Source organism: Juglans microcarpa x Juglans regia, chromosome 1D (genome assembly GCF_004785595.1).
Source record: "Juglans microcarpa x Juglans regia isolate MS1-56 chromosome 1D, Jm3101_v1.0, whole genome shotgun sequence".
In the NCBI taxonomy this organism is placed as follows: Eukaryota; Viridiplantae; Streptophyta; class Magnoliopsida; order Fagales; family Juglandaceae; genus Juglans; species Juglans microcarpa x Juglans regia.
In genome coordinates this window covers 297,836-369,924 of record NC_054594.1, presented here as the reverse complement: position 1 = coordinate 369,924, position 72,089 = coordinate 297,836, and the positions used below count along the sequence as shown (strand labels likewise).

Below are 72,089 nucleotides of genomic sequence, written 5' to 3'. Positions count from 1 at the left end.
AGAGCCTGTTACAATCGAATTGCTTGCAGTTTTGAGGGGCTTACAATTATGCTTGCCTTTGGGAATACCTAATTTAGTGGTGAAGTCAGACTATTTGCCTTTAGTTTAGCAACTCCAAGCTAATGCGGGTGGAGAGGATTCCTATGCACTAGATGGAAACTTGATTACAAAGACTAGGCAATTACTATCTCGGTTCCAACAAGTTCAAGTTGTACATGTCTCTAGGTGGGGAAATGGGTTGGCCCACGCTTTGGCAAGACATGCTTGGAATGTTTGTGATATTAATGTGTGGTGGGAGCATGTTCCTGCTTTTGTTCATCAAGCCTTATGGTTTGATAAGATGTCACTGTAATGTGTTTCTAATGGAAGTTTGTTTATAAAAATAAATAAATAAATCTCCTTAATTAATAATTTGGTTCCGAAGTTCAGCTTGGTTGTGCTTGGAAAAAAGTTATCAGCTCTAAATATATATTGTATGCTAGGTTCGGATTGCGTTAAGTTCAAGTTCTATATATATATATGAGTAAAATATTGTAATCCAATCTATTTCATTAATTAAATTCGAGTCGAACCATTCATTAAATCCTAATAAATTGATTTTGTATTGATTTCATGTTGATGGTGTTATAAACTTTAAAAAGAAACTGAAAAAGCTAGAAGAAGATGCTCATGCAAACCTAAATATTGCCGACATTCTTTTGACTGATCTTCCGCATGCAGAGTCTAATTAACAGTTCATTATTGCCAATCCTCTAGCATGCAGCTTGCATCTAACCGACGTTTTCTCTTTAATTTTCTCTATCATCCTTTTAACATTATGATAGGATCGATCGGTCTCCTTTTGTGCATCGATTGATCATCCAATAGACTATAATATATACATATATATATGTGTGTGTGTGTGTGTGTGTGTAATGGATTGCTTTCAAACCACTACGACAATCTCCTTTAGTGCATGACCTTTGACACCTTAATTAATTAATATATACCTCACTTCAATATTCTCTTTTAAAAAGGCAGGCACCCAATTTAATTGTTTCGATCGATGACAATATAATTTTTATAAGTGCATAAGCCCAAGTCGTGTACTCGATCGATCTCTAGCTAATTGATCATCACGTATCAATGATCATTTGCTAAACAAGTAAAATCGGCTTAATCAATTCATGAATAATTGCATGCAGTAGATCATTAATTAATACTCGTTTGTACAGCTGCTATGCTTAATTAGTTAATTTGCTTTCATTAGTTCTTGAACCACTTTGTCGGCAAGGTATTGCTTCATGCCCCCATCTCTCCCTAGCCAAATTCATGGTATTATATAATAAGATTCTAGCAAGCAAAAAGTTTATTATAAGATAGCTCGCTCTGTACGTAAATAAGCTATCCTTTTCTTGATTCCTTATTTTCTTTTCTTTTTTATATTTATATTTAATTTACGATCGATATATAGCAACGATATATTGACATGATCAGTAGGAATCCGGTCCGGTTCTTTAAAAAATAAATGGATAAAATTCATAACAATTATTTCAGATAGTACTTTTAATTAAATAGGGACGTCATGACACGCACTCTTAAATACATGACGTACTAATTATTATTTTTACTTAAGTACTTTTGTATTAATTAATTGATTCCATTTATTACGGATTGTATCGTGTAAATTATTAATTATAATGTGAGTTATAAAATGAAGCCAATGATCAATCGGCCAATTGAACCGAAATTCAGCTTAATAGCTTTTCACATCGTGCCAAATTAAGCACGATAAAATTGTGTAATCCTATAAATAGAGAGATAGGTGATCCTTGCATATATAACAATCCCCACCAAAGAAATCTCAGGCCGGTTGGAGAATTATAAATTACTATAGCTTGATCCTTTTCCAGGCCCGAGTGCTATATATTTTCTATATAGCCAAAAAACATTGAAACATTATTACATTAAATAGTGGCCGCATGGGATTTGTTAATGGAGTATCCAAAAAGACTGCAAACTTTGCAAGATATTCTTTAACCCCATTAATTGCAACACTTAAACGCCGCCTATCCACCAGCATGACTACTCCAACTCTAGGCGTGGCTAGACACATCCGTCGACTCCAATCCAATCAAATGGATTTTGATATTAATTCCACTCGTGAGATCAGCTGCACCACCAATTTCTGCTTATACAGTACTACAATAGGAATCAATATCCCGGTTGGGCAGCCGAGGAGGGTCGTCCATACATGTAGAAGCCCTGGCTTTAATGGCCCTCCATGCCGCAGAAAGATTAATGATCATGCAGGTCATGTGATCGCATGGCTCTTTCAAAGTATTTCAAAGGCCTTTTTCACATCCCTAGAGCGGTGCTCCTGCTTTAATATTGACACAATTGAAGATTCTGATGATTCTGGTCAATATTACTCACGACTGGTAAATTGCTAGGATGTGCGCGCGCTCAATTCATTTAATTGCTCAAATACTTTCAGATCAGACTGGCCGGCCGCCTGCAGTACCATAATAATTACATGCATGATATGAATTTCATTATTTAAGTATTGATTTATTAGCAAATTTGTTGTAAAGACATTAATAATATATATATATATATATATATATGTATAGAATAATGATATTCATGATGATCATACATGAATTAATATTTAGTTCACAACTAACGTAACTCAATATTGATCATGTGATCACAGCTTACCGCCACTTCATAAAAACTATATATAAAATGAGTTTTATTTAAATTTTAGATTTTAGTACTCAACCATGCAAGTATCTTCTAATTAGAGCCAAATTGTAAGAAGAGTTTTGAAAAAAAAATTGAATGCACATTGACGATCGCGACTTTGTTGTATTATCAACTACTTTTGATCAGTGCGGAATTAGATAGATACCAATATCCACTAGCTAGCTAGCCTGCTTTGGTTTTTCCAAGTGTTTTTTCACCGGATAGCTAGCCAGGTTTCTTGACATATATCATGAATCTTCAAAAGAAAAATTGTATTGCTTGCTGAATCGGGGCTTTGAATTTCAAGATGGGGAGTAAAAGTAGCAGGCGGCATCGCTTTGAAATGATTGCAGATTTCTTAATTAATCACAGTACTACTATATATAGCTGGCTGATCATACCAAAACAAGTGCTTTGATAGTAATCTCTAGCTAGCTAGCTGGGAAAATACTATTTGGCAACGTCTTTTCTAACTATTTTTTTTCATCTTCAACAGTATATATTTTTCTATTGGCTCGACAAACACCAATAAAAGTCATGATGTGAAGTAAGGGATTTAAATATTGAATTGAGTTCAGTATTTTATTAATAATAATGAATTTGAATAATAGAGAGAGTTATGTGGGATCTATCTAAATTGAATTTAATGTATGTTTAAAAATTAAGATGAATTTAATACTTTTTATGTAAAGTTAAAAAAAATTATGAATCTCATATATAAAGATGTGTTAAGTTAAAAAATGTTATGAATATCACGTGCAAAGAAGTTTTGAGTTGAAATAAATTTAATAATTTGAGAGTACTTGTGTGTTTAGATGTTAGACTCAATTTAAAATTAAATTCAGTTCAACTGAGTCTTGTAACTAAACACAACCTTAAACTTGCATTTTCCAAATTATCCTGGTGAAAATTGAGGACGTGGAAGAAATTAGAAATTTATGCTAGCTACAGGCCCCGCTCGGTGCTCACCCTAGAATATTGATCCCATTAATCGGAAGAAATATCCAGTTAATATATATATATATATATTAGATAATCACGAAAAATATAACACATTAAGAGGACTGTACGTCAATGGTAAAATCTTGGATGATAAAAAAACATTTTGCAACATGAATTAATCTTTCTGATTGTGGAATTACCGGCCGGAATATCTACCGGACTTTGACCGGTGCGATCTGGCCCACCTTTAAAACTCTCATGCATGCGACTTCTATTTGTTTTTTTTTTTTTTTTTGTCATTCCGGCCACCTAGCTGCCTTCTTCGATCCTTAACCTTTTTTTTCTTCTTTTCCATTAATCTAGATGGGATGGGATTGTCCCACATCACCCAATCAGATCCATTTTATATATGTATGGATGTTGGCATGCTGATCAAAGAAAAGAATTGATCAAAAGAAAAGGGAATATATATACATGCATGATGATCCTGAATCCATAACAGTGAAGAACTGTTGTCCGTAAAACATTTTCCATCTTAGACGAAAGAAAGTTTTCTTGCTCTGGATAAAACATTATCCCTCGTCCTAATTTCACTTTTTAATTTGGGTCATTGTCTGCAAAAAACTAATGGACATCTGGAATGCACCATGACTTTAATTTTATCTAGCGTATGGCTGATAAACATGAACCATATATATTTTCCTTTTCGTCACAGTTCATAACATGAGCAGCCTAATTTATTGTCTGCATGACAAATGTCTATGCTCTCTCCGGCAATTTTAGCATAGTGGATTAGTGGGGCTGGAAAGACTGAACAAAATGAACCCTTGCTTCAACTTGAGGATAAGAATTAAACACGTAACCAGAAGACAAAGGAATATATATATATATATATATATATATATATATATATATAAGTCTAATTACTTAGCATGACTGTCAAACAAAGTATGTATTAATTAAACTTTTAGAAACGATGAGACACAAGTTGCGTACATGCAATAATATAATTAAAATTCAAGTACTTGAGGCAAAAGGTACTCTAAACGCATTCCCTTGTTATGAAACATTAATTAATCGATACTAGGAAAGTTATATACAAGGAAAATATGAGATGGGGAAATAAGAAACTGCAGTAAATAGACCAGTACTTGGATGCTTTTAAAGTGGTTTGAACAGAGTTTTGAGTTGCCGCAGAAAACTTTTTTTTTTTTTTTTTCTTTTTGCATGTGGCGTGTTTGGTCCTCCACCACCTAGCTGCATGCTTATTGCTTGAGCAGCAAAATTAATGGATATATACGTGAAGACTCTAGGCATCTAGCCGCACGATGGACCATTTAAATGCATATATACATATGCAGGCCGCTCGATCTATAAATCAACGAGGGTTGCGTGGGGGGCGGTTTACGGCCACTTTCGACATATACTTTTACCAATTTTGACAGGTTCGTGAACATCAGTACTCATCATGTAGTGCCCATACATGGCTGATTTCTTTCAACATTTTCCCCACGTGTTTGGATTGACAAGGTCGCCAAGTACTCTGCAAAAGGAAATTAAAGCAGGTTCTGCCTAGATAGCCTTGAAATCTCTCTTCTTTTTTTTTCTCAGATTTTTAAAATCTGTCTTCCTGCCTTTTCCTGTATGCTGTATACATATCGCCCTTCCTCCTCACGATTGGGATGGATGTTGATGAACTCTTGCCAAAAGTAAAGCAGTCACATATATATATATATAGACACTAGCATGGGACTACGTGCAAGGCACGTATGCCCCTTTACTAGCGTCTGGTTGATGAAAAAAAAAGTCTTAAATTTTTTTTATAAAAACATATAATAGTAACAATTCATTAAATAAAACCTCTTTAAAAATAGATTTTGAACAACACCTAATTAAAAACAGCTTCTAAAAATTCAAAGAGCTTTAACTGAAAAGGAAGACGAAGAAAACTCATACCCACGCAACGGCGAGATTCACAAGTAAGAAGAGAAATTTCAACTCTAAAGAAGCCAGAAATTTGTATGAGAAAGTGATGAGTAAAAGATATTGAAAACGTGAGAAAGTGAAAGAAAAGAGATTTCAACCAACTTTTAGATAAGAAGAAAGCTATAAAGAGACAAGTGAAACTCCGTAAAAATACACTTTACATAGTCGGTGAGGGAAAGAAAAATACAAAAGGATGAAAATTTGAGAAAACAAACGGCAAAATTGGACGAAAAAATACTATTCATCTTCTACAAAGCATTCAAGGGTATAAGTGGAATAAAAAGTGTCAAACAAAAATGCTATTCATTCCTATTCATATACCTATAGGTGCTTTTAATATATAAGGGATATATATCTTCGTATATCTTAAAAGCATGTATAACGTGAACAGTAATGAACAGTGATTACTGTTCACGTTAAATATATATATACGCTCTCACTTACAAGACACCAATCATAAAGGCTTGTACGTTCAGATTGAATTATTTGTTGTAAGGCGATCAAATGATCCCACCATCACGTGTTCAAGTCCTATATATTTCATGTACTTTCTTTTGTTTTTTATGCTTTAATCTGTGTTTATGTTGGGTAGATCTTTATAGTTAATTTCTCCTTTAACTTAAAAGTGGCTATAATGTGAACAGTAATAAACAGTGATTATTATTCATGTTGAAGTGTAATAACAGTGATTAGTGTTCACGATAAAAGCAACAGTATTAAACAGTGATTACTGTTTGCGTTAAAAGCCAATAATGAACAGTGATTGAAAAAAATTAAGATTTGAAACTTTAAATCTCAACCCTTCATCTTGAATCTTCAGAATTAATCTAACAGTAGAGGTTAAAACATTAAAAATAAACAAACTTAAAATAGATAATTAAAATATAAATTCAACCTTAATTTATTAACCTTTTATCATTAAATAAAAAATAGAGTTTTGTTAAATATTTTTAAGAGAATAAAATCATATAAATAATTAGAGTTTTTAATATAATTTAAATCTCATAATATTTTTAATTAACTAAAATCATTTAGATAAAATGATCTTTTTAGTGCTCCCTGAGTCATTGAGTAGTGTGGTTAAATTCTATAATTCATATATTTTATTAAGAAAACTATTGCTAGAATATCTAAAATCTTTTAATTTTCATGTTACTCGTATTACTGTAACATTTTATTATCATTATGATGCTTGTTAAAATTTATTTTTCTACTCATGTACATTAAATTATTGACTAATTAATTTTATTAAAAAATATATATTATTTTTACATTTTGTGAATATTACTCATTAAGAAAACGTGCATTGCACGTCACAGCTGAAGGAGGATGGAGTGTGGGAGAAGAATCGAGCCAGAGGAGAGAGAAAGAAAGTAAGGAAAAAAATCACTATAATATTTATCACTATTATATATAAATAAAAAATAAAATCACTATAATATTTATCACAATTATATATAAAAATAAAATAAAATCATTAAAATATTTATCACTATTATGTAAAAAGTAGATTCTTTAAAGTAGATCTCAAATATATCAAATTTTTTTAAAGATATTGTGTAAATTTTACACACTTTAAAATTATATAAATAATTTCTCTTGTTAAAATTTATATATAAATAATTTCTCTTATTAAAACACTGATTTAAACAAATTTAAAATTTAAATAATTAAAATATAAATAACATATCATACATAAACTATCAAATTTAATTTATAAAATACTAATCTTTCATCAGTAAATAAATAATGAAATTTTATTAAATATTTTTAAAAAATTAATCTCAACCCTTTATTTTAAGTCCTTAAATTTGATCTAATAATAGAAATTTAAACACTAATTTAAACTAATTTAAAATTTAAATAATTAATATTTAAAGTTACACTTTATTTTTTTCTTCAATTTGGCAGATGTGGCCACTGCTAGTTAGCTATAATGTGCGTGTGTTTTGAAGCAAACAGCCCGAAACTGTACGTCTCTTTATTAATCATGTATCTGTCTCTCCAACTCCAAGACGAGGCAAAATTAAACTTGTTTAATTATTAATCCTTCACATGAGGCCTACAGCTCCCAATTAGTCCCAAGTTGTCAAAATTGTAATCTTGTATGTCTGAAACTTACTTTTTACAATGAAATTAAAAATATGCAAAATAAATAGATAGTTATCTATAGGCGTAACTGATCAAGTATGGAAATAACTACAATTTGATGACTAATGTCCTAAAATCAAGAGGATGCTAATTTTGTGTAATTGGGATTTTGTCAATTCTCCCTCTCAAGTTGGTGCATGGATATCCATAATGCTCAACTTGCATAAAAAATAATGAAAAAGGTTCCGTCTCAATGTTTTGGTGAAGATTTCGACAACTTGCTCATAAGAGGAGGTGTGAATGGTTGCAAGGAGTCATGTCTGAATTTTATCATATACAATGTAGCAATCAATCTCAATATGTTTGGTGCGCTTATGGAATACAGTATTATGAGCGATGTGAAGAGTAAATTGATTGTCACAATAAAGACTGATAGACTCAAAATGAGAAACATCAAGATCAATGAGGAGCTGCTTTAACCAAGTGAGTTCGCAAGTGGTGACAGTCATGGCGCGATATCCAGCTTCAGCAGAGGAACGTGCCACTGTCGTCTGTTTTTTTGTTCGCTAAGAAATGGGGCTCATGCCAAGCTGAATGAAGTAGTCTATAGTGGACCGACAAGTGGTGGGGTAACTGGCCCAATCTGAATCCGTGTAAGCAGTAACATACAATTGCCAGATGAAGAAAAAAAAAATGCCTTGACCTTGACTGCCTTTGAGATAGCGAAAAACATGAGTGGCAGCTTGCCTGTGGGGAACACAGTGTGATAGTTAGGTAGATGAGGCGCCCAACCACTCATCGATAGGCACAAGGGTCGATGAGGAGAGTGCCATCACGATCTGTGAGCTTCAAGTCTTGTCCATGGGAAAGTGAGCGATCTGAGTACCAAGTTGGCCGCTATCAGACAAGATATCAAGTGCATACTTGTGTTGATTTAGGAAGATGCCTTTTTGGGAACAAAAAACTTCGAGATCAAGAAAATATTTGACGGAACCGAGATCTTTTGTTTTGATGTGTGTAGAGAGAATGCTCTTGAAAATCTCGATATGAGAGATGTCGTTGCCAACAATTAAGATGTCATCAACATAAACAAGAATAACATTGATACTGGTGTGGGTGACAAGAGTAAATAAAGAATTATCTGCCTAAGACTGATGAAAACCTGCATCAAGAAGCACGGTGTCTAGTTTAAAAAATCAGTTGCGGGCAGTTTGCTTGAGGCCATATATAGATTTCCAGAGCCGATAAACACGAGTCTCTCCCTTAGGGTAATATCCGGACGGTGTGGTCATATAAACTTCTTCATCAAGATCATCGTGCAGAAAAATATTGTTGACGTTGAGTTGATGAATAATCAAATTTTTTGTGGCAGTGATTGCTAGTAAGCAGTGGTCATTTTGGCAACTGGAGCAAATATCTCATGATAGTCAAGGCCTTCAATCTAAGTGTAACCCTTGGCAACTAGCTGAGTTTTGTACCTCTCGATAGAGCCGTCGGCCTTGAGCTTAGTTTTGAAAAGTCATTTACAGCCAATGAGTTTCTTACCAGGAGGAAGTGGCTCTTGAGTCCAGGTGGAATTATCATCTAATGCATGAATCTTAGCGGACATTGTTTCGCGCCAATGAGAGTGGTGATTGGCAGTATAATAACGTGAAAGTTCAACAGATGTGGTGAGAGCAGTTAAAAAGGCAAGGTGAGAAGGTGAGGATTGAGGCAGCCAGTGAGGATGCAGTGGACTCCGTATGTATGGTCGGGCAAACGTAATCCTGAAGATATGCTGGTCGAGTAGTGGTGAGATGAGGGCGAAGAGAGAGGGAAGATGGCAGAGGAAGAGGTGGGTCGGGATTATTAACGGAGACAGGAGGAGGAGAAGATGGTGGTAATATGGGCTTAGGGACAAGAAGAGGAAGACCAGGAAGAGATGTATCGGGAAGAGCATAAGTGTTCTGGAAGGGAAATTTTTGTTCATAAAAAGTGACATCACGAGAATAGAAGATGACTTGGGTATCGAGGTTGTAAAGCTTGTATGCTTTATGAGTACTTGGATATCCAAGAAAGACACATTTAGATGCACGAGGAGAAAATTTGTCGCTGGAAGCATGGAGGGTTTGAGCATAAAAAAGACATCCGAACACGTGTAAATGAGTGTAGTTTGGCAGGGTATCAAAGAGAAATTCAAAAGGGGATTTATTTTGAAAAATATGGCTTGAGGTGTGGTTAATGAAATAAGCTGAGGTGAGAACACAGTCACCCCAAAATTGTAAGGGAAAGTGTGCTTGCAAGCAGAGCCTACAGACGACATTCAATAGGTGCCAATGTCTGTGCTCCGCAACACCATTTTATTGTGAAGTTTCAACATAAGTACGTTCGTGAATAATGCCGTGGTCATAGAGATAATTTTGAAATTTATGGGAAAGAAATTATTGTCCATTATCAGTTCTTATTATTTTAATTATGGTGTTGAACTGATTTTGGATAAGTGCAAAAAGATGCATGAAATGAGTATAAGCTTCAGATTTATATCACATGAGATAGATTCAAGTGGTGCGTGAAAATTCATCAACTATTGTAAGAAAGTAATGAGCACCACAAACTGAAGAAGTATGATGACCACCCTATATATCACAAAAAATGCGATTAAATGTAAAAGTAATTTTATTAGCATTTGAATGAAAAGGAAGTCTAGTGTGCATAGAATGAACACAAATATCACAATCAGAAATAACACAGGGATTATTAGTGAAAATACTAAGAATATTTAAATAGGAAGGATGACCTAGGCGTTGGTGATATAAGATCTTATTAGCAATAGTCTGAGTAGAAAATGCCGTAATTGGTTGGGGCCAATACACATAAAGTCCATTGCAAAGCTCACCCACTTCAATCAACCTCGTCGATTGTGGTTCTTGAAAAAAATAATTAGTAGAAGAAAAAAAAACGAGGCATGAATTATTAGTGGTGAGCCGAGGGATAGAAAGGAGATTAAAATTAAACTAAGTGACGAAAAAGACATTGTCTAAAACAAGGGTTTTGGTCAAAGGGCATATGCCGACCCCTTCATTTGAAGGTTATGACTTGTGGGTAGACAAACATGCTAGAGAGGGAGAAATGAGCTGGGAGAAGAGATTTCGGTCATGGCACATGTGGTGGCTAACTCCACTGTCAACAACCCATGTTCGACATCTATCAAAAGGGAGGGTGGAAGAAACGTTACCCACAAAATTTGCAGAGGGGGCTTTTGGGTTGAGCAAGTTCAAGAGCTTTTGGTAGAGATCGATCGGGTGAGAGACCAAGCACTGGCAACGAGGTGTTGGCGGCAACCCAATGGGTGGTTTGCCGAGAAGAAAAGACTTTGGTTTCACGCGAGAGTCATGGCCTGGAGGGTAGCCCACAACCCGCCAGCAACAGTCGCTCGTGTGGCCTTGGCATCCACATTCTATGCATTTGAAGGGACGTTTCTGGGAATGAGTAGACGACAAAAATGGGGTCATTCGACGAAGGTGGTCGAAGTTGAAGAAGCCTTTGTTGTTCCTCTTGAAAAAGAATTCAAAAAATTTTTGTGATGGGGGAAGGGGCTCCATGGCCAAAATTTGGGTTCTGAGTTTGGAGAAGGAGTCGTTGAGATCAAGTAGGAACTGGAAAAGCAGTTCATTCTCTGCATCTTGTTGTAATTCTTTAAGATCACTTTTCTTTTGTAAGTGACTTAGTTCATCCCAGATTTGTTTAATATGGTTGTAGTACTCATGGAAGGAATGAGTGTTTTGGTGTAGGGATAAGAGTTCTTGTTTGAGGTGGTAGATTTGAGCATTGTTCCCATGACAGAGACGGAATTAGAGGTCGAGCCACACTTTGTGAGGGTCGGTATGAAATTCGAGAGAATTGGCGATAAAGGGACTGATGGAGTTGATAAGCCATGCAAGGACCATATCCTTGGTTTGATTCCATTGGGTATAATCTGGTGAATTGGTGTCGGGTGGGGGAAGAGTGCCATCAACAAAGTTGAGTTTGTTTTTGGCATTTAGAGCACGGGTCATGGCTTTTTGCCATTTGGGAAAGTTATCTCGTGTAAGGAGACCAGAGACGAGAATTATACTAGGGGAATCTGAAGGGTGAGGGAGGTAAGGGAAGAATGAGGGTTGGAAGGGTTAGCCATGGAGACCTTGGAAGAGGGGATCGTTAGGCTGATACCATGTCAAAATTGTAATCTTGAATTTTTGAAACTTGCTTTTTATAATTGAAGAATATGTAAAATAAATAGATATAAGGTCTATGCTATCTATGGTAAGTATAAAAATAATTACAGTTTGATGACTAATGTCCTAAAATCAAGACGATGCTAATTTTGTGGTGATTTTGTGTAATTGGGATTCTGTCCTCTAGCTAGCGTGGTGCAAACCTCTTTGCACAACCAAGACTTTAGCTAGCTCTCAGGGCAAAGGTTATATATATGTATAGAATTTTGTTACAAATTAGTCACTGTATACATCACGCACCCCATACTCATAACTTTTCATAGAGTGTATAAGTGTTTTTTATAAGATGTACGTGTATTTTTTATAGGATGTATATGTGTTTTTTATAGGGTGTGAGTGTGAGATATTTTCATATGTATATATAGGATGGTGAATAGTGACTGATGAAAAAAAAATTTTATATGTATATATAGAATTGTGAATAGTAATTGATGAAATAATTTTTCATATGTATGTATGGAAGTTGCAGGTCTGCTATGTATAAGGAACATTCGACCATTTTCATAATAATAAAGGTCCATCGTAAAACTAATTAATTGTAGCTAGCACGAGTGGATCTGTCATCAGTGCATAAGCTAGCAATTAGTGTAAAAGTTAAAAGCTAACGATCGAGGAACGTACATGCTTGTCTAAACAATTAACCAAATTAATTAGCTCGCCGACAACGTCTAAAGATTAATGGTCTATACTACTTCCTAGCTAGCTGATTTATATAGCTTGTCGATCGAGAAAATCTTTACTAAAGAAAGACGAAAATTGAAAATAAAAGAAGCAATGCATGCATCATGATAATCCTTTTGCCCATGTTTCGTGATTAGAGCACAAGTACTTTTAGATATCGGCCTCATGCATGCAGCAGCAACATTAACGTAAAGATGATTCTATATATATATATATATATATGAACCTATTTAACAAAAAAATAATAATAATTGCAAATTAATGGGTCGTCATCTATAGTAATTCACGAGTATTGAGCTTATTATATATTATATTATATGTAGCTAGCTGATGAGCTGATCTCATGTCATGCATATATACTTGTAATCAGCCGATCGAGCCCCTCAGATATTCATGGGCCTAGCTAATTGCTGCTCCTCGCTCACCCGTATATACCCACGACTTCCTCTCAACTCCACGTCAACAACCTTCCACGCATTGGCTCCTCGTACGTGCTTCCAATTGGATTCCAACACGCGGCCAGAGTGGATCCCAGCTAGATTATTTCTTCGTGACTAAGCATAAGAACCAGTCTTTTTCCTGTAGGGGACCCATTTGGCTTATGTCACCCACCCAAATGTACCCTTTAATAAAAGTATGAACCCCACCATAGTGCCACCTGACTCAAAAGTTATTCCATTTCCATCTACGCATACACGTTACACATACATCTACAGTCTTCCCTTGTTCTCTGACGAGATTACCCCCACTTGTACCCTTGTAATTACTCCTTCCTCTGGCCCATAAATATCCGTCCCCTACGCTGCATTTCTTCCCTTTCTCCCTCTCTCCTCCCTCCTCTCTCTATTTCGGAAAGTTTTGCCCTTAATTCCTGCCATGTTGTCCGCTTATAGGCCTGGCTTTCCGTCCGATACTATGTTTGGAAACCCTTTTCCGGCTTTTGATCCCGGCTTTATGCCCTTGGACTGCCCGGAATACTTTCCACCCGTCCAATCCCCTAAACCTTTTTTTTCAAATTCCGGCCCCGATGCTTTAATCCAAACATGCACAGGGGAGCCGGATGCGTTTCAGTTCCCCAAACCGGTTATTTCTTGTTCCGTTTCTTACGAACCGGACCGAGACCAAAACCCGAGTCATGTCAATTCAAATTCCGGTTCTGACGAGCCGAAACGGAAGAGAGAGGAATCCGAATCCCCGTTGGACGACCGGAGACAGAGGAGGATGATATCGAACCGGGAATCGGCCAGGAGGTCACGCATGCGTAAACAGAAGCACTTAGAAAACCTAAGGAATCAGGTGAACAAGTTTAGGATTGAAAACCGAGGCCTTTCGAACCGGTTGCGCTGCGTTTTGTACCACTGTCACCGCGTGCAAACAGAGAACAATCAGCTCCAATCTGAATATGACATGCTCCGACACAAACTCTCAGAGATAGGTCAAATTTTGGCGTACCGGCGACTGCAACAATTCACTGCTGCATGGCAATGCAATACCGTTACGCCCGAACAAACCCCGCCATTGGTTACATAATCTGAACTATAATGATAATAATCTTAAAAACGAGAATGAAGAGCTAGTCCTCTCCTGATCTCTCTCTCTCTCTCTCTCTCTCTCTCTCTCTGTATATCGATTTAAAAGCTGCTAAAGTAATTAATGGCGGAGGGGTAGTCGGGGATTTTTGGAAAATGTCAAGTTTCTTTGAAAACTAGGGTCATTATATAAATTTATATATCGTGTACGTACAAAAAAACTTTTAGTTAATCAGTGTTTGGTTTATTAAAGCATATATTCTATTTTCTTGCTGTCTTGTCGTAGTTTTTTCTCCTTCAAAACAAAAACGAAAGCCGTGTACATTAGGTTCCATGTCCATCGGAATTTTCAATCTGCCTTTTTGTTTTGTTTTTGGAAAATCTTAGCCTCATATATACTTATGGTGCGGATGCAGTCGCGGAAACATAATATTATACGAAAATTCTGCCAAATTTTAATTTAACTTCGAGTGATCACTTCACAAGTGCTTTTCAGAATTTATTTATTTATTTTAATACAAGCAATCACGAACGCAGCAAAAAAGAAAACTCATCGCTAAGTACATGATTGAAACCCGGAAATGTCCGATATATCCAATATTACCAAGTGATCTAGCAGAGAGGTTATAAGGTATATATATACATTAAATAATTGAATCATGATAATCTCCAAAGGGATAAATTAACTGTCCTTTAAATACGTACACATGACATATGTACCCAACAAACAATTAATATATAAATATATGTATATTAATTGGAGTGCATTTATATACATATATATATATATATATGCCAAAACCAAGAGTCAAGCAATGATTCTCGTGTATTATTATACATGACTATTGTTTAAGTACGTACTGTGATTCCACCGGCCTTTTGCATGTATAAAAGAACAGATATGAGCCAATGATTTGACTGACATTATACCTGCAGGAATAATTTATGAGGGTAAATTGATGATAATACATGCATCCATTGAAAATAGAGTAATGTAATATGACGCAAGTATTTTACAGTCTTTTAAAAAAATAAAATCTATTATTAAAAAATTATTATTTTATGTAAATTTTGTATTTATTCATTTTTTTTAAATAATAATACAATATTTATATACTTATAACTGTAACTATTATTTTTTATCAATATAATACTAATTAAAATGAGGGAGGTGGAACAATGATTTTACCCAGCTCCCAACTCCCAATTAGTAAAGATTGAAATCTCGTAAAAAGTAGTTGTACAAAACTAGTTCATTATATAATTATAACACTTAGAAGAATCCTGATGATCTCATATCATCATCAGGTTAAAAGTAGGTACAAATAATAATAACCAGTACTGCGTACAGCTATTTACTAGTCTTATATATAAATTACTTGAAAATACCCACTCCATATATATATATATAACTCTGATCCATCATCTTGATTTAATAATTAATCACCCAGAAAAGTTAAATAATGATCGAAAACATGCATTAATTTAATTCAAGTCATGGTCAGGGCAGAGAATATGTTGCTTTCCAAGCCAACCTCTCTTGTCAAGCAAGTTACTTTCACCCACACCTTTTCTTTACTATAGTTAAATAGTTTTTGAATTTCCTTTTTCCTAAACTTGACAGTTTTTTGGATTAAGTGACATTATTTAGGGAGATGGGAACTTTAATATATACTAATAAAGAGTGATTAATGACTTTATTCATACTTAAATTGAGCAAATGAGGGGCTACACATGCTCCTGCATAAATGTAATCCAATACGCTCGTAAGAGAGATGCGCTCGTCACCCTCATTTTAATTAATTGCCCTTAAATAAAAGTTACTTTTTAATATATTTTATATATATACACGACCAAGATTAATGTATATATTTTGAAATCTCAAGCTTTTGTTTAATTCATAAGATTATAATTTTGGTGAGCAACCGAAATGGCATTATGTTATGGTGCAATATTAATGGATATTTCCCACCAATTACGTACATTATTAAATATGTGCCACTAAGTAGTACTCTAGTAGCGTAACAACAAGAAATAAAATAAACAATAATTAAAAAAAAAAAAAAAAACTAGTGCAGTAGTACGTACGTACTTGATGATCATACACTTATAAATTTGCCCAGTAACAAAGAATTAAAAACGGAGCTTTCTAATTTATATGTTTATGACAAAAAATCGATGCCTATCAATAAGTACATATACTGAGGTTTAGAATATAGAATGGTGCTTCATATATATATATATATATATATATATATATATATATACACACATACATATTCTCGTGCTTGATCGATGTCGATGAGATCTTGTATGCATTTGTAGGTTTTTGGCTTATACAGGTAACAAAAGATGGAATATTGATTAATATGATGAGACAGACCAACCATCAAATCTCGTTTAACTTTTTTAAAAAAAATAAAAAATAAAGGAACAAAGAAAAATAAAGGGGAAAACTGAATGAAGCTGCTCTATCCCGGAATTAATTAAATTGATCCAGGCCATTATAAAGAAAAAATGGGTAAAATGCAAAACATTTCTTAAAGCAGCATTTTGAACCTTTCTAACTGGGAGATGAAAAGGTGATCAGGAGGGGTTGGTCCAGTTCCTTCAAGTGGGGGTAGGTATCTATGGATGGAAACCCATATCGACTCGCTTTGAAAAGGATCGTCTGTTGAAGGAGACTATATATTTATATAATATATATGAAGTTGTCAATCACTGTCTCTGTCCTTTATGTTTTTTTTCTTTTAGCTAGCTAGCATTGTCTCTTCCTTTCTTCATTCATAAGTTATAAAGACGACAACTTTAAATTGTTTCTCTGATAAAAAGGAAATAGACAAGTGGCACATGGGCACTCATTGGTGTCCATGTCTGGACTGCATGCCAAGCTCTCCTGTCTGTAGATATTCTATTTCTACCTGCAGCAGATTTATAAGTTCGTTGTTTGTAATTATATAGTAGTCCTAGCTAAATGAAGAAGATCCAAGATTGATTTCATGATGGCCGGCGAGTGCATGGCCCAGAAGCACAGTACTGCATAATCTATCCGGGGCCCTCTCGGGATCGATGTTGGGGTCCTCCATCTCTGATGTATGGATCTCCTCTCCCAGTTTGCCACTATATTTAATTAAGTCGCCTATTGCAAGTTGACGTAATTATCAATCACTAAAAGTAGGACTAGTCTCAAAGTTGTAAGTTCACTTTGCAACGTTGGTATTGCTCAAGACTAATGACAAGTTATGTTTATATAATTACCTATTTTAAAAAGTACTCCTTTCTTGAGCACTGATGTAGGCAAGGAAAGCTAGCAAGATATGTAAGTACAACACCAATGATTCAAGTAGGTGCGCAGTAGATAGGCGTGCTAATTCCATTCCAAGAAAAATTAACATTTAGGAGGAGTTCTTCGTAATAAAAATGATTATTTATAAAGATAATAGACTCATTTTTATACAAAATAATTATTTTAACTGAAAATAATTAAGTAAATAAACATTTTTATTGTATTGTTTAATTAAATAGATCACCCAAAAATAGTGATTAACTATATATTATATTATATTATATTATATACATGTACATGATCATTTCCCTCAACATTTTAATTTGTATATATATATATATATAAACACATGATCGTTTCCCTCAATAATAGGAATTTATATATGTACACACATACTAGCAGTGGTTTAATGTGCAAAGCACGTTTGCCACATTTGCCTAATTGGAAGAAAAATAAAATTTTTGAAAATAATGTGTCTAAACAACAAATAAAGTGACTCCTTACATGCAGCACAGAATCTTGAATAATTGAATTAATTGTTAGTTCACAATCATCAAGATTGTGTGAGTACATAAGATTGATTAGTAAATAGTCTAATGCATAGAAGCATAAAACCAAATATAAGCAAGCATCTATGAATTTTCATATTTCTCTACTTTAACAAGAAGAGTTTGTTCCAATCGCAGTATCTCTAAACATTTCCTTTTGATTGATTATCTGTATGTGAAAGATCAATCACAGATTCACGATCACGTGTTAAAGCTTTGCATGGAAGTTCCAGCTCTACAAATTAACCATATTTGACAGTAGAGATCAATGCATGCATGTCATGTTACCTCCAACTCTGTAGAAGATGTAGTGAACTCGTATGAAGCAAATCCACCCTCCCTGTTTCTGCATTTTCAAGAAAATAGAAAATATACTCAAATTATGACAAGAGAAGATACTTTCCAAAATTTGGTCGCATGAACAAAAAAATTATCTCATGTTTAATAAAAATTCAACAACACTACTCGATAACTCAGGGAGCACTGAAAAAATACAAAAAATTTTATTCCTATGTTGCTCTCACATTCTTTCAACATTAAAGTAAGCATCTTATATTTTGGAAGTCCCAAAAATATTATAATTGTAGAAAATCATTTTATCTAAATGATTTTAATTAATTAAGAATATTATGAGATTTGAATTATGTTAAAAATTTTAATTATTTAGATGGTTTTACTCTCTTAAAAATATTTAGCAAAACTTCATCATTTATTTAATGATGAAATATTAGTATTTTATAAATTAAAGTTGATTTTAAATGTATGATATGATATTTATATTTTAATTATCTATTTTAAGTTAGTTTATTTTCAATATTTTAACCTCTACCTTTGAATCAAATCTAGAAACTCAAGATGAAGGGTTGAGATTTAAAGACCCAAACCCTAACTTTTCCTCTCACTTTTCCCTCTTCTCTCTCTCTCCTCCCTCCCTCCAGTCGCACGCCCCCTCTCCCTCTCGATCTCTCTTCTCCTCGGCTACTCCTAGCGCCTGTTGGCCGTTGTTGTCATGCCACCACCATGGGCAGTCACCGATGACCTTCCTCACCCCGATCTCCTCCCCACAGACCTCTCTCTCTCTCTACTCGCAAAAGGCCGAAGGCCGAAGGCCGTAGCCCTCTCTCTTCCTCTCCCTTTGATTTTCCTCCACCGCGCTACCGTGAGTAGCTACTCTCACGAGCTTCGAAGGCCACCTCTTCCCCATAATGCAGCTCCCTGAATTGCCTCCCTCTCTCACGAAGCCTTTCTCTATCTCATAGGTTCTTACCGTCGCACGACCTAAATTCACCACCTACAGCTCAAGACGCCACCAACAGCCCTCCACGGCACCTTCCCTACTCCTTCATGCTCAGCCGAGCCTCTACCTCTCCCTTGCCTGTTGTAACCCACAGCCCAACCCTTGGTACCCTAGTGCTGTTATGCTCCTCCCCTTATTGCCACCACAGGGTCACCACGAGAATTTATGTGTGGTCTGAAATTCTTCAAAACCAGATAGACAAAAAAGTAATAAGACAAGCAGGACAGGGCCATAAATGGAAAAAGTGGGATAAAAAATGTCAAATACGAATTACTATTCATTCATGCTTATTTCATATAGACACTTTTAAGATATAAGGGAGATTTATATATATATATATATATATATATATATTCTTTTGATACTAATGCATGATGGGGCTTTAATCAATAGAGAGAGAGAAAGAGATGATTGGTGTTGGTGTTGGTGTTGGTGCTTTTATTTATAAAAGAATTTCACGCTATCTTTTGTGATTTTTTTTTTTTTTAAAAATTTTTTGTTAGTCTAGGAGGTGGGTCGAACCCAAGACTTCTATTTTAAAAGTTTGGGTGTTATGTCATCAGGCCATATGCAATCTTCTGCGACTTGTCTGATTATAACTCCTTTGGGCGCTGGATATTCTTTGCACTTCTGATCGATGCGAACAGACAAAAAAGAAAAAAAAAACACACACATACAGAGAGAGGGAGGGAATAATAATCTATAAATTATATCTTGAAAAATTACGGAAATTAAACAACCAACAATCAAGTAAACTAACGCACTTGTTGAGAGAAAAAAAATGGTAAACTAACGTACTTAATTACCCAGAATCTACTTTAACTAATGGCCGTGACAGTTGCATGGATTTTTTTATTATTGAGTAATATCAATTTGAGTGTTTTAAACTATAAATCAATTCAAGAGGTTAAACTACATTAAAAAAAAAAAAAATCAAGAGGTTAAACTCTGCATCCATCCGATATTGAGGATTACATTAATAATATATATGAGCCTTGATTGTGATTACGATAAAGCGATTTTGACCCCCTCTCTCTCTCTCTCTCTCTCTCTCTCTCTCTCTCTCTATATATATATATATATATACACACATACATACATGTATATATTATATGGGCGTCGGTGCGCAATGACCGAATGACATAAAGAATGTTAACTAAAGTGGGTTTGGATTGAAAGCATCTCAATTCATCTCACCACTATTTATTACTATTTATAAATTTTAACTCATAAATTTTATTACTATTCATAAACCATCTCACTGCTTTGAAAATTATAGTCTTAGGCCCCGTTTGGATATAAAAACAGTTTCATCTCATCTTATCTTTACAATTTTATCAAATTTTTAGAAAAAATATAATAAACAATTCAATTTTTTCAAATTTTATTTTAATAATAATATTAAAAAATAATATTCTAACAATATTTTACTTAACTTTTATTTTTTATCTAAAATCATCCCATCTTACTTTTTCTTGAAGCTGGTCTGTGAAGAAAATTCTTGGTTGGAATTGGTTTTCTTCTTCACACTGTAAATTTTTGCTTCTGACAGGAGGCTTATCACTGTTCCCTTTGTTTCTGACCTACTATAAACAAGAAGCAGTTTCTGACCTACTATTTTTTTTTTATAAAAAGGATCTCATTCCATTCATTTAAGAGGACATACAACTTTGACTTCAAACAACAAGTCAATTACAAACGTTAATAAAACCTCAGTACACTATTATGACTGACATGGTCTAGTCCAGACGACTTATCTCTAAAGACCGAAGTCTAAGAGATAGCACAACTCTGTTCCCAACAGAGTTCACAGTGACCAAATATAAAACTCCATACCCAACTAGGTTGAGTATGGAGAAACCAAACCCCAACATCACCGACTAAGCGAAGGGGGGACAACACTCTTTGGATCTAAGTCTGAAGGGACAAATGTTTTTGGGTTTTTTTGTTTTCTTGAAAATAAAGACAATGCATAAATAAATTACATAGAGAAAACACTGTAAAAAGGGAAAAACAGTGCACAAAAAAGGCCTCGAAAGGAAAAACCGACGGACGGTCTTGGGAGATCCAGAGTCGCCGGTTCGGGATCTGCCGCGCGTTGCAACGACATAGAGCTCCTTGGTGGCGCGTGAGGGTCACGTGCCGACGAGCTTCAGAATTTTCGTCCCGCGCGTGCAGGCTACGCTCCACTCCAGTTGGGGCCGTGTTCGGTGGACGTGTAGATCGGCGGCTGGGAAACCTTCTGGTGGGGCGCGTGTTAGCTATAAGGACCCTGAAGACCACGAACGGCGATTCTCCCTTTATTTGGCCTGAAAAATGAAAAGGAAAAAAAAAAAACAAAAACAAAATACAAAGGAAAATCAGAGAAGTTGAGGGAAAGAGTGAAGGGGGAAGGAGCCGAAGCTCCCACCCCCTCTAGCCGGTCTGAATGAGTTGGGTTTAAAGAGAAAGTTGCGGTCTGGGTAAAGCAAACCCTCAGACGATCAACTTCTCCGTTTCTGACCTACTATAAACAAGAAGCAGGAACTTTGATAGAGATATATATTATGATCTAGGAAAAATGCCACATATATGGCTAAATAATTTCACGAACAAAAAATAAATAAATCAGAAAAAGTTTTGCGGGTAATAAGACTACTAAAGAGTGATCAGGCCATATAAACCTACTAAAAACTAGCAGTTATAGGTAAGATAAACGACCTGCTCATTATACTTAGGAATATTATGATAATGAGATGCGATAAGGTGAGTTGAATAAAATATTATTTTTTAATATTATTATTATTTTAAAATTTGAAAAACTTAAATTATTTATTATATTTTATATGAGAATTTAAAAAAGTTGTAAAGGTGAGATGAGATGAAACTGTTTCTGTATCTAAACTGGACCTTATTATATAAGGAGGGTCACAGAAGACGCAAACTAAATTTTGGAATGGGAGCTCGAAAGCTGGTCGGTCGATGATCAGTAGGGGTGATAATACGTTATACAAACCGTGAATTTAATACGAATACGATACGAAATTAGCAAATTTAGATTTAATATTAAAAAGTTTGAATCAAAACATATTAACCCGTTAAGACACATTTTATAAACAAGTCAATAACGGGTTAATTCGCTAAACCAACCCATTATAAACCATTTAGATTTTTACTCAGAATCACAATTTTATTATTGTTGAATTGTAATATTGGTATTTCTCAGTATATTTATATTTTTATTGTTGGTATTGTAATCTGAAGAATATTGATATTGTTTGTTAGTGGGTAATCTAATTATTATTTTTAGATATTGTGGCTATTAATAAATATAGATTTTAACTTTTATGTGAAATTATATTAATAAGTTTAAATGGGTTATAATGATTAGTTTAATCTATTTATATAAAATGAGTTAAAATGAGTCATGTCATGTTAATAAATTTTTAATTAATTATGAAATAAGTTAAAACAAGTGATATGAGACAATTCGTTATTTAAATAAATCGCGTTATTCCAAGAAAACAGCATCAAATCAAGTAGTGATCATGAACAGGGGACTGCCTCGCGTTCAAATGAAAAGGTCATTAACAAGAAAAAATGGTTGGCTACAAAACATAATTGGGATGAGTACGGCAATTAGCCGGGTCTTGCAAATCACAAACTCATAAAAACAGTGATGTACGATTGCAAATCCTGCGTTTAACATGTTGAATCCAAATCACGAACACGAAATGCTTAGTGATAACTCTTGCACTTTGGAATCCAAAATTCACCAAGCTAGGTTCCTCTTTCCCGGGTTCTAAATGCTTATGTAAAAATCAAACTTCCACATATCTAACTTTTGTATTAGAATTTTAAACAACTCTATCATTTGGAGGAAGATTGTACGCATACGTGAGACTAGTGTCACAAGTCTGCAGAGAACTAAGAGGAGGCAATCCTCTACCTTTTACAGTGACAATATTCCATGGGTGATTTGGGGTGATTTTAATATTATAAAAGATGACTTGGAACGAAGAGGTGGCCATCCTTGACCTTTTGCAGCCATAGAAGATTTCAGAATGTGTATTCATAATAGTGGATTGATGGAAATATATTTTAAATGGCCGAAAATGACTTGGTTCAATGGTCAAGGCAGAATGGCTCGCAGCTGGACAATGTTAGATAGATGTTTTATTAACTCTAATTTTCTTAATTATTTTCCTAATGTCTTTTTTCAAGTGTTGGCTAATACTACTTCCGACCTTTCCCCATTGGTGATCCAAATGGATGAGGACCTCTTTAGGTATGACCCTAGTCCCTTTCGTTTCCAGTTTATGTGGACTGATCATGTTGATTTTCTTCGTCATTTGGAGGAGGTGCGGGAGAAAGAGAGGTTTGGTATTGGGCTTAGTAATTTAGCTTTTAAATTGAAAATGGTTAAGGCTACTCTTAAGGAGTTGAATCAGTGTGTTTTTGGTAGAATGAATATTATGATTAAAGAATTAGAGAACTGAATTAATAATCTGGAAAATCGTCTTCAAGTCTATTTTAATGGAGAGGATGATAGTGATCTTATGGCTTCGAAGTTGGAGCTATTAACCTGGAAAATCGTCTTCAAGTCTGTTTGCTAATTTTGGCAGGTTTTGTTCAAAATACAAGGGGTCCAACTTGCTTTCAATGTTGCCTACCATCCATAATCAGAAATCAGAGGCTACTAACAAGTGTTTGGAGAATTATTTGCGGTGCTTTGCTAGAGATAGACCTAGGGATTGGACTCAATGAATTTCTTTGGCCGAGTGGTGGTGTAACACCAATCAACACTTCGCCCATATTATCCGTTTTGAAGCCCTATATGGATACCTTCCCCCGATTGCTAACCTACATGCCAGGGTTGTCTAAGGTAGAAGATGTGGAAGAAACTCTAAGGTTATGGGATCATATATTACAACTCATAAAGCAAAATCTATAGAAATAGCAAGATCGAATGAAAAAATATGTGGACCTAAAGCGCAAGGAGTAGAGTTTCGAAGTTGGTGATTGGGTTTTCCTCCACCTTCAGCCTTACTAGCAGCTAATAGTGGCGCATGGCTAAAACCACAAGCTTGCACCGAGGTTCTATGAGCCTTTGCAAGTCACCCAAAGGGTGGGATCAATGGTTTATCGTCTTTAGCTTCTGCCTACCACCCTGATCCATCCAGTTTTCACGATTCTCAACTAAAGGGAAAGCTGGGTTAATAGATCTTTCAACCCTTCCTTTGGTCGATTATAAAGGGATCCTTAAACCAAAACCCGAGAAAGTGTTGGCCCTCCACGCTAGCAAATTAAAGAACCAGCCTGTTGCTAAATTATTGATTTAGACTACATTTGGATGCTAGACTGAGTTCAGCTGAGTTTAGTTCTTTGAATAGTAGTGAGTTGAGTAGTTGAGAGAGTTATGTGGGGCCCATCTAAACTGAGTTTAAAGTATGTTTGGATGACCTTAGTAGCAAGGGCAACAGGTTGACAACATGAGTTGGTAACCCTAAGAGTAGCTCAGGCTTTCCTATCTAAGGTGCTCTAAAGAAAGAGGCTCTCTTACAAGTCTACAAAGAACTAAATGTGGAAGACTCTCGAAGTGGGGAAAAGATTAGGCCTCATTTGGTTACGCAGTTCAGATGAGATAAGATGAGATATTTTGAATAATAGTGAAATTTTTGAGTTAAGATGAGATGAAATAATTTGTAAAAAAATGTGTTTGAATAGTAAGATGAGATGAGATAGTTTTTAATTTTTTAGATTTGAGATTTGAAAAATGTGTGGGTCAATCCCACTATTGATTAGAGAGCCAAAAAGTGCACTGTTTAGGCATTGTTCACTGCCAGTTTTCACTATTTATGCATTATTCACATACTGTTCATGTCAATTTTTCACTGTTCATTCTCAGTATTCACTGTTCATTACTGTTTATTTAAGTAGATATTTTTAAAATTTAGAAATGAAATATTGTGTGTTTGGATAGGAAGAACTACTTAACGGTACAGATGAGATGAAAATTTTATCTCTATTGTGTAACCAAACTGGGCTTAAGTTCTGTTGTGCGGTGCGGTGCGGTGCTTTAAAGAAAGAGGCTCCATCACAATTTTGCAGAGAACTAAGTGCGGAAGACTTGCAAAGCAGAGAGAAAATTAGGTTGGGTTTGGATAGACAGTTCAGATGAAATACGATGAGATATTTTGAATAATAGTTGAATAAAATATTGTTAAAATATATTTTTTAGTATTATTTTTATTTTGGGATTTGAAAAAGTTGAATTGTTTATTATATTTTTGTATAGAAATTTAAAAAAATTGTAATGACGAGATGAAATGAGATGAAATAAGAAGGTTTGTGTATTCAAGCCGAGCTAGTTCTGTCGAGTAGTGGCCAAGAGTTAGGGTCTATGGGTCATTGGGCCGAAAGTCTTAAACATTGAATGGACTACTCCATTAATTTCTCTTAGGTTTATTTTAGTAGAGGTCAATGGGCCTGCGAGCCCTGTTGCTTTTAGTAGAGTCCAACGAGCCTGCCCCGTTGCTTTTAGTAGAGTCCAGTGAGCCTATGAGCCTAGTTACATCTGTTATTAGTTATCTTTCCGTTACATTGTAGTAGTTTGGAGGTTGTTAGATTCTTTTATGGCCGGCACCTATTTTACTTTAGCGTTTGGTACAGATTTGTCAAGCAAATTCTCAAATAAAATTCAGTTATTTTCTCTCTCTTCCCTACCTCCATCTCTCTCTCCACCTCAATTTCCTGAGTAAGTTACCATTGAAGTGAGCTTGTACCCATTTTCTGCAACTTTCTACCATATTGCGATATTGCTAGCACAGAGCGTTACGACTAGTTTGATAGATCGAAGCTCTACGATCATAAGCCTTTTGTTTCCCATCGAAGAAGAATGCAGGGATATCTATCAATTGGATTATTAGACAACATTACATACTCTGATGAGACGCCCCTGTAAGCGTTTTTGCCCGTTTGGTTTTAGATGTGGCGGGAGAGTCGACTTGACAATTGACACAAACTGAATTGTCAATTTCGTTTCTCAATAAATGAACTTTAAAGTAGATCATAATCGAATATGACGGCCTAGCTTCTTAACTCATGATCGAATACCTGCATTCAGTCTGATACAACTCGTTTGATCCAAACACAAAATACCCGCCCAAAAAAGCTTGTTTGGATTTGGCCTTTTAAATAGTAAATTAAAGGGTCCCATTCTTAATCGGGCCATTTATTATACCTGGCCTATTCTCACAAGTCACAAACCACGTTATTTCAGGTCGTGAGGTGTTACCGGATTCGCGGCCGGGTTGTGTCCAAAATGTCTAGTCGGCAACCTTAGTCATTCATTCATGGTTAGAATGCTTATACACACACCCGATCATAAGATCAGTACAATCCTTGGATATTGGTTTTGACAATAATGGGCGGGGGCGGGGGGGTTTGATGGAAGAATGTTACGCATTCAGATCTATTTTTACCCGGTAACTCAAACACAGATCGAGTTTGAATGCAAAATATTTTGAATGTCTCATATATATATATATATATATATATATATATATATATATATATATATAGATATAGATATACGCATATATATACACATACATATAGATATATATATATATATATAGCAAATAAGTTAGTTGAACTTGATCACAAAAATGGATCAGAACGATGCATGCAAGGACTTTATTTTTTTTTTTTTTAAAAAAAGAATAACTAATATCTTTGACAATCATTTGCAATGAGGCATTCATTCAGAATAATATTATATTGGAATTAAGCAATGACAGGAAAACCATTTGCAATGAGACAATATATTGGTCAGTTGATCCCTGATCCATCTCATGCCAATAAATGCCTTTAAATGTTTTTATAATATATTATTGACTTTGGTTCTTATAAAGGGGGGCTGATCCTTAGCTAGCCGCCCTCCAAACTTTCAACTATATATGGAAGGGTTGTTTCCCACCCGGCCCATGTTGGTTGGGCTTGGCCCGGACAGTGAGGTCCATCTCAATCCAAGTCTTACCTTCAAAGTTGTCCATTTGGTTGTATCAGATAAAGAAAGTGTGCAGTGTGGGAAATTGGGCTAAGGGGGACAGATGAGACGTGTTGACTTTGACATCCCCTATGACACCTAGCATTATAGGACCTCCATCAGCAAAGTAATGGAAGACGCGAATGGCCCTCTATTCTTTAATGAGGGGGATTAGAAATGACCACGTCGCTCGCCCACGACCAGGACGCACCTTGGAAGCCTTGCCACATTAAAGGCTTCATCTCACAAGACACGCCGCATTGAAAGCCTAACTTCATAACACCACGTCACATTAAATACCCAGGCAAAACAATTGCGGTTGGGACGGTCAAACCCTGACACCAGGTACAAAATGTCCTGACCTCATAAAACCTCGTATAAAAGCTATAACTTGTTAACAGAACAGAATAAATGGAAAAACTTCTCTGATTTTCATTGAGTACGTTGAGTGGTATTTATACATAAGAAAGAATAAAGAAATGTTGGTTTGTTACAGATAACTTAAGAGAAAGAATAACCGATTTCTCTACAGTGCTTATTCTAGAATATTTCAAATTCTGTTGTAATGTTGGTGCGGTTCTGTTGTAATGCGTGGTTGATGGCAGTGCTTTGTTTTCATGCTGGCAGTGAGACGCCCGTGATGCCTGCCTATTGTTTGTCCAAATGCTCAGTAGAGTCACTGAGCTTGATACACCTCAGATACAAGGAACTCTTTCTGGACTCTATGATTAGAAACCCAATACTCTAAGGAAAATACTACTTTGACACATAAATTTGACACCTTCTTTATTTTAATTTTTTTAATATTTTTTTTTTTTACTTAATAGCTAAGAAAGTAATTATTAGTGTATTGATTTTTTTATATTTTTTAAAAATGTTTTAAAATGATAAAAAAAATATGAATATAAAAATTTTTAAAAAAATGCCAATTTGGCCTAGTGGTCACTTGGAGCATTGCTATTCAGGCGGCAAAGTAGCACCGCTCATACTCTAAACATGCGAGACTAACTTAGGTATCAAAGGTTCCTCAGACCACTCCGAACCCACCTTCTTCCTTGTGTTCACAGGGGAAGATCTCGACCTTAGTTACTAGAACCTTGTTCAGGCTTGCAAAAGATGACGTTAACAATATATATTATATACATGTATATATCCAGAACGATGATCAATTTAAGTCCTAGCAGTCCAACTTCGTTTCCTGCATCGTCGTGCGTCCTTTTTCTTTGTTGTATTCAATTTAATTATTTTGCCACAACTACGTTTGTAGATATGTATTTACTAAACTAAATATAACATCTCCGGCCTACAAGCTGTTCCGATCGGAACATGCGCGAAGAGCTCTTGGTACTACGACATGCACTCTTGTCACATGCGCGCAGCTGCAAATATATATATATACACACACACACACCAGTGAACCAGTACTGGGCGTAAGCCTTAAAATCATGTGTGCAAACAAAAAATCGAAATTGAAGCATAAGCCCAACCCCCAACAACTAATTCGGTAAAATCAACAAAAGTTCTTCGATCGAGGAAGAAAAAATTTAATTAAAATATTTATATATATATATATATATATATATATATATATATATTATCGATCCCGCTCATCGATCGTTATCTTGCGTACAAATATATAATATAATACTAAATCAAATCTTAAACCTCAGGCAATGAAGCTGATGATGATCTTTTGACATGCTTAGAGAGTGAAAGACAGTACTAGCTAGACGTTAATATCCTGATGATCTCGTGCTGATCTGTGTTGCCATAACAATTTTTGTGATCTCTCCCGTCTTGACACACTGGCATTGAATCTCGGAAGAGGGGGGAGCTGAGACAGCTTCAAAATATTACCTTCATCAGTTACTTCACATGAATTCTTGCACGAAAAGAAGGACTTACTCTTCCATAGTTTGCACCCAATATTGTTATTGCCTTTCTTAATTTGAGGAGGCGGCGGTTTATAAAAGGTTTCCACGCTTTTGGTGCACTCCTTGTAAGCCACAAGAAAAGGATCTTCCTGCAACTCGTTTCCCAGCTTTATTGAAGTGCTCCTGCGCGGAGGCTGTTGTGGTGGGCAAGGAGGGAGAGGAATCTTCATGTTATGATGATCAGCCGAAACCTTGGCGCTATCCCATGATGAAGCAGGAGAAATCGGTGACTGCGACGATGTTAGTTTAAGGGCGTGTAGTCTTATATCGAAAGGCAGGAAGTCTTGGTGGTGGGTGACTTTGCAGACCCCGGGCGTGTCCTCCCATGAGAAGGGTATGCTTCCTTGTGAATAAACCTTTCTGTGACTCATTTTTGAAATTAATTAGAAAATATCCGATCAGTTTGCTCATGAAACTTTCGACAGAGGGAACACTATATATATAGTTGTGATTTTCATGTACTTGGCACTCTCTAACGGCAGTGATACCTAATTAAAAGGGTAATTAAGCAAGTAAAACGTGAAGATGAAGCTGGTTCTGCTACAGATCAAATGTTCAACAAAGCCGGCGATGATGAAAACGTAGAAAAATAAAGAGTTTCTTGAGGGTCTGACGCCCCATAATTTGGCCAAGGATTTAAGGGCGTGTAAATAAAAACAAAGTTGACGGACATGGACCGATCAAGCTGAGAAATTCTAAGGATACATTATTGGGTAGGTATGTATGGTGGATCAGGAGGATCCATTTTAATTCTAACTAATGTAATTTCAATTAAAACGTTCCAAATGATATATATATATATATATATATATATATATATATATATATATATTAGGACTGTTCATCCGACCCGACCCGACCTGAGTTGCAAATATTCCGACCCGACCAGAATGAGTACACTTCCGAAATGGGATTTCCGAAACCGTTTCCGTTACCCGATTACCGACTCGATTATTTTCGGGTTTTCCAGATTTTTTTTTTTTTTTTTGGAATCAAGAAGTGAAAAAAGAAAAAGAATAAAAGGTAAAAAACTAACAGAGGTGAAGATAAAAAGAAACAACGTTCAAGCCAAATCATGAAAATAAGAACACGAGCCTTGTTCTTGGAAAGACGAGATTTGGAGTTTCATTCTACCAAAAAAGTCTGGATCTGTTGGGGCCAATGGAGGGAGGGCTAATTTTCGTGGCTTCCATGCACCTTGATTTGTTGAGTTTCAAATTCGTGACTTCCTTTTTTGCTTTGAACCCAACTAGTTGCAGAGGACCAAGACACAGAGCAGCAGGTTGTCGAGGGACTCAGATTTCAAAACTGAGAAGATACGATATCGGATTTGCAAAGTTATTGGTTTTATTGGTTTAATTCCAAAACTGAAAATTTTGGCCTCCAATTTTCGTGTTGCCTTATCGGTTGTAATTCCTTTTCTATCTTCTCTCTCATTCCAGTTCTTACAGCATGGGAGATATTTTCAAGGACACCGACTGCTTGCACCTTAAGCTCCCAGGCTGGTATTTACCTCGATATCAAACTTGTTACAGATTACGCACATGCAAAGATTGTAGAAACCATTTCTATTAATGCATACATCGTTTTTGTCGAGAGCTCTGGAGAAGCTTCCACAACGTTAGAAATTCTTTTCTTTGCTGTGAACCACCATTGCCTTCAAGGATAATTCAGAGTCCATTTTTCAACTCTTCTAGAACCTCATCAGGTGGCGATACTCAAGAGCTCTCCTCTCCCATTGGCGATTGCGATCTTCTGGCTTGGCGTCTAAGAAAGCAAAGCTGGTCTTGTTCCGAATTTTTTCGGGTAACGGGTAATACCAGATAAAAAGCTAAACGGGTGCGGATTTTCCGGTCGGGTAAGTTCGGAAATATCGAACGGGTCGGGTAAACGGGTTTTTTGTTCACCCCTAATATATATATATATATATAATATATATATAATATATAGTGGCACAATATCAAATAGGCAATGTTACTCAGCCTCGTCATTTTACTCCCTCAAAGTTATAATTATTGTAATTGTACTTTTTTTTCTTTTAAATATTTTTCAACATATTTAAACATTTAAAAATATATATATATATATATAAATTCACTAATAATGATTTTCTTAATTATTAAAAAAATAATAGAAATAAAATAAAATAAAGGAGCAGTCAAAACTATAAAGGAGACAAAGTGATGGGTGATTTAGCAGTTCTCATATGAAATATGCCTTTTAAGGTCAATCGTAGCACAGAAACAAAGAAAGACAAATATATATTTTCCTTTGATGTACGGATGCATTTGCTTCCAATACATGTGTTTTGTTGTACATACAGTGACCCTGAATTAAGATCATCATGATCATGACCAGTACTAGTCGATCGACAAATTATATAAATATACATACATATATATATATATAAATTTTATACACTATATTATTATTCTATTTTGATCTCACTAAATATGATGTAATATATTTATCATTATTAAATGATCATTTATTACATACTTCTTTATTATCTAATAGTGATGAATGTGTCACATATTACTTATTATGATCAAAATAAGACGAGAGTGTGGTGTTATTCATATATATGTATATATGTATTGAGTGTAGATGACATGCAATATTAATTGCCAAATTCGTGCATGAACTCAATTGTTTGGTAATAAATGCCAACTTAATGCATGCACCCTAACAATTAATTCGATCGCAAGGAATTACCGAATTAAGTATTCCAAACAGAGACAGTTCAAAACTTTTAATTCGCGTTGGAACTGGCAATTACGTACGACGTTAATCGATCCTTCTTTTTTACGTAATAGGTAAACAGGAAAAACATATATAGAAAGCAACGTAATTTACAAAATTTAAGATATTAACAAAGAAAACCATGATTAATCTCATGTATTCACGTTCGAAAGCTTATTGTAAAATAGATTGACATGCACGATATTTTCGTCCAGCGAATTGTGGTTGGGAAAGGAGACTGCAACTGATCACCTAGCTGTTGGAAAAGAAGACCATTAATTTGTTGGCTTAAGGTTTACAACTTTAAAAAATCTTTTATATTTTGGAGTCAATTCTAAGGAAGGTTTGTGATAAGATTGAGGTCAAAGAAACTGGTTATTCTTATCATTATATGGGTAGCGTAGTGCCGCAGTCCAATTTTTCTTTTTCTTTTTCCGGTTTTGGATGTAACAGATAGGAATAAGGATATTGGTGGCAATGGGCAAGGACACTGGACAAATCACAAAATGGTGGATTACATTAGTGGCACAGTCAATCACATTAATAAAATGCGTAACGAATACATGAAAATAACCGTACATAAAAATTTTAATATATTAGATCATGTTTTATGTCAAGAAGGAGCCAATGCTCAAGTCTCCTGGCATTTAGGCCCAAATACTCATTTGGGTCCGTCGTGGCATTATCTAGAAGGACCGGAGCCATGGGCCGTCTGACCCAGAAGTTATCAACAATTGAGGGGACTGTAATGTTATTTCGTGCAAAAGCCTTTTCATCGTTGTATAAAACCCTCGTTTGGGATTAGGGTTCTCGTAGACCGGGAACTGATAGAGCTATTATCTACAGCAGCTGCGTGCTTTGTACTCGTCTGCTCACTGTCTTCTTCTTATCTTCCCTGTTTTTCTGGTTTTTTTGCTTGTTTTACAATTCGATTATATTCTTTTGATAATTTGTTGCGTTGCCTTTTTTGGTATTTGTGTTGTGAGTTAGTGTTTGATTTTTGACATATACGAGGCTATGATGACAAACAACATTTCTCGATTCTGATTTATGCTGTTTGGTAATGTACCAAAAAGCGACGATACAACACTTGTGTTGTTCTCTGATGACTGCGTTTGTGCGTGTCTGAGCCTTATAAGTCCTCATTCATTGTGTTTTTTTTTTTTTTTTTTTCTTTACCCAAATTCAATTTGTTTTGTTTGTGGAGGTTATGTTCGTGCCTCACAATGGTTTGGAAATTCTAGTGTGATCAAATATCGGCGCAAGCAATGTTGCCACAACCAGTTTTTGTCGACTGCTGTTGTTAAATCAAGGGGTTGTGTATAGTCTTGTGAACATACATTTCCCCTTTTGCATGTTCAAGGATGTCGCGGAAGGGTTTAGGATAAAGCATGATTCGACCCCCATTTTTGGTGGGGATGGCAAGGTGATTTGTCTGGCTGCAAATTGAACAACACAGAAAGCAATGGCATTTGTAACTGTTTTTTTTTTTTTTTTCCCTTTGCATTGGAGGAGTAAACGTGATCAAGTATGGAGGCAATGAACCATATTTTAGTTGATAGTTAGCATTGAAATTTGTAGGATTCTCATAATCTGGAGGGTTAGGAGTGGGGTCAAGGAGATCGGAGAGATATGTGGGCATTGGATCCTCTACTCCTTGGGTTGAACTTATGAGTCGTGGAGTGGCACAACAAAACAAACAAACAAAAAACTAAGGAAAAAATATATATTTACAGGGTAGAAATGCACGACTCACGAGGGTAGTAGAAGGGCCCCAGTCCGGTATCGGATTCTAAATAGGATTTTTTTTTTTTTTGGTTTGATTGTTTTGATTTTTTTTTTTTTTTTCATTTCTAGCAAATAAATAGACAGAAACTATAAAGAAAAATGTATATTATATCTAATGAATCATTCATTTTATAGTTTTCTTTTTCTCTCTTCTAGGGGTGTAATCGATTCAGTCTGATTTTGAATAAAATTTAGGATGGAACTGGTATGCACCGGTTTTGCAATTTTTAAAATTGATTATGTACCTGTTACTCTCATAAACTGGTATCTTCAGTTTTACTGATTTTCAGTCCGGTTCAGTTCGGTTTTCTGATTTTAATAAAATGTAAATTTCTCATAAAAAAATTGTTTATAAAAAATGTACTTTAAAAATCTGTTTTATTAAATATTTGTTACTATTTATAAAAATATGCTTTATAAAAAAAATTGGCTATGTAAAAAAAATTTGCTATAAAAAATAAGCTTTATAAAAAAATCTGTTATGTAAAAAAAAATTATGCTATAAAAAAATCTAATAAAAAAGAAAAACTGAAACAAGAAGTCTATTGTAAGAAAAATCTGCTATAAGCCTATAAATATAACTGCTACAAAAATTGAAAATAAAAAATCTGCAATAAAAAGAAAATTCTGCTATGGAAAAAAATAAATTTAAAAGTCTAAATTATAAGTCTAAAAGTCTAACAAATATATATTATAGTGAACCGGTCTGGTCCTAAAATTCATGGAATCGGAACCGGACTAATTCTGGCCAGTTTTGACATTTTAGAGTTCTGGAACGGACTGGTTCCACCGATTCGGACCGGTCTGGACCGGTTTTCTGGTTAAAATTTACACCCCTATTCTCTTCTCCACGTGACTTTTTATTGGTGGTCAAGGAATATGTAGGTCTTGGTTTAAAAAATTAAATAAATAGAGTTTTAATGCTGTATCAATATTTTTTTTATGAAAACATATTCATAACATGTAGGCTTTGATTTAAAAAAAAAAAAAAAAAAAAAGGTACAACCTGGAACCTGAGTTTTGGGTTTTTTAAAAATCGGTTTTAATTCGAGTTCTCACCAAGATTTCACTCGAGTTAACCCGGTCTAGATATACCCGATTTCTTGGATTGGAACCCTGATGAATAGTACTGCTTAAGAATAACAAAACATGGATTATCCTCTTTGTTAGCTGCTTACACTAATTATTATGCACACGAACATTTTTTGCTATTGGAGAGATGAATCCCTACTAATTAATAACTTCTCTCCAAAATGAAGATATTAATATTATTCTTCATTTTTGTTTATTATTGTTCTTGGTCGCAAAGCGGCGTGACATTTGAAATAGTTTTATACATCTACAAATTTAATGAACAACCATTTAAACTATGCTGCATCAACAATGCCATTGCAAGTAATTAAATTTAAGATGAATAATAACATTTTTCTTAATAGATATAATTGAATAACCAAATACATTCTTTGTGATTTTAAATAGCTTTCTAAAAAATGCACTATATTTTTTACTAAAAATAACTATGATTAACTATGTTTCGTAACTGTTTTTGCATCCCAATACTAAAATTTAGTGAGTTTTTGCTCTACAGTAGAAAATAAATCTCTAAGATTGTTTTTTTTTTTTTTTTTCAAATGGAGAGATTCCCCATACGAAAAGTTGGCAAACATGTAGGATTTCATCCACGAACAAATACAATTAGAACGATATTCTCTAATGCACAAGTCATCACCTCATGAGTCATGAGGATTATCCTTCTCAATGTGCACAAAGGGAATGAGAGATTTCTCCAACCTCAATTCATGATAACATAACCAGGGAAATTCCCTCTCTCACTAATTGCTCACAAGGAGAAAATGAACATTGAAAATACAACTTTATATATGAAAGCAAAATTTTGTTTTGCATCTCCCAAATAATCATTCATCTTTTAAATTGCTCCAAACTATCAAATGCAACAATTTGGATCCTCAAAGTATCACATTTTTTTAGTTTTCAACTTAAATGTAATTTGAAAAAACATTCGGGCTTTGTATGCTTGGACAAGGTCCTAGCAACTCGAGTTGGTGTCTTCACCTGCAAACACAAGGGAGAAAATGGGTTCGGGGTTGTCCAGGGAACCTCTGAAGCCTAAGTTAGTCTCTTCATATGTACAGTAAAGGCTAGAGCATCACCGAAATCAAAGAGAGTTTCTTGTACCCTGGGGTTTGGCCTTTATACGTGATCTATGGGGAACATTTTGTACCCCATATTAGGGAGTTCATGTCATTGATGCGATGTGGCCTTTAATGCGACGAAGACTTGTGTGGTGCCATTAATGTGGTGTGACTCCCCAAGTGGAGCTTTTACATTGGATGATCGAAGTTGCTGCTTTTCATGTTCAACGCCAAGGGATGGAAGGTTGTCCATGCTCCCCGTTCTCTTGCCTGCGCAGATCTTTAAATGACGAACGTCACTGGGGGGGAGGGTGTCAGGGTCGGCATATCTTGTCTGTCCCCATTGGTATGGTTTCCCACGAGATGCGCCTATCCATGGTTAACAAACTGTGCAGGCCAAATTCCTTCTGCAACTTTAGGGCTATAAAAGGATAGGGCCCTCGGTTATTTTGCGCAGACACAACTCGTGGATTCGAGGGGAAATTTCCACTTCCAGTTATCCTGCCAATTCCTACTAAACATTATTAATGGAAATTTCTTCATTCGTGAGGTGTCTTGATGGTGCACCTCTGAGAGGCCATGTTGCTCTGGAATGTGCTCGTTTGGCTCCCTCTCCTTTGGTAATGTCTGATAATTTCTCTCCCATGTTATTTTATGCAGTACCCATCATGGGATATGTGTTTGCCCATTCTCCCCCTACAACGCTTGTTCTCTTGCTACCTAGGGAACTTCAAAGGTCGCGAATGTCTATTTAGTCTCTTTTTGGCTTTGAGTCCATCTGTCTTCAGGTTCTTCTTGCTCCCTTGAATCTCGTTTTCTTACTTTTCTCCCTCTCTTCTCATTGTTTTGTATTTCATCTCTGTTCTCTATCCTGTCATGGCGCCCAAGAACACTGCTCACACCACTCCAAGGGGTTCCAAGAGGTACTAGTAGTTTTGCCTGAGGTTGAGTTGTTGGAGGCGGTAACAGAGGTCGATGAGGCTCTGGTGGTCTCTCCTAAGGTCGAGGTCTCGTTGACCTCTGCTCCTGCCATCACTGCCTCTATCATAGTCCCGCGAGAGACTGAGCTCGAGGCGGCGGTAAGGGGAGCCCCTAAGGAGTCGACAGTGGGAGGAGAAGCTGAGGTTGACGTGAAACTGAAGAGGAGGTTGATCTTAGGGCTAGCATTGGGGAGATGATTAATGAGGTTCATGATGCTGGAGGGAGTGAGGTTCCACAAGTCGAGCCCGGGGTCGAAAGAGCCCGTGCCAAGTCCATCTGGGGGATGGTGGGCAAGCTTAATGCATCCTGTCTGAGATAAGCCTTTAGGTGCCCTTTTATTTCTTCCATTGCCTCTTCTTGTTGTTGATTTGATTTGTGTGTTTTTTTTTAGGGAGTAGAACAGTTGGCAGCTTTCATCGTTGACGGACGGGAGGCTTTAGAGGAGGAGAGCCGAGTCATTCGCTCTCTTCCAAACTCATTTCGACACCTGATCGTATTCCATGACCAAGGCAAGTCCCTCTTCGAGTCTCTGAAGTACAAGAAGAACATGCTGGAGTCCAAGGCCCAACGCTCGATGGAGGTCGAGGCCGAGATAGTTTGGGCTCACGCCACAGTGCAGGTGGGGAAGTCACGTGTGGAGGAGTTGGAAACCAAGTCGGGAGGGACGAAGCGTTTGATGTCTTCTCACAACTTGGTTATTTAGGACCTAAAGTTAGATTTGTCTTAGGTTCGAGACCTTATTCCCCGTTTGGACGATCATCCGAGGTTGGTCAAGACAAATCGCGATCAGGCCTGATCCTTCGGCTATATCAAGAGCTTGGAGAGGATGTGAGACCATGCGCTGGTGAACTCGCAATGTAATCTAAAGTCCACTCCCCCAGATGCAACTGCCCTGGAGCATGATGTTGCTGGGGGCAAGGATTTGATACTGGATACCTTCCTTGGTGACCCCACCGGCTGACTTCTCGTTCCTTCCTAGTCTTCTATTCTTCTTCTTCTTATTCTTCTTATTTTTGTATTTTTAACTCACGCTCTTTGTGCCACATTTATACATTCATAATATACTTCTTCTTCTTCTCGAACTCTGTGTCTTCCTCTCTACCCTTACTCCTTTTTCTTTACTTTCTCTGTTGGGGAGTGTAACAATGTTGAAAGCAACTCAGATCAATTGACATGAACAACCTAGCCCTAGATGCAAGATGATTAAACTTCATTATGGAGGTCAATTAGTTTGTAAGACTAGACTCGCCTCATAGACTCCGCCCTGTAAAAGTAGTACGTCAGATTGGACTCACCCGATAAACTTGTAAACTAGATGGAGGTCAAGCATTACATTAGATTGGACTCGTCTCGTTGACCTTCGCAGGTGCGAGGGGGGGTCGAGCAATACGTTGGACTGGATTTGCCTTGTAAACTGGATGGAGGTTAAGTAGTACATCAGATTGGACTCGCTTGGTTGACCATCGCAGGTGTGAGGGGGGTCGAGCAGTACGTTAGATTGGACTTGCCCTAGACATCGGTGAAGGTTGAGCGATATGTTGAACTGGACTTGCCTCGTTAACCTTCGAAGGCGCGAGGTGGGTTGAGTAGTACTTTAGAATGGACTCGCCTTGTTAAGCCTCACAGGCACGAAGGGGTTCGAGCAATACTTTAGACTGGACTCGCCTTGTTAAGCCTAACAGGTGCGATGGGGGTCGAACAGTACATTAGACTGAACACGACTCGTTGACCCTCATAGGCGCGATAGGAGTCAAACAATATGTTAGACTGGATTCGCCTCGTTAACCCTTACAGGAGCAAGGGGTTGAGCAGTACGTTAGACTGAAATTGCCCTAGAGACTTGGACACTCGGTGAAGATTAAGCAGTACGTTAGTGTTAGGGACCCCAGTCTTGTCCCTAACACTAAGGTCCACTAGCTTGCCTTGGTGAAGATGATGACCGAGTGATCTTGCTATCTTGCTTGACTTTCACCAAAGGAATGGTGTTTGAGTAATGGAATGATGAAGATGATGCACTTAGGTAGGCTAAGTGTTTTAGGCTAAGGCAAATCAATGTGGTTGGCTAGACTTGTTCTTGAGTGAGGTGCGAAGATGATGGAGGCTAGGGTTGAATGGAAGAGATGAGGTTAGGGTTTGTTCTTGGAGAGTGGCTCCAAGTTGATGGAGTGGAAGTGTTCTAAGAGCTGATTATGGTTGTTTGATGCAATGAGAATGGTTTGGGGGTTGCCTTTGATGTTTGGGCCACTTGGATGGTGATTAAGGTTGATAAGGTGAAGTGTAGCTAGGGTTTTGTGAGATGGCTAGGGTGGATTACGAGATTTTGAAGAGTTGGCTTAGGGTTGGAGTTTAGGATGATGCTAGGGTTTGGGAATGAAATGGAAGAGTGAGGCTAGGGTTTGGAGGCTAAGGTGGGCGGATTGGGATTGACTTGGTCTTAGGAAGATTGGCTAGATTTGGTTGGTTTAGGAGTGGATATGGAAAATTTGTAAGATAGAATGAATCTTTGAGTGAAAAGGGAAATTTGAATTTGAATTAAGATGACAAGTCAATAGATGACTTAGAGAGATTGTAGGAAGAGTGATTTAAGGAATTGAATAGGATTTGCAATTCCTTAAATTAAGGGATTTGAATTTGAATTTGAATTTGAATTTGAATTTGAATTTGAATTTGAATTTGAATTTGAATTTGAATTTTAAATTTGAATTGGAATTTGAATTTGAATTTGAATTTGAATTTGAATTTTGAATTTTGAATTTGAATTTTGAATTTTGAATTTGAATTTTGAATATGGTAAGAGTTGTATAGGGCTAGGGTTTGATGGATGGGCGACTTTGGTGTGGTTGGATTTGGAAAGTGGAATGGGCGGCTATGAGGATTTGATTGAATCAACTAGGGTTCCTAAATTATAGGAACACTAGTATGGCAAGTGTAGTGGGCGGCTAGGTCACTCCCAATATGGCAAGTAGTTGCCGAAATTGAGTGGAACTTGGTAAGGGTTATGTGTTTCGGGTAGGGCATAGTTTGATGAGGCAAACCAATTATGGAAAGTGACAAACTTATGGAATAGATGACAAACAATATGGTGGTTGAGTATGTGGTATGGAATGGATCAAATGAATAATGGAATGGATGAACACCAAGAATAAATGAAGAACACGATGAACAAATGATAAATAATCAAGAACAAAGTGAATAAAAGATAGCCAATTCAACTATGATTCAAGTATTGCACATAGATGAAATAAACCTCTTTATTGATGAACTTGAAAATAACAAAGAGATCAACAATTTGGATTCAAGAATTGCACCAAGTTGTAAGAACAAGATAGATTAAACCACACATATTCACGAATTACAAGGTGTGATTCTCTCTTAGTAGTGCACCCCAAAGAGCCCAAGTGCCTTAGCACCGAATGGTGATCTCAAGAACAAAATAGTCTACCCACTAGCGAATTTGCCAAAAGATGTCAATGCAACAACTAAGGGTCCTATTTATAAGGATTACAACTTGGAAATCCCCAATAGGTCCCTTAGAAAATAAATAATTAAATAAAAATAAATAATAAAAAATAACATAGTTGGCATGGGTCAAGTTGACCCATGGCATACCCATGGCATGGGCCATGGGCATGGCTAACATGGTTGTTGGCTAACATGGTTGTTGGCATGTGGCTGACATGTCTAGTGGCTTGGCCATGGGCCACAACACATGAGTTCCTACCAGTTAGACTAGACTTGCCTTGGAGACTTGGACGAGACCAAACATATTCTGGGAGACAATTAAAACTTCATTTATAGCTTATACATTATCAAAATCAAACGCGACTTACACTTTGAATAAAAGTATTCCCACAGGTGCTTGGCCTTCCCTCGTGAATCTTTGAGCTCATATGGGCCCAGAGAACTTTTCGAAGAGGCTCGTCTAGCTCTATTAGTAGGAGAGCTTGCTTGTCCTTGGAGGAAGTGGGCCCACCCTCAACGAACCCCTTAGCTATGATTTGGATAATGTGTAAAGCCTCGGTCCCGGAGGTCTGGAGAGTTAACTCTTGTAACTTAAAATCATCTCTCATAACATATTTATATACTCCAAACTCTCAATAAAATATAAATTCATTTATTCAAAAGCAAAAATATATATTCCTCCACCAAGATTGGAGACACCAAAGAAATACCTCAATGAAAATAATTATAATCTCCATAACTATTCGAAAATATCCATGACTCAAAATACCAAAATAACATAAAATAATTTCTCTACTAAATAAAACTCTCTAATCAATACTTGTGCCCTTTGGTATTTATTTCTCTACGACCATCAAACCTTGTTAATACTTCCTACTCTTGACTTCAAGTAGAGGCATCAAAATTATCTAAAAAATATTGTGGAGATATGGGGTGAGTTATCAACTACACAGAAAGCAGAGAACATATACTAGTATGTAAATATGGGCATTTACAGAGTTCAGAATGAAGAACAAAATATTTTTACTCCAGAATGCATAATCAGAACATGTTATCAAAAATATTAGAGCGAAAATTCAAAAATATTCTTAATCAAAATTCATTTGGCAAGCATAACTGAAACATCACGTCAGAATAGAATTCCATGTTTAACCCCCGTGGTAGGATTGTACAAATCCCGACAGCTAACCCAGCAAAAACAGAATATGAAATATTCCCCTTATTCATTCTCGGAGCTCTGAGTGTGCACACAGGAAATACCACGTAGAAAACCACTTTGACTTCCAAAGTGGGTGCACTGGAAACAGAAAAATCATAATAGAGTACATAATATATTCAGAACACAACAAAATCAGATCATAATTATATAATTATGCAAAAATTTTCATATTTGCTCTTTTTGCACAATGCATAAACAAAATGCCTAAAATAAGTTAATGTCTACATCAATCATGACAGAAAATACATTCTTTTTATATAAAGTTTCATGAGTAATGCAGAACAAATAACAAAGGTTGTTTCAAATTTCTTTTCAAAACAAAATATGCATATTTTTCAAAATCAACCTCAGTTTATTTCTTTGATGCAAAATCTATCATAGGAACCCAATTTATATGGACTTTTTAATTTTTCTGAATTTTCTCACAAAAGTGCCAAACGAAAATCAATTGTCACCGAGAGAAAAAGGAACATGCAACGACGTAGGAAGCTGGGTTGTGGTCGACAATGGTGAGCGTTGTGGCAGGGCACTGGGAGAGAGAGAGAGAGAGAGAGAGAGCTACCGTGATGGAAATAGGGACGGAGAGTGGCAGTGCAGTGAATCGGCATGACTTTTCGAGAGGAAAATAGTGGACCTGGGGTGGCGCGATCGGCGTTTTCTATGGCTCTTCTAGGTGGTTCCTGTTTGTTCTGTCGTGGGTTTCGAGGCAAAGCAACTAGGCAACAGCGTTGTGGCTCATGGTGTAGAACGCATGCTCTGTTTTTGTGTGGTAGAACGGAGCCTTTTGTGGTGGTACAACTGGGTGGGTAGTGGTTTGCAGGAGAGTCTCACGATGGCAGCATGGTGGTGTGGGGTAGAGGTTTAAGTTGTGGGCCCAACGGCTTCAGTCTTGCGGGGGAGATCTCCGCATGTTGAGTTTTCATTCAAGGTTGTAGGCTGAGTGTGGGCTGGTGGTGCAAGGGCATCTCTATGGACGAGTTTTGGCTCTGGTTTATCCCACAGTGGTGCAACAACAAGGTGGCATGATTAGTTGGCATTATCGACAACTGTGGAAGGAGGTGTGGAGAAGTTGCTGGACATGAGTTGCTAGACTTCACGTAGGGAAAGAAGTTCTCAACAGCGACAACTTGATGCTGCAGCTGAGGTCGTGAAGGGGGCAGCAGTGCTTAGTTTGGCTTACTGGTGGACTATGGAGAAGGTGCGGCAATCCTAGTTTTGGAAAAATGAGGATTGCATGAATATGTAGATCGTGTGAGTATTTATATACACACTGATGTCGTGAATCCTAGAGGGATAGAGATCTGCATGGTGTGGAGACTGAACATTGGTTGTCACGGACTTGGGTTTTGGGCGTATAAGGTTTGAGCTTTTTCAATGAGTTATAGGCCTCAACTCAACCTCTAAAATAATACAACTTGTCTCATATATTTTTTGGGTCAATTCCCACTTGGCCCATTAAAAGATTTTAACCTAACTATCAAACCCTATAAAATCCACACTTTGCCAAAATAAATTTTGGACCTGTAGCTTATTCCAAAATTACTCGTTAAATCTCAAGTGAGATTTTCATGCATATTAACCCAAAAAAAAAAAAAAACAAATTATAGAACCTACGATTAGCTTGGGCTTTGTGATGGGCTTGGGTGTTACATTCCCCCCTCGTTAAAAAAATTTCGTCCTCAAGATTTGTTGTACCTAAAGCAAAGTCTAAAATACTTATCTATCACAATCCATGACTATTTAATCCTCAATCATTATGTCAAACCTAATATTTCAATATTCTAACTATCCACTACTTTCACTTGGTGCTTTAAATACCTCCTAATCCTCTTGGTATACACATTCACGCACATAGTGGTGATCATCATACACTCTAGGTCAAGTGTCCTCCTTTGGCCTTATCTGTAGTCTTGGATTGGGCCGAAGTTTTGGCTTTCCTATCGGCTTGATCTAGCTCCGTCTTTCTTGGCGTTGTCAACACTCATATCGTGTCTTCAGCATTTATGAATCCACCATCTTGGTCTATGAGTTTTCGTAGTGTAGCAGGAGTCTTCTTGGCCAACTCAACCATAAATGGGTTTGGGGCCATACACAGCCCAGAAGGACTACTAGAGTGATCTTTTCATCTTAGTTATTAGTAGTCATGCGCTTTTTGTTGAATCTAGCCAGGTAGGCCGCCAAGCTCTCGTCCTCTTGTTGCTTAATGGTTAGGAGGTAAGCTGTCGGACATCTTCTCATTCTACTGGCCATAAACTGTGTGATGAAGAAGCGAGCTAGGTCCTTAAAGCTGTAGATTGAGTTTGGTGCCAGCGACGCAAACCACACTTGCACTGTGACTTTTAGGGTAAATGGGAAGGCCCTGCATGCGATCTCCCTAGGGAATCCGTGTAGGGTCGTGAGAGCCATAAAGGTGTCCAGATGCTCCAATGGATCATTGGCTTCGTCATACAGATCTATATAGGAAATCTTGAACTTTGGTGGTATTGGCATGACCATCACCTTCGCACTGTAAGGCAAATTTGTGCCAGTGAGCATCTGATCTACTGAGGACGAGCCTCCCACCTTCTTGGTCATCTCCTCGTATTTGTCCATGAGGTTGCAAAGCTCATGCTGCTTCTTTTTCTTGTTTTCTTTACGATGTCCATCCCAACCATAGCTTATGACTTGCCCTATCCTTTGTGGTTGGGCTTAGTGTCTTCAGGCAGCTTGGTAGCATCCACCTATAGAGCCTCGTTTTCCTTCTGAAGTCTTTCCACTTGTGCGGTCAGGGTTTATATCAACAACTCCATTTCTGCAAAAACGCACTTCCTTGTCTTACAATAAGGCTTCGGATTCTCGAGTTGTCTGAGAACGGGTTGTCGCTGGTATACAAAGGACACGTTACGCCTATAGGAAAGATCACACAGATGGCGCCATTGTTAACATCGTGTTTTGTATGCCTAGAAAAGGTCCTATTAAGTCGAGTCAGGGTCTTCACCTGCAAACACAAGGGAGAAAATGGGCTCGGGGTGGTCCAGGGAACCTCTAATGCCTAAGTTAGTCTCTTTGTGTGTACAATAAAGGCTGGAGCATCACCGAAATTAGAGAGAGTTTCTCATACCTAGGGGTTGGCCTTTATACGTGGTCTCTGAGGAACATTTTGTACCCCATGTCAAGGGGTTCCCGTCATCCTCTACAGTAGCTCCCAATTGGGGTCTTTAATGCGACACAGGACTTCGGTGGAGCCATTAATGAGGTGTGGCTCCTTGGGCAGAGCTTTTACGGTGGATGATCCAACCTGCCACTTTTCATGTTCGATGTTAGGGGATAGAGAGTTGTCTATGCTCCTCATTCTCTTGTTGGCGTAGATCCTTAAATGCCGAACGTCGATAGGGGGTGTTAGGGTTGGCATGTCTTGTTTGTCTCCATTGGTGTGGTTTCCCGCGCGATGCGCCTATCCATGGTTGACAAACTATGCGGGCCAAATTTCTTATGCAACCCTAGGGCTGTAAGAGGATGGGACCATGACCGGAACAGGCCTCGGTATTTTGTGCTGGCCTAGCTTGTGGGTTGAGGGGAAATTCCCTCTTCCAATGATAATATAGAGTGTGAGGACGTGGCGATGATAATTTTTTTTGGCTCTGCTAGGATTTTGTTTGCGACGCTGTGATGGTTGACGTCAGGGGTTCTCAAGGCCCCTTGAAGTCGGTTGGGAGGCTATGTTTGTTTGCCGATCCAGTTGTTTTTGCAATAAGATGGCCTCGCCATGTTTTTGTTAGGTTTTCTAACAAGGAAGACTTTCTAAAGGCCATTTCGAGGGAGAGTTGTGATGTTGATGAAGTGATTTACCATGTTTTTCAATGGTCCATTGATTTTAATGAGGATTCCAAACTTGCTATGGTTCCTATTTGGATCATGCTTATTGGTTTACCATCAAACTTTTATCATGAAGCCTTTCTCAAGAGTATTACGGCGCCGATTGGATTTTATTTATGAAGGGATAATGCTACGCACACTGATGGGGCGCGAGTTTGTGTGTTGATAAATGTTTCTCAGCAGGCTATAAAATCCTTTTGGATTGAGACTCTAAAAAAACCAACGTGTATTTTCCAGGAAGTGGTTAATGAAACGCTTCCAGCATTTTGTATGATATGCAAGGTCCAAGGTCATAATCTTCTTACATGCAAAGTATCTTCTCAGTCTGATGGGAAAAAGAAAGAATTGGGTAAAGTCTTGGTTCCGAATAAGACATATGTTTCAAATCCGAAAGGGGACGTTCCAACAGATAGTGTTCAAGGTATGGGTGAGCAAGGTTTTGATAGTGAGAAAAATCAATTAAATGGAGGAGAGGAGTTGAAGTTAGTTGTACTTGAAAAGGAGGTGCAGCCGATTGAGTAGACTGATTTTCGTGAGCCTGGGAAATTTGAAACCTCATCTGCTGCATGTGAAGTAGTGCATATATCTCCATGCGAAAATGGAGTGTTGGTGGAGGGAGATTATACTGGGGCTCAAGACAAAAGGGATACAAGTGAAGTAGTGCCTGTAGTTGAAAATTTGGGCATGGGTGATGAAGTCTTATTACACCAGGTTCCCACTTCTGGAGCCTGGGACCTTGGCAGATGTGGAGGGGATACAAATGTTAGTTCTCATAAGGGATTTTTCTAAGATTGTTTCTGAATCTGATGTGGAGAGAGAACTTTCTCATTTGGGGAAAGATAAAGATGGGGTTTCAGACTCGAAAATTGGGAAAAATGATGTGAGTAAGGGTTGTCTTTTGAGAAGTTCTACTGTGGCTCCGAGCAAACACTCTCAGCTAGATTTATGATTGGTAAATATTGTTTTGGAATGTCCGAGGTCTAGGCAACTCAAAAGGAAGACATCGGACCTTTTTAAAAAATATAATCCGAAACTTTTCATTGTGGCAGAACATTTTAGAAGTGATAGCAAGATTTTACGTTGGCAAAATAGTTTACGTTTTGATGAGTCATTTTCAAATGGAGTTCAAGATGGAAAATTGTGGATTTTTCTGGCATGACGATATTTAGGTTAGCATTCTTGGAGTTTCTAATCAACATGTTACTTTGTTGATTAATTCTTTAGTGATTGTATCAGTAGTGTATGCAAAATGTATGTATCTGGATCGTAGGCAACTTTGGTAAGATCTTGTCTCCTTTGGTTCTTTGGATTTGCCATGGATTCTTATTGGGGATTTTAATATCATTTGTCATGATGGAGAGAGAAGGGGTGGGAATCCAAGATTGCTGTGTAATGGAGGATTTTTCAAATTTTATTGATGCTAGGGGCTTGATTGAGGTTCCATTCATTGGGAATAAATTTTCTTGGTCTAATGGGCATGGGGGTTGGCAAGAAGTTGGGCTCTGTTCTGGATAGAGCACTTTGCAATTCTAGGTGCTTGGATCTATTTCTGTCAGGGTCTCTAAAATACTTGGCTCGTAGATCATCCAATCATTCTCCTATGCTCATTGGGTTATCTGATTTTTCTTTGAAGTATGGTCCTAGCCCTTTCAGGTTCCAACAAATGTGGACAACGCATGACAAATTTTAGAAGCATGTATCATTTATTTGGCAAGAAGATGTAGGTGGTTCAGGTTTGTCGAAGTTTGCATTCAAACTTAAAAGACTGAAAGTAGCTCTTCGAAGTTGGAATAAGGTTGTTTTTGATGGACTGGAGATCATATTAAATGGTTGGAGGAGCGAGTGGAGGAAAGAGAGGCAAGGTTTCAAGAGAAATTTTCTAAAGATGTCGAGAGTGATGTTTTGGTAGCTATGGTGGAACTTACGACTTGGTTGAAAAGAGAGGAGTCTCGGATTGCTCAAAAAATTAAGAAAACATGGATTGATCATTGGGAAGTAAACTTTTTTTTTTTTTGCAACATTGCAGGCAAGGAAGAAAAATGTTCTTCTAACTACGCACCTTAGTGATGGGCATTTATTATCGATGCCTAAAGCCATACACGATGAAGCTGTTATTTATTTTTAGAATTTTTTGCAGCGGCGTCCCAATGGTCAAGTTTCGAATTTAAAGAGTTTGATTCAAGTTAAGGTTTTGGATGTAGATAATCTGAATATTTGCAGGTGTCCTTAGGATCAAGAAATTAAGGATGCTTTGTTTTCAATTCTGGTAGATAGTAGCCCAGGTACTGATGGGTTTGGTTCCGGTTTCTTTCGTCAGTGCTGGTCATTGGTGAAGCATGATCTTATGGAGGCTGTGCGTGAATTTTTTATTTTTTTTTGGGTTTCTCTCTTCCCAGATATTATACTTCCTCCTTCATTGTATTAATTCCAAAGGTTCCGAATCCTACTTCATTTGACAAGTTTAGACCTATAAGCCTATGTTCCGTAATTTATAAAATTTGTTCAAAGTTGTTGGTGGGGAGATTCACTCCAGTTTTTAGTTGTTTGATTTCTATGGAACAAGGTGCGATTTTGTCGGGGAGAAGTATTTTTGAAAATATTAGCATTTCTCAAGAGTTGGTGCATGATATTAATAAGCCAGTTAGATGTGAAAATACAATGATGAAGATTGATATGGCTAAGACCTATGGCTCGATTATTTGGGATTTTCTTTTCCATGTTTTAAGTGCATTTGGGTTCTTGACTTCGGTTTGTAACCTAATAAAACAATGTCTCTATGCCTTGGTTTTTGGTTGTTATGAATGGTACGACTAAATGTTTCTTTAAAGGTGGAAGAGGTCTTCGTCAAGTGAATACTATTTCACCTTATTTATTTATTCTTATGGATGAGGTTTTTTCTCGGCTATTGAGAAGTAAATTTTAGCTTGGTCAGATTTGCTATTTTTCTCAACCACGGAATGTACCATTAATTTCCCACTTACTTTATACGAATGATATGGTGATATTTGCAAATTGTGGAAAAAGATCTGTGAAGATGATAAAAGAAGTTCTAAATTTGTATGCTCAGTGGTCGAGACAGGTGGTTAATGAAGACAAGTCTTCTATTTTTTTCTTGTCCAAAATTTCACCTCATCAGCATCATGATACTTTAAGATTAATAGGCTTTTCAGTTAGGAGTTTTCCTATGAAATACTTAGGTGTCCCGATCATTTCGGGTTGTATGAAAATTATATATTTGGAGGATTTGTTGATGCGAATTCGTAAGAAAATATATGGGTGGAAGATGAGGTTTTTGTCTTTAGGAGCCCGCCTAACTCTCTTAAAACATGTTCTCTCAAGCTTGCAGGTACACTTGTTGTCTATTCTATAGGTTCTGAAGTTGGTATTTATGAAGATTACTAGGTTGTTTAGCACCTTTTTTTGGGGATCGATTGAAGGAAAGCCAAAGAAGAAATGACTTAAATGGGATTTGTTGTGCGGTGGATAAAGGTGGTGTTGGCTTGCGAAATATATTAGATGTCCAAAAATCCTTGCATTTCAAATTTGTTTGGAAATTGCTTACTGAAAAATAGTTGTGGGCAAATTCTTTTAAAGCCAAGTATGTGAAGGATCAACATCTCTCATTAGTTAATCCTTTGAAGGGTTCCTGATTTTGGAAGATGGTTATGAAAGATATACCGTTTGTGCTTAGTCATTCGAAATGGTAGGTTAAGGAAGAAAATCTTTCATTTTGGCGAGATAAATGGCTGGAGACAAGTCCTATTTGTAATGAGATACAAATAGTTGATTTTCCGACGTTGAAAATAAATGAATGCATGGTTGAGAATAGCTGAGATGTGGAATTCCTAGTGCAACTTGTGGGCCGGGAATATTCGGATAAAATTTTATCTCATGTTGGGGCAGGAAAAATAGATTCGATGTATTGATTTGGTTGAGAAATGCTGATGGCCGATTTACTACCTCCAACGCTTGGGATTTGGTCCGTGTTATTGCTCTAAAATGACAATGGTCGGAGTGGATATGGCATGCTGCTTTGCCTAAGAAATTTTCGATAGCAATGTGGAAAGCGTATTCACAAAGTTTGAGTGTGGATGATCGTATTCAGCACATAAGTATTTTTATGGTGTCCAAATATGAATGTTGTGAAAAGGGTGCTTTTGAAGACTTAAATCATGTTTTATATGGGAGAAGAATGGCCTCTAAGCTTTGGAAGACTTGCTTTAAGTTTTTGGGTATTCCTTATGTGGAAAATCGCTCTTGGGTTGAGTCAGTGGAAGCATGGTTTAGAAGAACAAAAAAGGTTTTCCAAGCCAGAAATTTGATTGGGCTTGTCTCGGTAATTTTGACTTGGAGTTTGTGGTCTTGGCGTTGCTCTGCATGTATGGTAGGTCAAAAGGTTCCATTTGATGTTTTATGGAGGTCGGTTAAATATTGGTTTAGTTGGGTTGGTAGTTGATTGAAAGGTTTTGATAATTTGCACCAACGGGATATAGCAATTCTCAACAACTTGAATCTGCCTATTGCTCCTGCTAGATCACGTCAGGTTTGTACATTTTCTTGGATGAAGCCCAATTCAGGGTGGTTGAAGTTCAATGTGGATGGAAGTAGTCGTAATAATTCGGTTGAATCAGGTGCTGATGGGGTTTTACGAAACAATGAAGGAACTTTGCTGTTAGCATTTGCAGAGTACATAGGTTTTGGTTCAAATAAATAGGGTAGAGTTGCTACCTTTGCTATTAGGTTTGCGCCGTTGCATGTCTGGTGGTTTCCTTAAAGTTATTCTTGAGATGGACTCGCTTTTGATTGTGGATTGCCTGAAGGACGACATATTTAATGTCTGGTATTTGGAGGAGTATTGGGAGGAAATTCTTAGTATTATTCTGCAAATGAATGTTCTGTATCAACATGTGTTTAGGAAAGAGAACTCAATTGCTGATTGGCTTGCGAAATTGGGCAATCAGGGTTATAATCATGAGATTACTCTATAAAATATCCCTCTAATGATTAAAGGAATTTTGAGATCGGATTGTAGTGGATTTCTTAATTTACATCTGGTCTAATGCTTTTGACAATTGTTTTATTGTTTCGTACATTCGTTTTGAGTTGCTTTGCTTTGGTATTATTTCTTTTATTTCTTACAGGCTTGGTTTATTATTACGTGTATAGTTTTTGAAATTTATAGTGATTTTTGACACTTGACTTTAGTTTTATTGAATATGTGTAACTCTCAGGTGTATGGTTGTTACCACAGTATTCCTTCGTCATAAGTGAGTATTATCAATAAAATTTGAGTTCTTAAAAGAAAAAAATAGAGGGTGAAAATGTTTATTTTGATATTTTAAAGCGAAATTAGAAAAAAAATGATAATTTGTTAGTGAAAAAAAAAAATGAACAAAGAAAAAATACACGTAGATAAAAAATAATATAAGAAAGAAGAGTGCCAAGGAGAACCTGAAGATTCGAGGGTTTAGTAGAAGGATGTTTATAACTTTCAAGTTAGTGAGAGTAGCCGCGCGCCGCGTTTTAACATATATAAAGAGCGAGGCCAGGCAAAAAGGTTTTCTTATTCCTCCATTTCCGTCTCTGCTTTCGGGTTCATTTAGGGTTTTACTAATCGAACCCAGAAGAAACAAAAAAACAAGAAATCATGCACGCGCCGGTGCTCGTTCTCAGTAAGTGTGTTCTCTCTTTCTTTTTTCTTACCGAAATTAATGGAACATGGATTCAATTGATTCGATTTTCGACGTAATGAAATGAAATTGAACAGAGGACTCGATGAAACGCGAGTCCGGAAGCAAGGTGCAGCACGCTAATATCCAGGCTTCTAAGGTTCTTGCTTTCTTTTTTTCTTTGCCTAGCGCTAGCGTGCAGTTTTTGTTTTTGTTTTGTTTTGTTTTTTTTTAAATTTTCGTTTTGTTTGATTAATACCTGGACAGGCTGTTGCTGACATTATTCGCACAACATTGGGTCCAAGATCCATGTTGAAGATGCTGCTTGATGCTTCTGGAGGTAAGAGATTTTTCCCTTCCTAGATTCGTAAATAGTACATAGTATATATGTCTTCATTTTAATTATAAAATATGTGTTGCGTTGAATTCATAAAATCTCCATTGCAAAGCAAATATCTTTTTCAGCATTTTGTATTTTCTGTCTCGGATTCTTATTTCCTCTTCTCGTCTGTTTCTAATTTTGGGCATCTAACAGGAATTGTGGTGACTAATGATGGAAATGCTATTTTGCGTGAGTTAGATATTGCACACCCAGCTGCAAAGGCACGCGTTCTCTCTTAATTATTTCGTTTTTTTTTTCCTTTTTCTACCTACGCTAAGAGTTTCCTTTCAGTTACAAAATATTCCATGTGTTCTCTTCGCATTCTGACGTTTCATCACCATGGCCTCCTTTTTCTATTCTTATGCATATTTGTTTTGGTGGTGGCAGTCAATGATCGAATTAAGCCGAACACAAGATGAAGAAGTGGGAGATGGAACAACTTCAGTCATCGTTCTTGGTAAGTTTTATGCAACTACTTTACATATATATATATTTTTTTAGTGGAGTGCGAATGAGGTGTTCTTTCTGAGTGTGTGATAACTGTAGATAAGTCTGTTACTGATTGTTCGACAATTTTATTTCATTGTTTCATGATTAGCATGTGTATTAATCAGTTGTGTACATACTCGCATGAAGAATGCAATAGCTGGCGAGAAAGAAGAAAACATAGAAGTTTATGTTGTAATGAATATTATTTAATGTCATTTCTTCTGTTTATCAAATTTGGGCTAAAACTTGGTTGAAGCTGGTGAAATGCTCCACGTGGCGGAAGCATTCATCGACAAAAATTTTCATCCTACTGTCATCTGCCGAGGTACTGTTGTTAGTCCATATAGATTAGTTCTTTTTTGCTTGTGCATTATCAGTTTTTCTTTATGATATATCCAAGTTTTATTTGTTTGGCAGCCTATAACAAGGCTTTGGAGGATGCCATTGCCGTGCTTGAGAAAATTGCAATGCCTATTGATGTGAATGATCGTAAGTGTCTTGGTTCTATTTGTATATTTAGAATTGGCTTCAGGATTTTCCTACTTATTCGGTTTCCCTTTTCCATTTTATTGGAAGAACTTGTTCGGCTTACAGAATGGATAATAAATGTATAAAATAAAACATGTCATGTTGTTTGTTGAAATCTGAATTTCTGGGCTTCTAATTTGGTTTGCATTCAACAAACATATTTCGAGAAGTTTGACATTAGGCAATCCGGTAAACATGCATTACAAATTTGGTTTCCTGAGTGATATCCCTCCATCTATATCATTTAGTTCAAGGGATGCTCTTCAACCACCCCAATAGCACCTCCTCTCATAAATAAGAGGTGAGGGGCAAGTTCACTAGTTGTATCCCATACCAGTGCTTGGCTAGTGAAACATGCAGTCTCCACAACCTGTTATGAGCTTAAGAAATAATAATAATAATAATACAATGAAACAAAGATTAAGGTTTTGAGATATATTAGAAGCCAACATTAGGTCTTCATGAGACTCAGTGATTGACTAAGCTTGAACAGATCTAGGCTGCCATTACTCAAACTCACCAACACCTACATTATTGAACTAGTAGTTTACGTATTATTTGTAAATGCCTCTTAATAAACAATCGATGGACTAGTTTGCATCTTATTTCTGGAAATATGCACTCTGCCGAATGTTGATAGCTATCTTCATGTAGTATAGATCTGTTTTTAAGAGTAAGATAAAAACTTTATTGAAAGAAGAGTAGGCATGGCCAAGTACACAGGAATTATACAAAGAATACGCCTAACAACTAGGAACATGTAATGGATACAAGCAAATCATGAAAAGTTTCCCCGTTACCAATCAATTCTAGGATCCCAAGAAAAACACATATTGAAAAATAACCTCTTAAGCTCATCCAAGGAACACTTTTGATCTTCAAAGCATCGACCATTTCTCTATCCAAAGGCACCACAGGAATCATTTTCCACACAGCAATGATATAGATATCACCCTGAAGACCTCCCCAACACTAAAAAATACCCACTACCCTCCTAGGCACAACCCTTGCCACACCAATCCGGTTGAAGACAACATCCCACAAGAACTTGGTCCCCTCACAATGTAATCACAAATTATCCACAGATTCCCCATTATTCTGACACAAGTAACACCAGTCCGTAATGATTAGGCCACATTTCCTTAAATTGTCAATGGCAAGAATTCTCCCAAGAGGTGCACTCCAACCAAAGAAAGCCACCTTGGGAGGAACCTTACATTTCCATATGCCTATCCAAGGGAAATGGTTACCATGATGAACCGTAAGAGCCTTGTAAAAGGATCGAACCATGAATCTCCTACTCCCAACTTGACTCCATATCATCCTGTCCCCTGCAATATTACCGCAATTCGTAGCATGCAACAAGCTGAAAGAATCATTAATGATACCAAATTTCCAATCTTGAGCCCCGCTCTTAAGAATATTATTGGTATTATTAGGAGCCCAAGTACACATGACACATAGAAGAGAAAACACCTAGTCAAGAGCTAGAAATAGATACAAGGAAAGCATGAAAGTTAAGCTCATTCAAGTCTATAGCAATTGCCCATAAAAATAAAGTATTAAAAAGAAGCTTTTGAGATCATCCATAGAGCGCTCTTTATCATCGAAGTTCCAGTCATTCCTTTCCCTCTAAATGCTCCTAATGGAAGGTTAGAATTATAACCCCTAGGGGTTGGCTCAAGTGGTAAAGGCCATGGGCTTGGCAGTATGCTCCCTCAAGGTCTAAGATTCAAATCCTCTTGGGTGCAAACAATCTCTAGGGGCCATTGAACTTTGGGGGGGGGGGGGGGGTTTCCCTTGATTTACCTGAAGTTCACTTGTGGGTAACTCCTTGTCAAGGGCCTTTGCACCCCTGGGATTAATCGGGATGCTGTTTCCGGACTCCCAATGCCAATTAAAAAAAAAAAAAAATTGAGATCATTCATAGAGTGCTCTTTATCTTCAAAGTTCTAGTCATTCCTCTCCCTCTAAATGCACCTAATGGAAGGTTAGAATTATATCAACCCACCTAGTGGAAAAGGATATTGGACTGAGCATCCATATTTTTTATATGTAATCATGCATCCATATAAATATCCTGAGAAATTAAGCTTTATCAACTCTTTCATTTTAATAGAGTAGAAGGGTAGCCCAGATAAATTAAGCGCTTTTCTGGTTGTGATGAATTAATGATGTCTAGTTGAAGCTAGAGATGGTTTTTTTTTTTTTTGGAATGGTTTCAGCACACTCTCTCTCTCTCTCTCTCGCATGCACGTGCACACACACACTTCCGCCTGCACAAGTATGCACGCCCACTCACCCACCCCCTCAAATTAAAAAAGAAAAGAAAAAGGAAATCAGATCACACACATGCATGCACACATGTTAGACATCCTTTTTCATTCATCACAGCACATTTATTATAGATTTATTTTTTGTTAAAAACTGAAGAATTTAGCTTGTTTTTGTATTGTGCACATGATTTTTGGAATTATGTGGCAGGTGGAACAATGTTGGGGCTGGTCAAGAGCTGTATAGGTACCAAATTTACTAGTCAATTCGGGAATTTAATTGCTGTAAGTATCTTGTGGTTATCAGGGTTAAACATGTGTGTGTGCACTGTTTCTTTCTGTTTTCCTTTATTCATCTTAAAACTCTCTAAAAATGTTTAGATCCTTTAGAGGTTGCCTAAAAGTATGGGTTATACTTCATCCTTGAGACATACAATATTGAGATGCGTGCCTCGTGGTTCAATAAGGTGGGAGATGACATGTGGAATTTTAGACAGATTTCACTTTCACTAACTACCATACCTAATCTTTCATATGTATTGTAATACATCATTTGTGTTTTTTAATCTTATAGTTACAAAAATCTCTTTAGACTATTTTCAATTTGTGATTGTCCTAAAGAGATTGCGCATTTAGATATAGTTTTTTTTTTCAATTTTCTCTCCACTAAAATATGAAGCATAATTTTAATTTTTTTTTTCTTGTGTAATTTACATTTACATTCTGATGCTGTTTCTTTATTTTATAATCTCAAACTAAAAAATCCATGTGATTTCACCTTGTTCATTTGTTTTGAGCATTGTCCTAAACATGGCAACAGCAAGCACAAACGTGTCTTTTACCATTATACTGAAACTGCATTATAATGTTTATATTAGTTTTTTAATTTTTACTAATAGAAAAATCTGTTTTTTTAATTTATATGTTATGCTATTTCTTTGATCAACTTCCAGGATCTAGCTATAGATGCAACCACAATAGTTGGTGTTGATCTTGGCCAAGGCTTGCGAGAAGTGGATATTAAGAAGTACATTAAGGTTGAGAAGGTACCTGGTGGTCAGTTGGAAGATTCAAGTGTACTTAAAGGAGTTATGTTTAACAAAGATGTAGTTGCCCCTGGCAAAATGAGAAGAAGAATTGTCAACCCACGTATAATTCTTCTTGATTGTCCCCTTGAGTACAAAAAGGGTGAGAACCAAACAAATGCTGAGCTGGTTAGAGAAGAAGACTGGGAAGTGCTGCTAAAAATGGAAGAGGAATACATTAAGAACCTCTGTGATCAGATAGTGATGTTCAAACCAGACTTGGTAATTACAGAAAAGGGTCTTAGTGATTTGGCGTGCCATTATCTGTGCAAACATGGAGTCAGTGCAATCAGAAGGTTGAGGAAAACAGACAATAATAGAATTGCCAAGGCATGTGGAGCCGTTATTGTCAATAGACCAGATGAATTACAGGAGTCGGATGTTGGTACTGGGGCTGGCCTGTTCGAAGTTAAAAAAATTGGGGATGAGTTTTTTGCATTTATTGTTGACTGCAAAGATCCAAAAGCTTGCACTGTACTCTTAAGAGGTGCCAGTAAGGATCTCTTGAATGAAGTGGAAAGAAACTTGCAGGTATTTTAATGATGTGCTCGAAATTGTTCTGTTTGGATAGTACTGTGTTCTAAAGTTTTTTCTGCTACAGGATGCCATGTCAGTTGCGAGAAACATAATAAAAAATCCAAAGCTTGTTCCTGGAGGTGGTGCAACAGAGTTAACTGTATCTGCTGCTTTGAAGCAGAAGAGTTCATCGATTGAAGGCATAGAAAAGGTGATGGTTGTCCCTTGCATCTGTTTTATCAGTATCAAGTTAACCCAAAGTCTGAAGTACTTTTAGGAATGAAGCTTTTTGTCGGTTAAAATTTGGTGGAGAGCTGTAGCTTTTCTTGTTTTCGTATTGCTGAATTAATTGTTTGTACTTACTGGTTGTAAAACAGTGGCCTTATGAAGCTGCTGCCATGGCTTTCGAGGCTATACCACGTACTTTAGCACAGAATTGTGGGGTAAATGTGATTCGAACTATGACTGCACTACAAGGAAAGGCAAGAATCCCTAACTCATTTTTACCTCCAGAAGTATTTTCAAATTTATGCTAAACCCGTTCCTATCTGTTGGTCTTAAACTACTCCTGTAGCATGCAAGTGGTGACAATGCCTGGATTGGCATAGACGGAAACACTGGTGTGATTAGTGACATGAAAGAGCGGCAGGTATGTTCAAAATGTTAAATCCTCGCTTTTGTTCTTTGTTTGTCCATGTCCTTTTTTTCAATAGAGAAAGTCTGCTATGCTGCCCCATTTTGACCGCTCTATTTGACCGCTGGTCATTTTTTTTTTTACTTGGTGGTTAAGTGATTTTAAATGTATTGGTGTATTTTTTTTTTATTTTTTAAAAATATTTAAATGTATTAACAAAATGTGAAAAGAAAAAAAAAAAAAACCACTGGGCGGCACCGCCCAGCGGTAGGAGTGGGGCGGCATAGTAGCCCCACTCTTTTCAATATTATTTTTTATAAGCAACTCAATTTGAATTTTGAGTTATTTATTAAGTTTCTCTTTAATAAATTGTATAAAGTAATGAACTAAATTATTGGTGTCTGAGATTGAGCGTTGAATCCCTGGTTATTTAAACGATGTCAGATATGGGATGCATATAATGTAAAGGCTCAAACCTTTAAGACAGCCATAGAAGCAGCTTGCATGCTTCTTAGGATCGATGACATTGTGAGTGGGATAAAGAAGAAGCAAGCCCCCGGTGCAGGCCAGGCTCCATCGAAGCCTAAGATTGAGACTGAAGCAGATGCTGACAATGAGCAAATACTTCCCGACTAAGACCTCCCAACGGTCGAAACTGATCTTTTTTTTTTTTTTTTTTTTAAGTATTTGAAGCAAAGCGGTTGGTCTCGCTGGCTGTACAAGGGTTTTGTTGAGCTGAGCTTTTGACTTGAGCACTTCCTAGTTCGGATTCTGGCCTTTGCTGTTTTTTGTTTGGAGACCCCCGTCTGTTATGGGAACTACTGTAAACTACCAGTCACTTTCACTTGAACAATTTGATCGGGATTTCGTTCATGTGAACATGAACAACATCAGTATCGCTATAATTTCTGCTTTATCTGTGCATTGCTTGTCTAGTTTAATCCGGATTTCTTTCATGAACACCATGCATTTCTTGCCCAATTCTTGCTTCCTGGTGGCATCGACACAAAATTACACGTCAGTTGTTGAACCCCAAAACTTCACACACACCCAAAAAAAAAAAAAAAAAAAAAAAAAAAAAAACAAAAAAAAAAAAAAAAGAAGCAAATTATCAAGACAAACAGCCATCCATCAAACAAGGACAAGCCATTAAAAGTACCTTCTGTCGGATTCGGCCTACTGACAGTTCAATTTTTTTTCCTCCAAAAATGAAAGAGTTATATATTTTTATTGTTTTTACCTAACTCTTTTGTAAAACATTAATTTTTTAAATTTGTTTGATTGGTCTAACTTCAAAAAATAGTAATATTTGTTCGAAAATTTGTATAAAAATGATTAGTAGGTTGACAATTAAACAAACAAAACATCACGTGAGCATATTAAAGAACTTAATAATTAAATTAAATTAAACGCCACACGGAATCTGTCATATTATTTTCATTCTAAAATTAAATATCTAATTATTGCTGTAACTTGTTTTACGAATAGAGCATAATTTTTTAATACGCTATTCGAGAGACAATTCGAATTTGATTAAGCTAAATTAAGACTTCTGCTCGATTTATTTATTTAAATAGAAATTATTTGCCTATTCTTTTAGAATAAATAGATAAATTTAAAGTATATAAAAAAATTCATTTTTTAATAATACATCTATTTTTTTTTTTTAAAATGGAATATACAACCTTGACCAGCTTAAAATTACTAATAATGTTATTCTAAAACCTTTACACTATCCACATCGTATAATTTGATTTAAAAGATAAAATTTAAAATTTAAATATTAAAAATAAAAGAAAATATTATTTGTACTTATAATTTTTATTTAAATAATAATATGTACTGATGTGTTAACTGGTGATATGTTGAAAATTGTCAAATTTAAAATTTAAAAATTAGAATTAAGAAAAAATGATAATACGACTGTTGTAAGTAAAATATTGTCTAATGTAGATGTTTTATAATAGCATTGCCGGAAAATGAGAAGAAAACACAGTCCGAAGTACGTAAGCGTGATCACCAACCACCGAAAAAGGACAAAAAAAAAAAAAAAAAAAAAAGACAACTATTCGTAAGTTCTTTGTATTTCAGTCTCTCGCTCCGTCTTTGGTAAATCGCGAAGGGAAGCCATGGCCTTGAGAATAACTCCAGCTCCTCCTCAAACTCTACGAACCACAGCCCTGCGACCACCCTCTCTCCTCCTCGTCAATAACTCTCATGCTCCAGCTCCTCCTCCAAATTCAACTAGCCCCAAATTTGGCCTTACTTTTCATACTAATACTAGAACACCGCGTCGTCTCCTTGCGAGGGCCTCCTCCACTTCGGAATTTGTCCCTAATATCGGTGAAATCCTCGGTGATATTAGCATTTTCAAAGCTTCCGGTGACCCCGTCTTCTTCAAGCACCTCTGGGATCAGAACCAGGTACACACGCATCTATCTTCTTCAATCCCTTGAATTTCTTCCTTCTACTTTTACCCTTAATTATTTCATTTCCTCCCAGGGTGTAGCTGTTGTTGCGCTTTTAAGGCACTTCGGATGCCCTTGCTGGTAAATCAACAATTATACTATTTCATCGTTGGGTTATTCACGAATCACAATATTATTCTTTTTATATTAAAAGGAAAAAAAAAAGGACTTTTGTTCTGACTTGTCGACTGTTTTGCTTATTCTTGTTTCAAAGTTGGGAACTTGCTTCTGCTTTGAAAGAAGCGAAACCGAAATTTGACACCGCTGGTGTAAAGTTGGTTGCAATTGGTGTTGGCACTCCTAACAAAGCTCGGATTCTTGCCGATCGGGTGGGTCTGCTTATTTCCCTTCACTTGTAAAGTTGAGTGTGTTTTCAGCACCAGTTGTTTATGAATCGAAATTTCCCACTATTTTACATGCTTCTGTTTCTATTAGCAAAATTGGAAGCTTTGACAAGGTATGATGTTCTTGTGTCCGATAAGTTGCATGCTTTGACGAATAGGAGCAAACCCAGATCATGATTCACCATTTTCTACTTTAACAAATATGGAAATTGAACTGACTGGGGCTACTTTATATTAATTTATACTCTTTAAGTGATATATCAAGGTTTCTGTCCTCATTTTTATATAGATTTTGTATGCGTCATTTTTCATAAGATATTTTGCTATTATTTAATTTAATGGAGAAAGATTTTAATTCCATGTTTAGCATGGGTTTATACTTTTAAATGTACCCAGTATTTTGATCAGTGGTACAGTGCAGGTGCTTAGGAGCACGGTGCTATCATTCATCTGGTTCCATGGTTAAGTTTGGTCTTAGCTCTTTAATGAATTTCAGACATGGATACAATTTGGATGGTTGATATAATTTTTGGAGTACGCATGTGAAATCATCACTTGTCCCAAAAGCTTAAGCTAATGGGAAGAGGTAGATTTTATTATTTATTTTATATCATAACACTCCCCCTCACGTGTGGGTGGGCCAGACTCCCCTCAATGGGTAGCCCAACACGTGGAATATTTAATTAAATGGGATAGAGTGTAGAGTCAGGGTTCGAATTTAGGACCTCTGTTCTAATACTATGTGAAATCACCACTTGTTCCAAAAGTTTAAGCTAATGGGACGAGGTAGATTTTATCATTTGTATTATATTCTTAACACGCATTCCCCCTTTTCCAGTATGCTTGAATTTATTGCAATTGAAAAGCATGCAATGACATGTAGAGACAGTAACTATTTGACTATCATGCCATACTGACAAAAAAAACAAAAAAAAAAACTATTTGGCTATCATGTCATGTGCTTTATTTAATAAAAACCAATTTCTGAATGCTGTATCCATTTGAGTTTGTTCATGTGTTTGAAAGGTTTAAAAATTCTTAGAAGTTAGAACCTTTGGCCACTTTGGGACAGATTATATTGCTTAGTCTCAAGGATGCCCGTCATGTGGTGCCCTCCTTGTTTTCCAATCAAAAGGAGGTCATTTCGAGCTATGATTGCCAACAAACCCAATATTTAGTTTGCCTGAGCTAGTTTGTTGGAAAGGATAGATCTTTTATTTTTATTTTTATTTTCTATAGAAGAGGACGGTACCCCAATATTATTGATAAACCTCCACTTATGGCAGAGGAATACTTTATACGAAGAGGAACAAGGAGGTTACAGAAAAGTCCTGAAAACTGGCTCCTGTAAAAATATTAATACCTTACAAACACTAGAAAAATTTCCTAGAGGTACCAAAAATGTTATCTTATTACTATCCACCAACGTTTATGGAGACATTTGGACACTTGATTTAAGAATTTAGGTTAACTGTTCATGTTTCATTTACCACATGTGGTCGTATTCCTGCATCCATCCAACAATAGATTGCTCACTTTCTGAAGAAAGTGAGTTGTCTACTAAAACCGATTTTGGGTCAGTGTTAGATATATCGAAGTGTCATTAACAGCAGTTTAGCTACAAACTAGGCTCTAGATTCTGGTAGGATATTTCAGACTCGATGTATAACTTCCATTAAATTTTATTTCAATACAATGGAATTGAGATATGCCTGCTGACTTCCTGGAGGGTCTACAACCATTTCCCTGAGGATTTGAAGCCATCATTGCTTATTGTATAATCTTTTGTATGGTTTTACAACTAGCCTGTACTTGATCATTGGAGCTGATTATTCTACCTGATGTTCAGTTACCATTTCCAGTGGATTGCCTTTATGCTGATCCTGACCGAAAGGTAATGTGTTCTGTAGTACATAAATGTTTCCTGTAGGTGATGTTTCCTCATTTAGTGACTGTAAGGCCTGACTGCAACTTAATCGATTTCAGGCATATGACGTTCTTGGCTTATACTATGGTCTTGGCCGGACATTTTTCAATCCAGCTAGTGTAAACATTCTATCTTGCTATCTGTAGCTTATTGCTTCGTGAGAGAGGATTATATGCATGGTGTATACAGTGATGGTTTCTGTCTATACTCTGACGTGGCAGGCAAAGGTGTTTTCAAGATTTGAGTCTCTGCAGAAGGCTGTAAAGAACTATACCATTGAAGCCACCCCGGATGATAGAAGTAGTGTGCTGCAACAGGTTCGGTTGTTATGTCCAAATATGTCCAATAAATATGTCCAATAATCAAGGATGGACTTACTCTCTGCGATACTGTCCTTAAATCTGTTTACTCTAGGCACCTCCATGGGGCATGGATTGATCTTTTTGTGTTGTTTTTATTAGGGAGGGATGTTTGTGTTTAAAGGGAAGCAATTGCTGCATGCGTGGAAAGATGAAGGGACAGGGGATCATGCCTCTTTGGATGATATTTTGGGTGTCTGTTGCAAAGTTCCAGTTGCATGAAGCTTTATTACGATCACTGTTTCAGATGGTGTTTAGATTTTTGCTTTATGTATATAAATTGCATGTATAGATAATGGGCGTACTGATGTAGCAATGCCCGGCCCTTCTCAAATATGAGTAAAATGAACTGAATGTCCGATGATGATTTGATCATATTGATTACTAATTACTATGTTTCCATTGTGGTGTACCTCCTTTAAATGGAGCCCAACTTCTCTTCATATGAGCGTGCCCCAGGTTGCATATTGGACCTCCTATTGCTGTGCGAAATGTTAGGCAAGCTACTGTATTATGCATCACTCAGTTAAACCAGTCGGGTGTCCTTTTCAATATGCATGTCTTACATCCTCTAAAAGGAAGGACCAAGTACCATGAGCGGCGACAACTCACTTGCCCATATCTAAATTGTTATGTTGTGAAGGCAAGGAACGTCTGGAAATCAAACTAAAGCGTATTTTGGAGGCCCTTTTAGGCATCTCTTTGTGAATTGAGACCCAAGGGGTCAGAGGTTTGGGTTCTTATTCGAAAGTCTCACTGTTTACACTCTCTTTTAGACACCCGCCCTTTTAAAGGAAAAAAAATATATGTATAAGTCTTGCGTTTCACGGATAGTTGATGTGAAAATTTACCGGACATGAAAAAATATTATATTTTGATTTTTTTTTTTTTTTTTATAATTATTTTGCATTTCATAGTAAGTATTGGCAACTTATAAGCTGCATAACTGTTGAAAGTTATGCTAATCAACAGACATGTCCAATAACCTTGATATCGTATGAAAATTAAATGAACCAAATTGAGGCATATCAAATTTGACTCATACCTAGATAAAATCAATAGAATTCTAATCCACTCTAAATGTTCCTCTCTCTCTCTCTCTCTCTCTCTCTCTCTCTATATATATATATATATATACACACACACACGCACGCAATTCAAAGGGTGTAAGCTGCGTACGTAACGGGTTCACGTGGAATGAAGACGAAAGGGCAAACCATACTTAATTGCTAACAAAATTTTTATTCTGAGAGACAGACATGAGACAGGCCCTATCAAAAGAAGACAATGCAGAGATCAGAAAATAGAGGTATGTCCTGTCCAAACTAGAAAGATGAATTTCGGTAGTTTTGTTTTCTATCACTTCTACCATGGTCTCCTTTATTATAATGAGACCAGAATTGTGAGTTTTCATAAGAAAGTTAACCTGTTTTGTTCGGCCACTAACAAACAATATCTTAGTTTATAATACTTAGTAAACTTTCGCACTCAATATTGTTGTTGCAGGGAGCACATTCAAGTTATGAATTCGTTATATGTGTCATTTCAAATATATCCTAGTTAGTGACTTTTTTTTTTATACAATTTCAATTGTGAACATATTGTTTTCTTAAAGTGTAGACTTGTATTCACTGATAATCTTGCAAAGTTAGGTGCATCTAATCATAACGAGTTTTAGAGAGAATCGCAATCGTTTGGTACTCGTGTCTCTGTTTTAAACTATCTTATAGAATTGATGGATCTTTTATTATGAGGTATTTTGTTTTATGTATTTCATACAATTAGTAGCGAAGGAGAATCATTGCTTTTAGTGCGATTTTGCAGGGATGCTTCATTTCCTACCTTAATAGTATTTTCAAGATTCATTGTATCAAGATGAATCTTAGCATTAAAGATCCATGATAAATAATTGTTGTAAAAAATATTGAGGGCAACAAATTTGAGTTTTGTAAGATTTGACATGATCTATAACAAATATATTAAATATTAAATGAGAAAGAAGTATTTAAAATCAAAATGACATATAGAGGACAAGAATTTTATCTCATCGATATGATAATATTATACTCTATATAATGTCACATAGATCATGTCAAGATTTTATAAAATAATTTACATTGTAATAAGCACATATCAATATTTATAGAAGATAAACTTATAGTGGTCAAGAAATGTTATGCAAGTATCTTGCCAAATATCAAAAGAACATGACAGTTGGTTAGAGAATCGTACTGACAATGTATTGTAAAATTAAAAAGAATTAGAAAGAGAATTGAAAAATTGTAATATAAGACTAAATCTTCAGGAGCTTAATATTATCCACTTTGAATTTCTTATGTTGTACAAACGTCACTCGAGATATCATCTTTTAGGTACAGGAGGATAAAAAATATAAAAGTGTGATTCATGAATTAATAAGATACATTTATAAATTTAAGAATTTCAAAAATTAATAGATGAATGTGATAAGAGGTGAAATCTCATCTTAAATCTCAAGGCACCCTTTTAAATGTCCCTGAATTCGTGTATGCATTTACAAGGTAATGCTATATATGGTAGTGGATTTACTCATCATTGCTGCAATAAAAAGGAGTCCCTCTGCAGATATTCTCCCCCGTCCTTGGGTTGGGTACATGCATGCAGGACCTTTCACTCCCCGGCTCTCTTTTCAAAGCAAATCATTATGCTCTAGACAATCCGTCTCCATGAACTTGGGCCATGCAATCTTGCATGCAAAACGATTAATGATACCAAGGCGATTTTGGATTAAAGCTTTTTATATGGTATACATCGGAGAGGCCAAGTATTTTAGGTTGGAATAAATACTTCAATTGAATTTTTTTTAGGAACACCATTAACAAAATGATAATAAATGATTAAAGAGTTATAAGAAATAAAAAATAATTTCAAAACCTAAAAAATATAGGCATTTCACAAAAATCATAACAACAAAAAGGTTTATATAATTTTTTAATTAAAGTGTACTCATAAAGTTTAATCAAATATAAAAATTAAAATTATGATTTAAAATTTTCCCAAAAATTGTAGAGAATATTAATGATGATTACAAATAAAATACTTTATTTATCTTCTCGTATGTTCTAAATGTGTTTAAAAGTAAATATTATTTTTCTATTAAATCTTCCTGTGAATTGAAACTTTCTCGATCAAAATATTATATGAAATAAAATCAAATGGAAAATAGTATACCTAAAATATTAAATATTAGTTTGTTTGGTATGAAACAGAACATGCAAACAAGAAAAGTATAGCTATCATAGCAAATTTGATGATGATAAAAAAGTAGTATCGAGTATCGAGAAAATTGTGGGTACAAAATGCATTAGGCGGCGTTACCCTGAATTCTTTAATATTGGGAGACCATGCAACTTGGAGTAAAATCATCAAAAGTTCGTACGTATGCATGGGCAAAAACACCCAGTAGTTTAAGGGGTTGTTTCGTTCATCAGCCTAACAATTTAATTTTACTTTTCTAGATTAGCATTCGAGTATTAATTAATTTCCTCATCATGATCTGGCCTGGTGGTAATATCGGATAGACTTGCTGTATCGAACAAGTCCATTGCATTGCATGGTTTTTTAGTATACTCCGAAAGAATACAAAGTTGAGTTTGAAGTTATTATTTAAAAAATAAATAAAAGAAGTTCTTCCGACCTGGCCGCTGTAAGGGAGAGGTTGGCATGAAGACAGCCTATTTCTCAAAGCTAATAAATATTCCGGGAATGATTAGGGAAGCTGGGTCCGAAAATGCTTTTCCTAATACTTTGAATGTTGAGTATGCAGAAGGGTCGGGGAATTGCTTTCTTGTTTGATGTTTCAGTTGTTTGATGCAGAAGGGTCGGGGTTGGTCTCTTAGATTGTTAGCCGTCTGAAGAGGGGAGATATTGGAGGATGACATGAATAGGCTATGGAAGGGTTCTGAGAGTAGTAAACTAATTCTACCATTGGAAGCCTTGGTTGAGGCTCAATCTCGAGGGAAACTTTGTTTGATGGCTTTTGTTGCTGCGAAAAAATTGTCACTCGGGAAGCTTTTTGAAGTATAATGTCAGACGTGTGGAAACCTGATGGCTAGATCAAATTCAAAGAAATAGGTGACAATCTTTTTCTTATTGAATTTCAGTTTGAAGGGGATAATGATAGGGTAAAAGTGGGAAGACCTTGGACCTTTGATAAATTCCTAATCTGTCTACAAGAATTCGATGGATGAGACTCATCAGTTTTTCAGGAGGATGCATGCAATCAGTTATCAGTGTAATACTCCCGCCCAATGCCCAAGCCCGCAACATAGACCCAAGTTCACGAAGACCCTAACCATGGAGATCCCAAACGGTGTCGTTTAGGTAAGTCCCCTCTCCCTGCTCTCTAAGTGCAGACCATTTTCTCTCTCCCTCTCCTACAAAAATTTCGGTGTTTATTTCTTTGAATTTTTATTTTCTATTTTATTTCACTTCTATTCTTTTCAATAGAATAGCCGTGCAGCACCTCTTTGTTTGAGTGTTGTCAATTGCCGTCAAACGTATCGCCGAACTTCTAGTTTAACAACGGTGGGCCTCTCATTTGTCTTTTTTTATTTATTTTAAATTTTCTTGTCTCGAGTTCTTTGACTCTCAGTCAGATTTTGCATCTCATTCTCTTCCATTTGCTTCAAAAATTTCAGTTCATCATTCGATTAGTATTTCCATCGTGTCCAGTGGAAGGGGTTATTGTATAACTCGGCTCAAAGCATTGCAAGGTATTGCCTTGCCCAAAAATTGGCCTCTGTCATATGTTAATCAGTTTTGCAATTCAATTTAACCTGGCTACTTTATATCATAGGACATTGCTAACGCTCTAGACAATGTTGTTCTGCTTTCCATTTCCACGAGCCACACACATGAGCTTAGGTAAGATATTCATAATTTTAGGCTCTTTGCCGGCATTGTTATGTATGCAATATAAGTAAATTATGGTTGCTGGAATTTTAATGAATGATCGTTATATGGCTATTATGAATTTTATGTCGACCAAATTAGGGTTATATGTAAATTATTGGGTTTGATGTGGCTGTGTGGGTGAAGTTAGGTGGCTGTCTAGGTTACTTATTTATTTTGCTGGTTGTTCAGGATTTGGGTATTAACTCTTGAGTTGATGTTGACTGTTGTGAGTCTATAAGATAGTATTGAAGTTGAGTGGTGGATTGTTTGAGCTGATATGTGATTTGTTGGGTTAAAAATGGGCTGTTGAGTTGATGAGCATGGTTTTTTGCGGGTTGAGATATGTGTCTGGCTAGGTTTATTCTATGACTGTTATAGGGTTGATCATGTTGAGCTGGTTGTATTTGACCTATTGCGAGTTGTTTGGATGCTCGGGACTGAATTATTTGCTAGTTTGGGGTTTTATTAAATAAGCTAGTGACATGCTTGTTTGGGTTAGTAATTGATTGGTAAATGTTTATTGATTAGGTTGCGATACTGTTAGAGGTCGGATCCAAGTTGTAACTTATGCAGGCAAGAGTCAGGTAAGTAGGGTTCCTATACTAGACTTTGCATAAAAAAAGGACTGAAGTTGATTTTATGAAAACGTGCATGATATGTTTTGAAAAGGAATGTGAAAACAATCTCAGTCATGTATTCTGCATTACTCAAAAAAGTTTGTATAAGAAGGAAGTATTTTTTGTCATTACTGGTGTAGACATGAATTTATTTTAACATTTTATTTTTTGAACTGTGAAAAAGAGTGAGTATGAGATCTGAAAAGTCTTGCGTTGATTAAGTGAAGATGTTTTAAATCTGTTTTTTTTAATATGTGAAATGATCTGAATCTATTCAGTACTCTGTTTTGAAATGATGTGGCAACTGAAAACTTTTGACATGACTTTTTAATTCTATATGTATGTCTAGTTTTGTTCTGTTTATGATCTATTCCTTTAAGGCTCTGTCATGGGTATAATAGTGGTATACGGCCCTGCCACAGGTATAATAATGGTATAAGGTTCTGCCACAGGTATAATAGTGGTATATGACCCTGTCACGAATATAATAGTAGTATACGACACTGCCACAAGTATAACAGTGGTATACGGCCCCGCCACGGATATAATGGTGGTTTATAACCTTACCGTGGAGATTAAACATGATCTTTGTCCCAATGTGATACTTTGATATGATATGAAGATGATGTTTCAGATTATGATATGCCAAAGGATTTCTGAATAAGAATTTTTTCTGAAAGTTTCGTTCTGATATTTTGATAACATGTTTCGATCCTGCATTCTAAAAATAAATTTTTTGTTCCCCATTTTGAATTCTGTAAATGCTTATATTTGCATGCTAGTATATGTTCTCTGCTTACTGAGTTGTTGATAACTCACCCATTCATCTTCACAATATTTCAGATGACTTTTGATGATTCAGCTGATGATCAGTAATAGAGTGCATGAGCAAGATTAGCTGAACATAGTAGTTGGGTACCTCAGGGTACTACTGTTGTTGGGGGATTTATTTTATTCAGTAGATAGATTTCAATATGTTTACATGATTTATGGAGACTTATGTAAACTCTGGCTCTTTTTACTATGTTACTTGTGATATGTGGAGTAGTTAACCTATTTTGTTTGGTATATTGTATTGAAGATCTGATAGATGAGTATGCGTAGTGATGGCTTCTAAACTATTACTTCCAAGTGCAGAAGTGAAGTAGTTGTAATACAAGGCAGCACCCAAGGTCATCTCCATAGGAATAAGAGGAGTTCCAACCAATTAATTGTATGAAATTGTGAAGATTCAGATTTGAAAAGAGTTTGGATGATTTGTCAAGTGGGAAAAAGATTTTGTATGAAAATAAGATAACAAACCAAGAAATGTTATATTCACACAGGAGAATCTGTTGTTATTGACATGTATGGTTGATTTTTTAGAGTGCCTTGGTTTTGAAAATTTTGGGAAAGGAAATGGACTAAACCAGAGTAAGTCAAATCTCAAGAAAATAAAATAATCGACTTATGACAATCAACTGAAATTTAAACTTCATCCTAATGTAAACAGAGAGTTAAAAGGACAATAAAGTAATTGTAGATTTTATAGAAACAATTTGACAAACACCTGGGTTGCGATTTTAGAACTTCTTTTAACTCTACATGTTACCAAGATTTCTGGGTACTATTCTTCTTTCATTAATCCAATCAAGTTATTAACAAAGTGTAATCTGAAGAACGTAAACTAAGAGATCATATACCAAGGCTTTAAAAGAATTTATCACTAATCATCAACCAATTTTTACTTTATCACTTGGTTGAGAGATACCTCAATTGACTCAAGGTTCTGTTGTGCCTAGTGTCAACAACAAAACAAGAATAAGAACGAGAGCATCCAACAAAAATTCATTTACATAAACTTGATTTCAGAAATAGTGAAGTATGTAAATCAAGACCTATAGAGATCCAACCAACATAAGGAGCAAAGGAAAGTTTTACTGCAACCAAAGCTACAAATTTAGCCTAAGTTTATCATCATTAACATCAAATCTCAACACAATGAAAATCCTAGAAATTCTTAAAAGTTTTGGAGATGTAAGAGTAGAAAAATAAAGCCGAATCTTGACACCCCCCCAATTCCAACTCTTTTCCTATTTATCATCCCTTCCATGGTCATCTTCTCTCTCTTCGTAACCGCTGTCTCCACCCTTTGCTACGGACGTCTCCTTCGTGTAACCGTAATGCCCTCTTTTGCCCTTTATCTTCTCTTTCTCTATTTTCTTTTTGCCTCTCGAATGTTCCTTTCCTTCTTCTCTTGTTAGCAGACGCAAGCCTCAATTCTTTAGTGCTTTGTTATGAGTCATGGGAGCCTTATTGCAGACGTGGGCCTCAACCTACCATACGCACAAAGTGAATTAAGCCATTGTAAGTCTAAGTTAAATAAAACTGGGCCCAAGTCTATTTTTACTATGTAATCAGTTTTTATATGTCAACAACCCAATTGTTATGCATTGTTTAATTTAGAGTACTTCAAACAACATTATTTCCCTTTTATCATGTAGTTAATCAAATTAGAGGAATTTATGTTTGATTTAGAGTCCTTGAAAATATATATGTGGATTTGGAGTATATATTATCATTGTTGAAGTTGATTATTAAGTAACAGTAGTTAGCTCCTTGGACCTCCGAGATCAGGGCGTTACAATCAGGACACTTGATTCTCGGAGACATCATATGCTAATCAATATTCAAATCTGCAACTTGACAATTCTGTAAGTTGTTTAAAACATAATTATTCTAATTTTAATATTGATTATATTGTTGGAAAAGAATATGCAAGTTGGAAAAGAAGAGTTAGAAGCAATATAAACAATTCAATCAACTAATTAAGGTATATTTTGACCCTACAATTATGGCTTTGGCTACTCAAAGTAGAAAGAGGGGGATGTGTGTAAATGAAGGTTTTAATATGCATGTAAATACTGAGAAAAAGCTTAAATCTCAACTTTTACCTAAAGGGAGTCCAAACCAGGGCATATTGGTGGAGGTTGTTAAGCAGCCCCACCAACAACCTTGAATTTTTTGAGCTAGAACTATCGGGGGCTTAGAAACCCTTGGACAGTTCGAGAACGTCACTTACTGGTGAAGTCAAGGAGCCTAAACTTTGTTTTCATAATGGAAACAAAATGTGATAAAAATAAGGTGGAGATAGTGAGGATGTAGCTAGATTATGAATGCAGTCTTATGGTAAATAGCAGAGGGCCAAGTGGGGGACTAGCATTTCTATGGAATAATCATATATAAGCTTGTTTAGATACATTTTCACATCACCACATTTCTCTTACTATTAATTATATGGAAGCTGGAAAGGAATTTGTTCTAACTGGCTTTTATGGGAATCTCATTACTGCTAAAAGAATAGAGAGTTAAACTTTATTGAAAGTATTGAAATCAATTAAGGGAAAAACTTGGATGTGTATGTGTGACTTTAATGAAATTTTGCATTATAGTGAGAATTAGGGATCAAATATCAAATCTTATAGCAAAATGGAAAGATTTTGAGAAGCTGTAGAAGACCCTGGTTTAAGTGATATTGGTTTTCAAGGATCAAAGTTCACATGGAGTAATAACATATTAGATAACTTTTTTACTAAAGAGAGTCTGAATAAGGCTTTTGAGAATGTGTCTTGGACTATGCTATTTGATTTCACATTTGTTAGAGTTCTAGCTACCCAAACTTCAGATCACAGTCCATTACTTATTTCTATAGGAAATGGAATAGAAGTTATAAAAAGTAAAATGAAACCTTTCAAATATGAGGCTAGTTGGTCTAAAAGAGAGTATTGTCACAAACTAGTTGAAACATAATGGAGTCATTAGTCAAGTTCAATTAATAAAATGGTGCAAGTATTTGCAGGATTGGAAAAGTATACAAATCCCCTTAGAAAATGGAGTAAGGAAATAGTGAACAATATTAAGGGGGTGATAGATGAAAAGCTCCATCAAATAACACAACCACAAAGCAAAAGCACATGGGATCAATTGGGGAGAATAAAGGCTTTACAGAAGGAAGTTGATGGATTACTTAAAGAAGATTATATCAAATGGAAACAAAAGGCTAAGCAGAAATGGTTAAAAGATAGGGATAAGAACTCTAAATATTATCATATGTGTGCTAAACAAAGGAGAAAATCCAATGTTATTCATACAATTGAGAGGAAGGATGGACCTTAAGATAGTTCTCCTGAAGAGGTTGGTAACTTATTTAACAAATTCTATAAGGAGTTATTTTTTTATTCAAGTCCAAAGGATATTGAAAGTTGTATTAGTTGCATGATCCCAACAGTCACTAAGGAAATGAATTTCAATTTAACAAAAGAATTCATTGCTCTTGAAGTGAATGATGCTATTTTCAGATGAACCCATTGGGTTAGACTAG

General features: G+C 36.2%; 3 protein-coding genes and 1 non-coding gene across 5 annotated transcripts; all 4 read left to right on the top strand.

The window, feature by feature from the left end:
* The first annotated feature begins 13,475 nt into the window (after nucleotides 1-13,475).
* On the top strand, nucleotides 13,476-14,464 carry LOC121240326 (basic leucine zipper 43-like). The gene has a single exon (XM_041137744.1). The coding sequence runs from the start codon at nucleotides 13,557-13,559 to the stop codon at nucleotides 14,208-14,210; it is 654 nt and encodes a 217-aa protein (XP_040993678.1). The 5' UTR covers nucleotides 13,476-13,556; the 3' UTR covers nucleotides 14,211-14,464.
* An 18,593-nt stretch (nucleotides 14,465-33,057) lies between these two features.
* On the top strand, nucleotides 33,058-33,179 carry LOC121243568. Its single transcript, XR_005936181.1, has one exon. It is a non-coding gene; the product is annotated as a small nucleolar RNA snoR126 (small nucleolar RNA).
* A 17,713-nt stretch (nucleotides 33,180-50,892) lies between these two features.
* Nucleotides 50,893-58,003, top strand: LOC121256683 (T-complex protein 1 subunit gamma). Of its 2 annotated transcripts, XM_041157551.1 has the most exons (14): nucleotides 50,893-51,033; nucleotides 51,067-51,175; nucleotides 51,271-51,332; nucleotides 51,440-51,512; nucleotides 51,708-51,775; nucleotides 51,942-52,011; nucleotides 52,300-52,368; nucleotides 52,461-52,532; nucleotides 55,056-55,129; nucleotides 55,798-56,460; nucleotides 56,531-56,656; nucleotides 56,823-56,927; nucleotides 57,020-57,094; nucleotides 57,524-58,003. In XM_041157551.1, exons 2-14 carry the CDS (start codon nucleotides 51,151-51,153, stop codon nucleotides 57,713-57,715), a joined length of 1,674 nt encoding a protein of 557 aa, XP_041013485.1. In that variant the 5' UTR covers nucleotides 50,893-51,033; nucleotides 51,067-51,150; the 3' UTR covers nucleotides 57,716-58,003. The 2 variants fall into 2 exon arrangements, with proteins under 2 accessions (XP_041013485.1, XP_041013493.1); XM_041157559.1 differs by lacking the exons at nucleotides 50,893-51,033; nucleotides 51,271-51,332.
* Nucleotides 58,004-59,125: 1,122 nt separating this feature from the next.
* LOC121235788 (prostamide/prostaglandin F synthase) lies at nucleotides 59,126-62,552 on the top strand. Its single transcript, XM_041132207.1, has 7 exons — nucleotides 59,126-59,502; nucleotides 59,582-59,628; nucleotides 59,762-59,876; nucleotides 61,741-61,785; nucleotides 61,878-61,937; nucleotides 62,040-62,135; nucleotides 62,280-62,552. The coding sequence occupies exons 1-7, from the start codon at nucleotides 59,209-59,211 to the stop codon at nucleotides 62,397-62,399; spliced, it is 777 nt and encodes a 258-aa protein (XP_040988141.1). The 5' UTR covers nucleotides 59,126-59,208; the 3' UTR covers nucleotides 62,400-62,552.
* The last annotated feature ends 9,537 nt before the right edge of the window (nucleotides 62,553-72,089 follow it).

What these genes read in the sequence shown, in the direction of transcription:
- LOC121240326 (XM_041137744.1), top strand. Translation starts at nt 13,557, where the DNA reads ATGTTGTCCGCTTATAGGCCTGGCTTTCCGTCCGATACTATGTTTGGA.
- LOC121256683 (XM_041157551.1), top strand. Translation starts at nt 51,151, where the DNA reads ATGCACGCGCCGGTGCTCGTTCTCA. An exon ending in CGCGCCGGTGCTCGTTCTCA is followed by an intron (nt 51,176 to 51,270) that starts GTAAGTGTGTTC and finishes GAAATTGAACAG; the next exon opens with AGGACTCGATGAAACGCGAG. An exon ending in TCCTACTGTCATCTGCCGAG is followed by an intron (nt 52,369 to 52,460) that starts GTACTGTTGTTA and finishes TTTGTTTGGCAG; the next exon opens with CCTATAACAAGGCTTTGGAG.
- LOC121235788 (XM_041132207.1), top strand. Translation starts at nt 59,209, where the DNA reads ATGGCCTTGAGAATAACTCCAGCTCCTCCTCAAACTCTACGAACCACA. An exon ending in ACCTCTGGGATCAGAACCAG is followed by an intron (nt 59,503 to 59,581) that starts GTACACACGCAT and finishes ATTTCCTCCCAG; the next exon opens with GGTGTAGCTGTTGTTGCGCT. An exon ending in GAAGTAGTGTGCTGCAACAG is followed by an intron (nt 62,136 to 62,279) that starts GTTCGGTTGTTA and finishes TGTTTTTATTAG; the next exon opens with GGAGGGATGTTTGTGTTTAA.